Source organism: Prosopis cineraria, unplaced genomic scaffold (genome assembly GCF_029017545.1).
Source record: "Prosopis cineraria cultivar Desert tree isolate PC_DT_omini unplaced genomic scaffold, ASM2901754v1 PC10, whole genome shotgun sequence".
Classification (NCBI taxonomy): Eukaryota; Viridiplantae; Streptophyta; class Magnoliopsida; order Fabales; family Fabaceae; genus Prosopis; species Prosopis cineraria.
The window spans coordinates 9309409-9381497 of record NW_026555341.1 but is presented as its reverse complement, the minus strand read 5'-3'; the positions used below and the strand labels follow the sequence as shown (position 1 = coordinate 9381497).

Here is a 72089-nt window from a genome sequence, read left to right as displayed (position 1 = left end):
GTTAGTTCTTCGGCGAAGAGGGGTTGTTTTCTGGACCAGTGGTGGAACAACCTTGGGAAACATAGAACAATTGTCCCATAAAATACAATCTTATGAAATGTCATATACCAAAACTTCAGATGAAGAGTTCTTCAATTATTCACTGAAACAAGACCCTATGGATCCTGGGATTCATGAAAGCATAGAATGGATCTTAGATTACGAAGGTAGTATTTGGTTTAACAACGAGGAAGTGGCATTACAGGATTATTGTTATGGGTACGAGGAAGATGTGGGATGTGCAAAATGGGAACAGCTAGAGTGTAGGAGTGAGAATACGAGATTTGAGCTATTGTCTGGGTACTTTGTGAGTAAGAGAAATGGAAAATTCATTGATGGTGAGAGTGAAAGCATTGGGCCTGCTGATTGTAGAGCTAGTTGTTGGAATGACTGTAATTGTCAAGCATATCTCAAGAGCCGCAGCGTAGGTTGTGTCACATATCATCAAGAAGCAGAGTTCCAACTAGACCCATCTGGGAATTCGCAACAACATTTTGTTATCCAACAATCACAAAACAGTAAGTTTGTGAATTCATATCCAACTTAGTTATATACTTCCTCTGTTACACAGTTCAGTGTTAATTGTTTTATTGAAAATTGTTTATATTATATAAAAAAAAGTTTTCAATTTAACCTTATTTATGCATCATCTTTAAAAAAGAGAATTTTTTTTTCATATGTAATTTTTACACTATTGATAGAAAATTATGAAAGGGTAAACATAGAAAAAAGTATGTAATGATCTTTTTTGTAAATTAACCTATAAAAAGGATTATTAATTCTTTCAAAAAGATTACTTATATATAGGACCAAAAGGAGTGTATGTATGTAAACATTCCTTCTAGTTAATTATCTTTAAAATTATATACTCTTTTCATATTTATTTCTATTTAACAAGATGCCTCAATTAAAAACCTTTATTAATTACATCTCTAATTAAGGGTATTTTTAAAAAAATAATATTAATTACACTTTAAAAGACTTAAAATACCTTATATTATTTAATATTTTAACTTAAAAAATGTTTTATATTTTTTAATAGATGAAGTATAAATATTACATTATATCTTCTATATTAATTGATAGCAATAATGTATGTTACCCTCCATTTGAAGTTAACTAAGTTACAAATGAAGACTGACATACACGGTACCTTACAAAATATAACTTTAAATTTCTCTGACAGGTGTAATGTTTTGAAAATAAATAAAAGGTATCTATAATTAAGACAAAGCATGAGGACAGTCAAAAATAATTTACTCATAAAAAATTAGATGTCATTATGTAGACTACTAGATTTCACTAAAAATAATTTTTAACATACTTAAAATGCATTGTAATACTTGATTTCATCTTTATCTCTTCTTTTAATAGGTTGTTTCTACTTCAAAAAACAAAAATTCTCATTTTGACTAAACCACACCGTTGCAGAAGGAAGGGACACAAAGAAAAGGATTGCAATTTCAGTTCCGATTTCATTGTTGTCAGTGTCTGTCATTGTCATTATCTTGTATCGGAGATGGAAAACAAAAGGTGATGTGCAAAATCTTTATCCCCACTGTTCTAAAATCTGAATATGAATTGACTAATATACTATTTCTGGGCACATAACAAACAATACAGGGAGAAAAGAAGACCATCTACATCAATCGGAAACAACAAGCAGTAATTTGCACGATCCAAATGAGCTTGGATACGATGATGGCTTTTCTCAACATTTGAAAATGTTTACCTTTGTCTCTATTGTTGAAGCTACAGATGACTTTTCTGTACAAAATAAGCTTGGAGAAGGTGGTTTTGGCCCAGTTTATAAGGTAAGCATCTCTGTTTAGTTTTGTTACCATTCTATTGTTTTTGAGTTACTAATTTAATCTAATGGCAAAATGGTCAGGGAAAACTACCTGAAGGGGTAGAAATTGCAGTGAAAAGGCTATCAAGGAGTTCAGGACAAGGATTGGTGGAGTTTAAGAATGAATTGATACTCATAGCAAAACTACAACACAAGAATCTAGTACGTTTACTTGGATGCTGCATGCAATCTGAGGAAAAGATGTTAGTTTATGAATACATGCCCAATAAAAGTCTAGACTCCTTTCTCTTTGGTTAGTTTATTTCATTATGTTACCACCTTTTACATTTTGCAATGCAAGAATCTCATCATTTCAATGATACAATCTATTCGAAAACAATTTATATTCTGAAATGAAACTTGTCATTAAACTGCTAGTTTAATAGTTTGTTGTAATCTCACATGTTGAAACTTTGTATGTGATTGTAATTTTGAAGATGCATCCAAGAGGGCGGCATTAAATTGGAAAATTAGAGTGATGATTATTGAAGGGATTTCACAAGGACTTCTTTACCTTCATCAACATTCAAGATTAAGAATCATACACAGAGATTTGAAAACCAGTAACATATTACTTGATATAGACATGAATCCTAAAATTTCTGATTTTGGAATGGCAAGAATTTTCAAGGAGAATGAGTTCATAGCCAAGACGAACAGAATTGTTGGGACATAGTAAGTTTAATAAATTTTTAAAATATATACATGCAAATTGGTTTTGTTTCAAGCAAAAAGCATATGCTTCCATTTCTAACCAAATGGCTCTTTATGTTTTTTTTTTTCAATTAGTGGATACATGTCTCCCGAGTATGCAATGGATGGAATATTCTCTATAAAATCAGATGTTTTTAGTCTTGGAGTCATAATTCTTGAAATTTTAAGTGGCAAGAGGAACAGCAGCTTTTATGAAGTCAATAAACCCTTGAATCTAATACAATATGTGAGTAATTTTATTTGTATTTGTCTTAAGCATGCTTTTGAACTAAAATGAGCATTAGTTACTTCAGTAATAACCTACCTTTACGTACATATCGTATATATAAGTTGAAAATTACTATTGCAGGCTTGGGATTTATGGCAAAATGGAGTTGGTTTAGAATTGATGGATCCAATACTAAGCAAGTCATGTTCGAATCAACAATTTCTTAGATTTATTCAAATAAGTCTTTTGTGTGTAGAAGAATCTCCAGCAAATAGACCAACTACATCAGAAGTCATTTCTATGATCACAAATGAAAGAACCCTTTTGCCTATTGTGAAGAAACCTGCATTTACAAATTTAGACTGTATCACCAATGTAGATGGTGAAAGAAATGACTTTGAATACCGTTCAGCCATGAACAATCTTTCTATATCTACAATGAATGGAAGATAGAGGTATGTTATCTTAAATATTTAGACATAACAGCACTGTCAGGTCTTGACAAGTTGAGAATTAAGAGAAAGAAACAAGTAGATTGAATATTTTTATTATTGCGTAGCGGTTTTTTTTTTTTTTTAACAAATGATTTTTCATTATTGTTGTTTGAGCACATGCTTCATGCTTGTCCTCACGGTGCAATAAAAGGCGTATTCTCTAATATCTTAATTTTCAAAATTTTCAGGGGCAAGATGAACAACTACTTGCAGAATCTCCAAGAAACATCTTAATCTCACAAAATTACACTTCAACGCCTGTAAACAACCTGTAGAATTGTTTGTGTTATATTTTTTGAGACCGGTAAAAGCTTGAAATTACAGTTAAACGTCTCGTATTTTAATGGTCTCTGTCTATTTGCTTCACTGGCTTTAAATTGTGTATAACTGTTGCAAAAGGATTCATTATTAAATGATTCATGTTCCCCACAATAATCTGTTAAACTTATTCTAGTATATATCCGTAGTGCGTCAAAAATTCTCCAAAAGCCGAAAAAAAAAAAATTTACCCCTTCCCAGTTTCCTAATGTACACAAATTCTCGTATTTAGTTTAGTGGTTCTGTGATGCGATCATAAGCCAACAATGTCAGAAGTCATTTGTGCGATAACAAATGAAAGCATCCATTTGCTGCCTTGTGTGCGCCCCAATGGAAGTTCGCAAAGAATTGACTTCAAAACAAATACCAAACAATGAATGAATAGCGTGTCTATTTCTACTTTGAGTGCAAGAAATGAATATGAATCCAACAATACTGGGAATATATACCAATATGTTGTTATATAGAATTTATATATTTTATAAATGATAAGTGTGATATTTTGATGAATCCACTCAATATATTGGAATATATGCTATGCTATACTCCTTGCTTTCCATCCATGGAAAACAGTATTCTCATTTTCAATTAATTTAAAAACGATCATATATATCCTTCAAACTTCGAAGTTAATCCAGCTTTCACATTCTCAGAGACGCTCCTCCGGTCTCTGGATTCCTAAAATAAATTTTATTAGCTACAAACAATCCGGAAGAATCCCAACGACAAAGATAAATCAGCCACTATTTCACATATTGTCCACTAAAGACTGGCTGGCACTATGATAGACCGGAACATGTTATCAAATGATTTGTTGCAAAGCAAGTACCTAGGGAACACACCGCTCTGCATACTTCAAATTGCCCATTCTATGGTTCATCAAATGAGAAAATGGACAACAAAGACAATAAATTAAATAATGATCTGCAAACATTTTCTCTTTCATGCCGTAAGTAGAAGGAACTTTTGGTGTTCTAAGCACAAAAACTGAGCTTCTTCATCACTTTGGCGAATGCTGGAGGGACAATAGCAGGTTTTCTCAGTCTCCGTTTTGATTTCTTTGACTGCAGTTAATACCAGAAAATTATCAGTTTCAAAAACAGTGGAACATCCTAAGGTATGCTCACATAAACCAAATGGCTATCATTTACCATGTCCAACAATGAGGGAAATGAAACTACGACCTAAGCGGAGGTCTTATTGTTGAAAAATTTTGTCATGGTATGTGGGTTAGCATTGACCAACCATCAAATTTGTTTACCAAAACACATTTATGTAATTGTGTATAGCACTTAACAGCTACCAAAGTCTAAATGGGATGGAAAACCTTACTTCAAAAGCTAACTATTGAGGTGTAAGAACGAATGCACTTAAATACTTAATTGAGTATCTCATACTATTCAAGGTAGAACTTGATATCACATGTTAACAAGTCTCTATCAATTGACCTCCTATGAAAAGATCACACTCGTTGGTTGCACTCTATGACACTTGACTTCCTGCCGATCAAAATTCTTTGTGGGTAGCCCTCTCTAGAACAGTCAACAATCTGAATTTGATACCAATTGATAGGTACCAAAGTAGGATGTGAAACTCTACCCCAAAAACTAGCTGTTGAGATAGAAAAATTAATGCACTTAAATATCTCATTAAGCATCTTATACTACTTAATACAAGACTTGATATCTCATACTACTAAGCCTCCATGAGCACTTTATTAAAATAGACAGGGTTTAACAAAATAGAACATAACGGGTTGTGAAATTCAATTATGAATTATGGAAGATATCTCAACTCATAGACGAGCTAGGGATCCTATTTAAGCTTGACTAGGAGCATTTCTGTAATTGACCACTCTTAGCCCTTTATATGTGGTCCGTAAAAATTTCGCCCCACCCATTCTTGCTCTTTTGGTCGATGTGGGTTGTGGCATGCTCTCATCTTCCCCATCACTACTCTCACTTGAGCAATTATGGATTATACACTCAAATTTCAGGTATGTCCTAGCAATTTGTTCTCATTTATTTTAGCATTTATAATATATCAGTCCAAAGATATCATCAAACATTCTAACTTGCGAGTCTTTCATGCTCTTCAAATTTCAACCAGTCAAGAATAGACTAGAGCCCCCAGGCCAAATACAGAACAGGGGAAGTCCCTCGAATCATCTAAGCAGCTGGCCTCTTTTTTATTTATATATTTATTCTTTTTTTGGATACATGGCCACATTTGATTAGACTGGACAGTGAACTACCACGTTAAACTTCATAGTTTGCACTACGTTTGCGACAGATATTATTAAAGGGCCCACATACACTAAACTACAGATGAATTTTCATGATCCACAACCATGTGCATGTGTACTGTCAGCTATCCGAAGAAAGGCCTCATGTGCTATGCATAATATGGTCCATAACATCCATGTCAAAACAGACAGTCACACCACAAAGGCAATAAACCCAACTAATTTGCATTTTGGATTATCCATATGTTTTGCAATAAATTGAAATAAACCCCTCTTATGGCAACCACGAGCATCAAAGCAAGGCCTCAATGCATCCAATTTGCATTTTAGTTTTTCCCAATGGCCTATGCATAATAATGTGACCACAAAGGAGCATCCTAGGGAGATTCAAATTCATCTACCCCTCATCAACGATGAAATCATGAAAGCCAAAGTATATGTGGCCACAAGTTGTAGTGAATCAGAAAATAGTATCTAGTCATTATCTCTTGTACATGATTTGATTTGTCTATTACATGTAGTCAAGGAATGCCAAGCACAACAGTCCCTAAGCCTATATTTAGGAAACAAAATATAGGAAAGGAATTGAGAATATTAAACTTTGTGAATTAATTGCGTAATACAAGCACTAATACTTTTCCTCTCTTATCTTAATATTACAAAGAAATGCAAATGCTTACGAATGTATGTGTGCGTGCAGTTGGGCTGGAAGAATTAAAATACTGGCATCAAGTTAGTCTTCCAATATTTAAAGAGGAGCCAGTAAAGCCACGGGATATTGGGTATCCTCTCTATTTTTCACCATACAGTGGTAAGTGAATCAAGCAAGCTCTAGTCCATCAAGGACTATAGACTTAAAGTCTTACAAGATCATATACCAAAGAGAAAGTTGCAATTATTTATCCATTCAGAGGATTTTATAGTGAGATGTGAAAGAAAAATGTATCATATTCCACATTCATGCATAAAAATTCTTTGGACGCCAGGTTTTCAGGGCCAAAGATTTGTTAAGATTTTAAGATTTAGCCAAGAAAGGATTTGCAAATTTATTTACGCCTCGTATGAAGCTTTTGAGGGAATCCTGAAAATAGGTGTAATGTGATTTATTTGGGTGCTTCAAGCCATGAAAACGATGATAAGGATTCTAGAGAAAGCCACTCCAGGAACTCACTTTTTAATGGCAACTAAAGTATCAGATATTTTAAGAGCTTAATCTATCAAAGTATAAGAAAAAGGAAGACCTTCAAATGAGCATTGTGCCGTTTGCCCTCCTTCCAGCGCCTGATCGTCCCATCATTCAATGTTCTGAACCTGGACTTGTAAGACCTGTTCCATAAATTGTGAGCTGAAAATGAGATGCTATAACAAGAGAAATAAAAAAAGAAAGATGCAGGTGTTAAGGTGAAACGACGCACGAATAAAATTTCATTTTGAATTTCTTGAGCTTGGAAGTGACCGGCGTCATTGGCTTCCTTCTCTTCTTCCGCTCTCTTGAAGAAACGTGCCGCACTTGAACCAACTACAGTTTCATAGAAGAACTAAAATGATGTCACAATAACGATCAGAGCGACACCATGAAACAAACTCAAAATATAACATCAATCGTAAGCAACTAAACTCAAATTTATCATTTATTATTCAGTTGATGAGGGAGGCAAAAGAAATGAACATTTCACTCTTAAATTACTTCGGAACCGAGAAATCAACAACTCATAAGTACAACATACATCAATTTAAAATTCCCAAATCGAAGCCAGTGTCTTCTGACGCATTTTCTCAGCACCCAGACAAAACTCATAAGAGGGGGGGATAGAAGCTCGAAACCAATAACTTACAGAGGGAGGCAAAGGAGAATAGCGAAAGGCGTAAAGAGCCAATGTAGGAGGGGATGATGACGAGGCATTGAAGAGGGAAGAAGGAAGCCGATTACAGGAAGAAAACTGGAGAGGATGAGGGGAGTAGTGAAGCAGACGACGAGAAGATGGTGAGGGAAGAGGAAGGCGAGAGTGAAGAGCCAAAGAGCGAAGCCTGGAGCAACATCTCAGCATCATCGTCGCCGTCAACGGCGGAAGCTTTCGGCTACGGCGTTCGCCGAATTAACACCTGCGAAGAAGGGATTTAGGCATCGACATGAGGATCCAGATTTGGTTTTCGCCACTGTAGAGTGTCTGGGCCTTCATTGGTTCCTTTAGCCGCTGTCATAATATGATCTTTCATTCTCAAAAGCCCAAAACCTACTTTCAAAAAATAATGCTAATAATAAGTTTATCAAACTGATAACGGCTAATGGAAGAACCTAGCAATTTTTTAAGTGTATGTTTTGATTAAAAAATTTATAAGCTAAAGTTAATAAATTAAGGTTAAAAAATATGTAATTTTAATATAATTTATATTTAAATTTTTTTAAAAAAAATCGATTAGATAAATTAAAATTGATTTAAATGATTTAATATAAAAGTCAGTTAAGATGTATAATGATAAAATTGGATATAAGTTTTCTTGTATATATTTTTATAATTAATTTAATATTTTTTAAAAAATATTAAACTTAAAATTATAATAGAACAAAATAAATTCATAAATTGACACTTAATTCTATTGGGGATAATAACAATTTATATTTTATTATTTTTCAAAAATATGTAACTGTAAAATGAGCATTCAAATTAATATAAATAGTCAAACAAAATAAATATGATAAAAACCAGATTATTCTCACAAGCCACGGAGATTAAAATAAATTGGATAGGGAAAGATTTGAAAGGTAAGCCAAAGAAAAGATGGCTTTTGTGGTTTTCAATTTAGGGATGTTTAACTTGTATCCGTCTCAATTTGCCCAATATTATCCTGATTATATCAGGACAAGTCTCATCCCAATCTGAAAACAATTAGGACGAGACAGGAAAGGAGTTCGAGATGGGACGGGACATGTGATTACCACCGGGACGTCCCATCTTGTCTCGAATATTATATATATTATATTTATTTCAAAAATATACATTAAATATATTAATTATATTAATATAATTCATACTTATATTAATTATATCAATTATAATTTCAATTCTTGCAATTCTTATATAAAACTAAAGTTTTTCATATTGATAATTTTAATAACATAAAGTAAATAGGGCGATATCTTTCTTTGTAATATATTAATTATATTAATATAATTTATTTTTAAATCTATCTATTTAATAACTTTTATTTATATCAAATTTTTGTTTTAATTTTGAAAGAATAATTAGCTTAACATATCTCAATTAAAGTGAAAGAACAATGATTTAATATTGTGCTTGGCTTGCTTATTGTTGTTGCTCTTATAACCTAAGTATTGCTTGTAATTGCTATCATAATGTGTAGTTGTAATTAATATAATTTAATAATTAATTTTAAATTATTGTGATTCATGTACTTGTATTGTTTTGATTTTAAATTTAATAAATTATATGATCTAAAATTTTAATGAATGTTATTATTTAAATCTTTTTTTAATATTATTCGATTTATCAGGACGACGAGATGTTCTGAACTCATCCTGGTCCCGTCCCACTAAGAATCGAATGGAATATGGGATAAAAATTCAGTTTTAAATTTTTTTTGGTCTTGTGACCACCCTTAGTTTCCATCAACAATCGACCTCTACAGATGCTGACAATGCCGGGCACAAACACGGTCGAAGACCACTTCAAGGAGATGCTGCAGGCAACAGCCGGTGAAGTGAAGATGTAGGAAAGAAGAAGAGACAAGCAAGCTATTAGCGGGTGGGTTGGGGTGGGGTGGGGTGGGCGGATAGGAGGAGAGAGAATATGATGATAATTTTGAAGTTTTAACGCTCCGACGCTCATCCAACTCCTTCAATTTTTTTTTCCTAAAAAAAAGTGCTTCAGATGGCTTCAGCTGTGACTCTCATTTTGGAGGGAAACACTTGTTTTATTTTTTATTTTTTTAACCAAACAAGATACGAAACTTTCTAATGAGATTTTTACCCCCATTGAGGTTTGGGTCCTCTCAATCTCAATTAGGAGGTAAACCAAACATGCACTAACTAAAGTGTAATAATAATAAAATAGAAGAATTTTAAATAAGGATCAAGGATATGATATAATTATTAGTGAGACTTAAAAAATTTTGAAATTTCAATTCAATCTAAAGGGATAAAAGTGTAAATAATTTTAATTATAAAAAGATTAAAATACCATTAACTTGTTATGCAAAATCACTAATTATCAATCTTCTTATTTTACTTGTTAATTTAACAAATCACTTATAAGTTACATCCGTTTGTTAGGTAAATAGTAAAATTAGTTATTAATTAACTAACTTTGTTTGTTAATTTATTAACATCGGTTATAAATTAAAAGACCTGTTAGTAATTTATGACTGATATTAATAAATTAATAAGTTAGTAATTTAATAATTAATGTTATTGCTTGTGATTAAACAATTGATGTCAAGTCTTATATAATTATTGACATGTCAACTCATATAATTTGTAACTCATATTAGTAAATTAATAAGTAAAGTAAAAAAATTAACAACTAGTAATTATGCATAACAAGTGAATAGTACTTTAGTCTTTTCACAATTAAAATTATTTAGACTTTTATCCCCTTAGGCTGGACTAAAATTTCAAAATTTTTGGAGACTCGCCAATAATTATGTCACATCCCCAGTCCTTATTTGAAATTCTTCCTAATAAAATCATGAATTATTCATATACCCAAAAAATGAGAGAATTTCAATAATGATCCCTTGATCACGCTTATTTAAATTCAAAACCCTTAAATTTTTGAAATATTACTGAGTCTAGGGGTACTAATCTGATATTAAATTTAAAAATAATAATAAAATTTTCTTTCATTTAAATTAATATTAAAACTGTTCTATTTTATTTATTAATTGCCTATTTCACTTGTTTATTTACTCCTGAAAGGTTGTTAATTATCCTACTTCACTTATTCATTTTTCTGAAATAAAATCAAGTGAAAATCTGATAATGAACAAGTGAAATAGGGCAATGAACAACAGTTCATAGGTAAATGAATAATATACAGCATAGAAATTAATAAGTTATCTTAAGATGATTTAAATACTAAAATAAAAATAAGTTAAATAGGATAATTAACAATATTTTCTAAGTAAATTAACAAGTAGAGTAGAACAATGAACAAATAAAGTAGAAAAGTTCTTATATTAATTTAAATGAGGGACAATTTTATCATTATTCTCAAAAATTTGATATCAAATCATTCTAAACTATAGTATAATTTTAGAAATGTAAGAATTTTAAATTTAAATAAATGTGATTAAGGGACCTTTATTGTCTCTCCCCAACAAATCATAAATTCATGGTAATGATAAAACAGAGTGGTACTTTTGAGCAAAAAATAATGACAGTGGCAGTAATAGAAAGAGAGAATAACAGTTATGTTTTAAACAATTAAATCAATAATGATTAAATTTTTCATTTTTAAAAAAAATAAATTAAAAATATTAATTCAAAAATTTATGAATTTAGGAGTTTCAATTACCTATAAAACATTAAATTTCAAGTGTAACCTTATATTATAATTGAGATTTCTATTTATAACTTTTTTGATGAATGAATTTACATATTTTTTTAAAAAAATATTATCAAATACTCAATTGTCATTAATTTAATCTTTTAGATTTAATTGTCAATTTTTTTAATAATAATTTCCAAAGACCAACACAATGATGATAATGATACTACTAAAAATAACATGCTATTGGCACAATGGCCCTAGGAAAAAAACAGTAAATGAGGAAGGGGATATCGAGCTAAAGTTTTGATTCTGCCACAGCAATAAACAATCATTACTAGGTGAAACTTAGAGTCTTCTTATTCTTATATATTTAATATATATTTTTCAATCAAATTAAAAAAAGTAAATTTTAAAGTGTTAATAATATTAATAACAAGAGTTTATATTTTTCTAATGATCTTATATGGGCATTTTTATTATTTCGATTAACAATATAGTTGACGAAAATTAAGATATTAAAATTCAATATGAATATGAATAGATGTAATATAATTTTTTAACCATTTTTTTGAAAAACAAGCAAATACACACACACACACAAAATAAAATCATTAAGACACAATTATACAATATAAAAATCAAGAAGAAAAACTAAAAATGGAGAAAAAGTAGTTATCCTGCCAGACAGTGATCACACTGTAGGCCTTAAAAAGGTAAAAATTACACTGCAAGTCCAATATATTTTGATATTGCACTGCAAGTTCAAGAGCCTTTGTTACAACTTTTCTTAAGAATAAAAGTATAATTTTGCTCTCGTGTAATTTGAAAAATCCGATCATGTATAATTTAATTTTCATGGATAACATGATGTTCATAAATTCTCAACACAATATCCATGTGTGTCTAATTGATTGATAGATTTAATAAAATATATAAGTGATGCAAACGATATACAACACAATATCCATAGATGCATAACACGATATTCATGCATTTTCAAATGACATTGTATTAAGAATTCATGAATATTATATTAAGACTCTATGAATATCATGTTATGCACCCATAAATATCATATTGTACATGCTTTGCATGACTTACATATTTTAATTAACATATAGATCAACTCGACACGTATGAATATTGTGTTGAAAATTCATGAACATCACGTTGTGCATCGATGAATATTGTATTATACATGCTCTATGTGACTTGTATATTTTAACCTACAGATTAACTAGACACGCATAGACATTGTATTGAAAATTCATAAATATTATGTTGTGTTTTGTGGATGAGGGTTTTACACAAGTTGAGTTTTTAAATCACATAAAAATAAAATTATGCTTTCACTCTCAAAAAAAAAATGTAACAATAGCTATTGAGCCTGCAATATATATAATATCAGAATGTATTAAACCTGTAGTGTAAATTTTTGCTTTTGCAAGGCTTGCAATGTGATTCTCCCATGATACTATAGTACTAAGAATTAGAGAGCACTAACGAGACGTCCATGACAACACCTGATGATGGAGACAGTCTTGAAAAAATTCTTTCAAATATAGTTGACTTTCAAGGAAGTGTTAATTAGGTTAAAATTGAACCCACCAAAGGGCCAATGTAAATCAAAGAAGGTAAGGGAGAATAAACTTAGGACTTGTTTAAAATTATTTTTATTTTATTATTTTAAGAATTGATGTTTTATAAAATATATTTTAATAATAAAAATATGTATTTTTTGCATTCTCTCTTGTTGTCCAAAACAATAATCCTAAAACACTTAAAAAAATATTTTTGTTCTTTATTCTTCAGAACGATATTTGATTTTTTTTGTTTTTTAAAATACTTTTTGAAAATACATTATCAAATAAATTTTTTTATATTTAAAAAATAAAAAACTATTTCTAAAATAGGTTGCCAAACAAGCTGTTAGTGTCTTGAGTGTGCTTTGAAAAGTAAAACCATTAAAGCAATGTGAGTTTCATAGTATAATGATCTAGCTTTGAATGTGCTGCCTTTTTGCAACCTTATTTTTCATCCAAATGGTTCAATCAATCGAAGGAGCAATAATAGGAGCAAATGGTAGGGAAGAAGTCTTGTAACTTTGATGAGAGGCATCATCCCAGCAACAACCATTGTCAAGCATGAAGTATTAACTCCAAAGGCTCTTATCAAATTCAGTTGATATATTAATGGATTTGCCATGATATATCAATTGATTCCTGGAGCAAATCAAATTTAATAGAATGATAATATACCTAATCCGATCAACCATAGCATCATTATAAAGATGCTTGAAAGTGCTTAAAATTCAATCAATGAGCCCATAATCAAAAAAGACAGAAGGTCAGATTGATAGACATGCAAATCAAAGAGATTTATCGAAGCAACAGTGAGCAAAAAAATATTCAAGATTTCTTCATTCATACACGGGACACTAAAAAAGACTGTCGCACTTAGAAAAAATGTGACGCGAACGGTGCGTGAGCGGAGGTCCCGACCTTCATGGCAGGAATCGGATGGAACGAGGAGTCGCCACTAAGATTTTGAGGTAAATCTCAGGAAACTGATTAATGGAGGATAAGGGTGATCTGCAAAAATCAGAGAATAGGTTCGGAAGTCGGTTGAGTGTGAGGAAGGTGTTAAGCACCCCACAACACCCGTTCATCAGAACGGTTACCTGAAATTTGTTGTGCTCTATTAATATGGTTTTATAATTATTTTAATTATCCCTTTTATATTCATGTGTTTGATGAAAATTATAAGAATTAGGTGAAAAATATTTATTTATTTACAAGGGAGGACAAACTTGACTCAGAATCTAACTCTGAGGCCTACGTACCCTGTGATGGAAATCAAAGTCCACGTAGTTCGGGCTTAAAAGTTTGTTAGTAAAAATATTTTTTTGAAGAAAAATTAATTAGAAATAATTCACCGTTTTGTAAATAAAATAATTTCTGAAATTTTGATATGTGTGTTTTAAATTACAAGAAGTAATTTAATTTTAATTATTTTCTCAATTTTTGGATTTCAAATTAAATAAAAAAAGGGTTTAAAATTATTATTATTTTTTTTATATTTTATGATTGAGGATTTAATTGCAGTACTTGCAAAACCTTATTGGTTCATACGGCAATGTAATTGATCTAAATATCTATGAAAATTCTGAAATCTCACACGATAAAAGAGTTTGGCCATTTAATTTATTTATTTATATTATTATGTATATTTTTAAGTGTTAATAATAATTTTTAGCATGTAGATACATGTTTTGAAGAATTTTAATCAACATATCTGCAAAGCCTTATTGACTCATACGGTAATATGATTATCCTAAATATTTGCGGAGATTTTAAAATCTCACACAATAAAGGAATTAAATTTAAATACGTCTTTAATTTAATATATAATTTATATATATATTTTAAAAAGTTTAATCGTTATATCTGCAGAGTCTTATTGACTCATACGATAATATGATTATTTTAGAAGTCTACGGAGATTCAAAAATCTCACATGACTAAAAGATATAATTGGTGAATATGGTTACAATTTAAATGCATTAACTTGGTTAATTAATCTTCTAAATTGGGTATTATATGATTATTTACAAAATTTATTTATTTATTATAATGATTAAAAATCACTATATCTGCGAGGACTTATTGTCCCACACGATAATGTGATTAATTTAAGTCCTTACGAAAATTCTTGAAGTCTCACATGGGACTTAAATAAATTACTTAGATTAAAAAAATAGTTAATTTTAACAGTGGGTCATTAAAACTATTAATTATACATATAAATTGGATCTCTATTCCTGCAAAATCTTATTGATTTATGCGAAATGAGACCACTTTAAATGTCTGCGGAAATTCTTAAAATCTCACACGACAAGTAAATGATTAGAGATAAATTTTCTCTTATTCATTTCATTTTTTAAAAAAAAATTGGGTAAGAATCAAATTCTCTCCCCTCTACGTTTTATAAAATAGACTTGTCATAATAAATGAAATCATACATGTAATCGTGATGGAGAATGCCATATGATATGAGTGTAGCAATATTATTGACAAGTAAAGGACCTTAGGACTAATGGAGATAAAAAAACAAATCATGCTCATACATATTAATATACACATTTAAAGACCTTGCTTAATAATTACCCTAATTCTCTATTTGAAATGAGGTCGTGCCTAAAATCAAATTTAGCTTAGCTATGATAGTAAGCAAAAATTATTATTTGCAATTTCTTTATCCTTCTTTTTCACACTCTTTTTTTTTAAAAAAATATGACAATTACAATGAAAATCATTTGGTAACTGAAAAATATGGGACAAAATATTTAACATGAAATCTATTTTGGAATAATAAACAGAAATTAATCATGTGTATTGCAGATTCAGAAGCAAGAACGTGTGTGTATGGGACGCCTAGATCTCGATCTCTTCTTCCTCTTCTTTGTTTTCTTTGTTTTTAGAAAATTCTCCTTCATGTCTCAGTCTCCTCTTTCTCCTCTCCATCTTTGTTTCTTCTTTCTCCTCTCCGTCTCCTTTCTTCTTTTTTCCAGAAAAACTCTCCGGTGTTGCTTTCTTGGCTGACTCTGTTTCTCCTATCTTTGTCTCTGTTTCTTCCTCTCTCAACCTCTCTCTTCTCCTTCGGTTCTTTCGTGCTCTGTTTTTTGTTTCTTCTGTGTGTATGTTTCTCCTTCCTTTTCTCCAGCCAAAAACTGCTCCCTATCTCTGTTTCACGTTCGGTCTTATATAGGGGATGGAAGAGGTGAATCATTGCTCTCCTGCTCCGCTTCTTCCTTTTTGCTGTGTTTTTTGTGTGCGCCGAAGTCTCTGCTGTGTTTTTCTGCGTTTCTGTCTCTATTTTTTCTCATTTTTTCTGTGCCATCCCATATGCTTTCTCTGATGTGCCATCTCCTGCATGCATGCGTGCGTCCTTGGTTCTGTTTCTTTTCTCCTGCTAGCCGAAAGCATATGCGTACGTGTTCCGATTGCTTGCTGTTCTTTCTGCTCTGTTTTGCTTCTTCTGCGTTTCGTGTCTGCTGTCTCTGGTTCTTTTAGCGTCTGCAGCTCATGTGTTCGTGTGTTCTGTTGTTTTCTCCTTTTTCCTGCTGTATGGCCGAAAGTGTGTGCTTGTTTTTGTTTCTGCATCTCTGTGCCTGCGTTTGGTCTCTCACCTTTGCTGCTTCTGCATTTTTGCATCTCTGTTTCTATTACAAAGTCGAAAGAGCTGTGTGTGCGTACGGCAGTCCATTTCTTCTTGATTTCCTCTCTCCAGCCTATGCAACATGTATGTTCTGCTCTCCCCTCTCTCTTTTTTTTGTTTATTAACTTCAAGAATTAGATTAAAAGGAAGAAGAAAGAAAAAAAAAAAGAAGAGAAAAAAAAAGAAATTAATTTTGAGTTAAACTAGAATATTTTTCTCTTTTTTTGAAAAACAACAAGATTAAAGAGAGAAAAAAAGATAACGAAAACTCTCAAAAGTTGATTCTCGAATATTCTTGAATGACTGAGATAATTTTAAAAGATTTAAACAAGATTTTTTTTAATTTTTTTGAAAATATAATATAATCCTAAAAAAGGTTAAATTTTATTTTTATATTTTTATATTTTTTAATTATTTATTATTAAATTAAAAAATATTTGAGTAAAATACAGTGTTCACAAAAACAATGCGAGTTATTTAGAAGGTGATGCCCATCAAAAATGTCACCATCGGGTGAGGCACGATTGAAGAGTTTTCAAGTGAAGAATAAATATAATATGATGATAAATCATATTTGGGCATATTTAAAATTCCCATCCCCTATACTACATAGAGTTATGTTTAACATAGTAGTTGAATACCAATCGGAAACGTCGGCAACAAAAAAATTAAAAAGAATACCAATCAGAAAATGTTTAGTCTGTGATAGTGGACGAAAACGAAGACGCCCGTCGACGGAACCCTAGGATAAATATGATTCAACTATGATCCGAAGTACATGCATTACATAAAATGTCCAATTTGCATGTGATATATATATATATATATATATATAACCCATGTTTCAAACAAACAAGACAAAAATATAGGAGTACATGCATAAATTCAGAGATCAAATATCAAATATTATATATATATATATATATATATAAACGGACAATAATAATTGGTAAATTTGTGCAATTACGGAACGAGATACAGTTATCCAATTCCCATTACAGACGAAAACAGATGCGTTGACCCCAAAGAAAAAGAATCACGATCAGAAATGCAAGCCGCTATGCATTTATGAATTCCGTACATATTCTCTCGCACCTCCAAGCTTCGTCAAATTAAACTCTCGAACCTTCCCTCTCCTTCGAATCCAATCCAGATGCCGCATTCGAGCCTCTCTCACTTTCCTCTGCAATCACATGCCCGGCCGCCACCGCTCCTCCGACGTCACTCACCTTGCTGAAAAGCAGACCCAATATCCCCACAAGCGCACCGCAAAACGCTGACCCGAACGAAGTTCGTATCCTGCGAGCAGGAACCACCGAACCCACCGTTAAGCCTGCACACAATCCGGCGGCTCTCAACCACGACAACCATATCGCGAACGCACCTTCTTTCCCCGCCGGCGCACACTCCATCACTAGTATCCTCCCGGAAGCGTGCAGTACACCCGCCGATGTTCCCTGTATCGCGCCGAATATCAGCAAGTAACCCCATTTCCAAGGATTATCATTGTAGAAGAAGCCAAACCCAGAAGAGAAGATGGATAGCAGAAACCCCAGGATCTGCATTCTCACGGCGTCGATTCTTATCAGATGTTGAAAAGGTTGGAGTAATGGCAGAGAAAGCAGAGGGAAGAGGAAGTAAGTCAGCCAGAGGAACAGCAAGTGAAGCGGCTTGATGCACTGCTGACCCACGATGAAGATCACTCCTCCTATGAAAATGCACATGGTGGTGAACGAAGAGAGAAAGACACCGGCGAGGCCTCCGATGGCGTGGGGGTATTTGAGAATCGAAAAAGGGTGAAACTTTGAAGGCGGAGGAAGAGAGGAGGCTGCTCTGTTCGAGGATGTGTAGACGTGTAAGACGCCGACAAGCCATAACAGGCCACTGAAGATCGACACAATCCATAGGCTAATGAACTCATGCTCGTTAGGCTCGTCCAGCATGTGGTAGGTAAAGGCGGAGATGATGGCAGCGCCGACGGATCCGATTGCTGCGGAGTACAGGGAAAGACGGTGAGAAATAGCTTGGCGAATGCGGTATTGAGGTTTGGTAAGGAAGGGACCCGTAAAGGCATGAACCATGAGGCCGAGATGATGATTGTGAGCCGCACCGGCTACGGTGCTGGCCGCGACAATGCCGGCGATGTAAGGGATGAAGATCTTGGTGATCTTGAAGAATCCTGCGGGGAGGCAGAAGAGAGCTCCGACGCCGGTGGCCGCAGCTGCAATGATGGGATGAAGGTTCCGGTCGAGATGATAGGAAACGAAGCCAAGGATCGGAGCCGCCATGGCCAGACCACTAGCCCATGCTATTGAGGTCCATTCCAAAGAAGAGAAATGAGAACCACTCACACTAATTGTTCTCTGTGTGAGCTTCCTGTAGCTGCAATTATGATCACCAACTTTGCATGTCAGTAACAAATTAATTCATTACCTATTCCAGTGTTCGGTAGTACTTAAGAAGCACCGCACATTTTGATCAGAAACTTAAAAAAACAGGTAATACAAATACCTATATTTACAGTGTACTATAAACTAATCACATAGATATATTATTAAAGTATTTGACCAGTTATTGAAATAGTTAAAACATTGATTTTTTTTACCAGCAGCACTGTTAGGAATTTAATTATTAAAATCACAGTCCAATCGTGATGAAATCGGATTAACTCAATTTTTTAGAATATTATGGATATAGATATTATACACATGTAAACCAGTCAAAATAATAAACCAGGTGGCACAGGTGATAATTTAATTTCGGTCAACATTCAAAACTTCAAAGTGGGAGTCTGCAGATTTTCTGCATATAGTATTATAGTAATTGACAAATAATTGATCGCCATATGTGTGAAGCTTTTTAACCTATGAGGATAAGTTATCGAATATCTTAATCAAAAGGCGATGACTTTTAGGTTGGAATCCGACAAACAAGTTTACAATTCCCAGAGAGAGCATCTATATATGTAGTTAATTACTGTCGGGTTTTTAATAAACGTGAAGCGCAAGACATGAGAGATAGCATTGTTGTTAGTGAACAGAGATCATTATGATGAGTTGATGGAACGAAGGTACATAGGTACGTTTTCCCCACTCTTGCTTGTCTGGAAAATTTAAACCCTTCTGGGTAATTTTTCTGAATAAGGCTCCAACACTAGTAAAAGCCAGCCACAGAATTGCAAGACCATGTCAGCTGCTAATAAATGTAGTTCTAATCCAATCATAATTAAATGAGAATTGAACAAAGCAAGAAGGTGCATGAGAGTTTGAAAAGGAATCTCTCATGAACTGTTTGAGTATGAAGGAAAAATGTTGGAAAAGCAGACCGCATCGTCCCAAAAAAAACACAACTTTTCATGGTTCGATCGAAGCTGAATGCACAGATGATCATGCCTTTTAAGATCGAACCGGAAAACCCACCCTAGAATCTATGTTTCCTTCCTCCGATCATTGTATATTACTTCTTTCAGTGATTATAACTAATTTTACAGTTCTCAAATAATGATAAGTTATTATCTTTGAACTACCTATAAAAATATTTAATTTTTCAGTTCCGTTTTTCATTGAAATGGGAAACATGGGGCATATATATTGATATTTCTACTCAGACTAATTTGGACCTATATGTGTGTGTCTAATTTTACTCTCTCGACCAATCTAATCAATTGCTCTTGATTTTTTCATTGAAATTAATTACCCCAGTAAAATGTGTTCAGAAATTAAGAATTTGTTAATAATTTGATGCAAGTAAGAAGAGATGGTGTTAAAAACATAATTTAACTATTGCATCTTTCATATAGTTTAAATCAAACCAGAAGGAGTACTTATTAAACTTGCTTTCATATCGAATGCACATTTTTCTATGCCAGCTTAAATTTACTCAAAGTGTAAACAAACTCGTACATCTATAGTTTTAAAATAAAAAATAATTAACTAAAGAAGTTAAGTAACAGAAAGGATTATTTTATTTTAACGTGATGAATTAAAATTCGGAGTCCAACTTGTGTCCATGTTTAGTGTATGAGCTCTTCAAGGATATATATGTGCAAAAAAAAAAAAAGGTAACAATAAAAAAGAGAATTACTTACAGGTGAATTTCTTTGTCTGGGCAGGTTAAACCAGGGTGGTGAAAGTGCCAGTCTTGAACCGGGTCTGGGTTGGAAGGAAGGTGCTGTAACTGACTGATAATGAGAGGGAAAACAAGTGGAATCAGAACTGTTTGGATGAAGTAGGAGCACAACTCGTAGAGATACCATCCCATAACTTCAAACTTTGAAGGCTTATCTTCCATTACTTGGTATGATCCCCCACAATCGTCTCCTCCGCCTCGTCTCACCACGCCGCGTGAGCCTGCGGAAGAATAAGCGCCGCCGTGGCCATTTTCAGCTTCCACCGTCACTTCTTTCATGGTGGAGGCGCGTGTCTTTTACTCGCTTATTGAAACGAGGCGATGACTGGTGGCTGGAGGAGGGAAGAAGACGGTGAGAGGGAAAAAGTACTGTGTGCTGGGTGGTCAGTTCTGCACAATGCAGAGAGAAACCGATTTTTAACGAAGGTTTCGAGGCCATGAATACGCCATGTTTGGCGGAAGTATCCACGTATATTAATTAGTTTGTTCAGTGTTGCTTGCCTTTTGTTTTATTATCTCTGCAATTCCCCCCACCCCTTCGTATGGCATAATAATGGACGTCAATTATGAACCTGAGTTAATTCTTGTTCTACTATTCTATCATTGTGGCATTTTCTATATCATTCTCATTAAATTAATTAACGTCTTTAACAATATAATATAATAGACTATAGAGGCATTAGTTTCTACAGGCTTTTTGACAACTGAGTACCAGTTGTGATTGGAGATATCGTAAAGAACTAAACATACATACACATATATAAATCATTGAGAGGGGAATTTAAAATTTTATTTAAGATAAATTTACAAGTTATAAAAATATTTTATGTTCATGCAAAGCCAACGATTCTTAGCGTAAGGGTAATTTAATTTATTACTAAGATACACCCACAGCCACACACCACAGCACACGTAGCAATCTTCTTGTGTTAATGAGCGAATAACTGAAGATATGAAATGAATATATGGTGTGATAGATGGAGGACATTGGATAGTCAGCCATGGGATTGGAATGAGTTTGTGTAAATCTCAAAAGAACAGAAAGCAGAACTTAGGATTCTTCACCTTGCCAGTTAATCACTTCCGGTTGTAATTATGTTCCTTACCAAATCCTCCCATTTTAAATATATCACCATGTCCAGCAATATTTTGTTTCGCTTCTAGTAGACTAAAAATTGCACATGCCTCTGTCTATCACATTACTTTTTTTTTAAAAAAATAAACTACACATCTAATCCTTTAACTTTATAATTTTATGAAAAGTTGTAGTTTTAATCTTTAGTTTTATTAAATATCTTTTAAGTTCTATAATACTAATACTATTAATCTAAAATGATAATTTTCTATTAAGTATTGTTATTTTAAAAAATTAAATTCAATATGTTAGTATTTAAAATATTTTGTTAATATTTAAAAATTTAATGTCAGCATTTTTTGTTAACAAAATTAAAAGTATGAAAGTTAGAAGATTAAAAAAAAACTTTATAAAACTAAGAAATCAAAATAAAAACTTGTGTAAAATTAAATGATCAACAATGCACTTTTGCCCTTATCTTTTATAGTACTCTTGTTTAATGTGCAATTTTTTCAAATTTAAATAATTAAAAGTCAATAATTCAATTGATGGAAGAGGGTGTTTTATGAAAATTATCATAAATTATTGACACATTAATTCAATTAAGTGCATTATGCTTCTCTCTCCCTTTTCCTTTCATTTTCATGAAGATTAAAGTTAGGGTTTAAGTTGGAAGACTAATTTTAATCTATATAAGTTATGAGTCCAAACCCATTAGCTAAAATAGATATAATGGAAATTGTTTAGAGTACTTAAATCTCACATTAATGATTTTATAAGTTATTGATTGTTAAGGGCCATTAATATCTGAATATAGCATTAATGAAGGTGATTGGATGAGTTTTATGACCATTAGTGGTGGTTTAATTGCCCATTTATAACAAAGCGGGCTATTGGCACTTAATACACCTGATAGGGATGAAGAGAAATAGGATAATGTGTTTTATGTAAGTTGGGAAGAGTGGCTAAGGTGTGAAATCATCCAAGTGAGAGATAATAATGATATCATTATGTTTGGTTATAGATTATCTAATTTTGGCATCATTTAAGCTAATATGAAATCCTAGAAAGTTGTGTTTTGAGGGCTAAACCTTTTATCTCTTAAAGGTTTGAAGTAATTGAGAGAAAATCTAGCTTATATAGTTGTTTATTAATTAATTATTTACTAAATTCAATGATTTGAAACTTATTGGTGTTTAAAAACTATCGATGCAAATTGTGGCAATGTGATGAGTTATGTGTGTACAATTGCATTGGATTATTGAGTTCATGTGATTAATAGTGAATGAAAGCATGTAATTGTGAAATTGGTGAATATGTGATAATTGGTAATAGAGTATAGTGGAGAAGGAAAATTGTGAATATAATTTAATATTATTATTTGTGGTAACATGACATAGTAAGTGGCATTATGTGCATAGCATGATTATTGACAGGAGTTTCTCTTAAGGAGAGGAGTAGCTTGGTAAATCCACGTGGTAGTGGCAGCTTATTGTTGGAATCGAAAGCTTGCCTTGTCACTGACCTTTGGAATTGGGAGGTAACCACTGTCTCATAGTTGATTCAGGGCTATCCTACTTATTCTTTGAAGGATTTAAAGTTAACTAGCTTCCATCAGTTCATGAGGAGGTTAAATTAGGAGTACGACACTCCATGATTATTAGTATTGGGGGAAATCACGATATACAAGTGAGTTTGACCCTGACTTAGTAACTCTTCACAAGAGAAAGGCTAGATTAGTTTGAGTTACAAACATAGCCATTGATATCTATTAATTTTATGTCGGAGGTAACATGAAGATATAAGGATGGCATTGATTATGTATTTATAGTCTCGACCACATAGCTATTAATATTATAGTTCAGCGTGTCTTTTAAGGGTGCATGGTTGTTATTTTTGCAACCTCAAGATGTGCATAATTATGATATATTAATATGTGTTGTATACCTGGTTACATGGTTGTTATTGTTGTGGCCGAGGCTATATTTGATATATGTATATGTGATATTTGAATTTATTTTTATTTGCATCTATAATTAATTGATATATAATTGTATAGGCTAGGTTGACCTTAGTTACTGAGTAGTTATACGCACCCCTCATTCTTCAATATTACAAGGCCTAGCTTATCGAATTAGGAGTAAAGAAAATGATCAGAGGCTTAGGATTTTGGATGTAAATCCTACTTGTTGGCCTCTTTGCTTGTTTTATGTGTATTTTTGTTGTTACTGCCAACTAGGAACATATATGATTGATTTTGAACTACTTGCATTACAATTGAAAGTATTTTGTGCCCTAAGTTGTTGATATGTGATTGTAAAGTTTAAACAGGGTTAAAATACTAATGTGAGTAGAGTGAAGCATATTTGGTTGTATTGGATGAATATTTAATGTTTTTATGCATGATTGACTCCCTCTTCATATTTTTGGGAAATTAAGGGGTTGAGTGACAAATTTATGAAATAAGTGTTTTAGATTGATTGTAATGTGTTGTAGGAGTCTTAAATGATTCATTAAGCATGGTTTAAGAGTTGGTATAAGCTTTTAATATATTTGTTATAGTTTGAACACCCTAGTTGTGAGTAATTGTGAAAGAGGGAGTGAGTTTTGTAAAAAAGTATCTAACTTTTGGTAGAAAAATAATTTATTATGAAACTTGTACCATTAAATAGAGTTAGGAGAAAGTTTTATATAAACACTTAGATAACCTCAATTGAATGTCAGATAGAGAAATGAAATGTGTCAAAAGTTTGTCCCTGGTGCTGTCATATGATAGTAAAATTTACTGTCAAAATTGGTGCAATGCGCCATAGTACATAGCACAGAGGCTGATGAGCCATAATGCATTTGCAGTGAGCTGTAGTGCATTACTCTATTTTAGGAAAAATTGATGTTTTTCTAATTCCTTTTGCAAATGCTTTGATTCCCTTAGATTCTCATGTTTCCGCACATTTTAAACTCTAAATGGTAAATTTTAAAAGAGTATGGGTGCATTTTAAATTAAAAAATTTAAGATTCCAATTTTTATAATTTTACAAACTTGATAATCTTTATTAAGGTTAGACCCCTAATTACCTTAGTTTTGATAGTTAATAGTGTTTAAGTAAGTAGATATTACATTTTGCCTCCTTCTTTAACTACATTGGGAGATTAATTCTACAACCCTTGTTTTAAGGAATAAGGAGATGTCACTTAAATTACAAGTTCTTGACAAAAAAACGCATTCTATTGTATATGGGAGAGCCTTGAAGTGCCTTTCTAGAGGATAGTTTATATAGAATTTAGAAGAATCAAAAGCTCAATTCATAGGTTTCAACTCTGCTTTGTCTAATTTTAAAAGGAGATAGGGAGAGAAGAAAAATATAGGATCAAAAGCTTATTGTCACGGGGCCATTACTTTCTCCCCAAAAGGCTAACCTATTAGGGCGTGCAGCACACCCACTTATATAGCCAGGACCCTCCCCAAGTCCCTTCGATGTGGGACTTGACAACTCTCCCGACCAATCCGTGACGCTCCCGTCACGGGTGGCCCACCAATTGGGCAAACTCGAGTCTGACTCTGATACCACTTTGTCACGGGGCCATTACTCTCTCCACAAAAGGCTAACTTATTAGGGCGTACAACGCACCCACTTATATAGCTAGGACCCTCCCCAAATCCCTTCAATGTGGGACCTGACATTATGGTGAAATAGTTACAATCCCAAGTCTAATTCCTACAAATGAAAATGATCTTTTCATTATTATTATTATTATAATAAAGAAGTTAATTGAAAAAAAAAGGTGATGATACATTAAGCACACCACATTACTGATATACTTGTACAAGAAAACCACTAGGCGAACCCCAAGATATGAGAAAGACCTTGTTCTTCAAAACTCTCTCAAAGTAAGGTTATTTTAACTGATAATCATGGTTTAGTTTATCACACTGAACTGTGAAATCAATTTATCTTACACATAGATCCTCAAGTACTCATCCATGCGTGTGTAATTAACCTCAGGATAAAGCATGGAGGCTTCTTCTCCCTCTCCACCAATTTCAAAATCTGTTAAACAGCCCTCATAGAAAATATGATAGAAATGTCCAATTCCAACTTGGAGTTTATAATCCAGGCCTGCAAATGAAAAAAACTCATACCAATCAGAAAAAAACTGCTTCAGAGAATGTCACCTTTTAAGATCAATGTGAACATCATCAGATTTTTTGTTTTACCTTTCAAGGTGGTAAGGAAGCCTTCTGCAGATATGTATGTCTTCTCTAGTTCCTTTCGAATGAGTTTCTCCCAAATTCCAATAAGCTCTCTTTGAGAAAGAACGTTCTCTGGTGGCCTTAAGTACAGTGTTTTGTTTAGTGTTCGAGGGTCGTCTATGGCTTTTATGGTATATGTTGCAACATCATCCTCATCCATAAACACAGCTGCATTCATATAGTTTCAGAATAACTCAGTAAGATGCAGCTGACATAAAAATAGTTTCCGTTCTTTAAGGATTTAGTTTAGTTTTGAGCAAATTCTGAGGACAACCTTAACTCTCATACTGCAAATTTCGATACTGAATGGAAGCAATTCAGGTTTTGTGAGTTACCTTTGAGGTTGCCATCACCAAATAGATGAACCTTGTCTCTTGGAGGGACAAATGAGCCCATCTGAGAGAGGCTGCCGGCAAAGTAACCGGCGAACAAGTTCGCAGAGATGTAAGTATAAGGGATGTTAGCTTCCTCTATTGCTTTTCTCACTGTCATTTTGTCATCAAATGTCACTCTTCCTGGTTCCAGAGCATGTCCCATACGAGCAGGGTCTAGTCCAAATTCTGAAGGCAAGAAACGCTACAAGGAATAAAAATAAATAAATAAATAAATAAAGAGAATGAGAGAACAATATAATTGTTTAGTAATGATAGAATTGCCTGATTTTGCTCTCTAAATGTGTTCAGCAGAACAAATGAACACTACGAATTAAGTCAAATTGGGAAAAATTGAGCTAATGAAACGTTTCAGCCATGGTGGAATTAAGCTTCTGACATTTTGGTTCGTTTGTGATGGTCAATCAACAAAATTCACATTCTTTGAGCTAGAGATATTCATATCATGCTCTGTTCTGTTTCTTATTATGTAATTGAATCTTTATCAAGTTGAGGTGAATTTCGGTCGCTAATTAGTTTAAAATCTATTGGAGAAAAATAGTGAATCACTCAATCATGGTACGGTAGGTATATTTTCAGGCCGAAACCAAAAAAAACAGAGATGGTAGGCATACAATGGAAGTCCAGCGTCAAATGCCCTTTTGTTTCAAGCAAATACTGATTCAAAAATTAAACGTCAAAATTGTGATCAATCCGGTCATAAATAAAACATTTCATTGAATCAATCAAGAAAATATTAACGATGTTCTACTGGTCAGGTTGATTCGGTTTCGGTTTTCAATACTGTGGTTTCAAGTTTCGGAAATTCCTATTAAAATTTGACAAATCATGGGAGACCAGAAAACCATGCCAAAAAAACAATTCAGTTTTAGTTCGATTTGTCGATTTAATTAATCTTTACATCTTAATCCACAGACTGGTCCTAATCGTAAAAGAGAAAAAAGTCAACGCGACGGACTCAATGAAAGAAGCAATTAAAGGAACAAAAGACGGATCAAAGGATCATACAAAGTAATACCTTAACATTTCCAGCTTCTTTGATGGCCTCGACGAGCTTGAGCTGCAACAGAATGCTATGGCTCCGGAAATGAACGCCGGAGACGGCGCTGATGACAACGTCAACCTGCTTGACGGCGTCGACGAGGCTCCGGTGATCAGAGAAGGAGGCCTGAACGAGACGAGCACCTTGCTTCTTGAAGGAGAGCAACATCTGAAGCTTCTCAATTTGAAGCCCTAACTCAGGTCGTTGAACAACATAGGTCTCATGGCCAAGAGCCAGACTCGCCTTCACTATCCTCCTCCCAATATACCCGGTTCCTCCCACAATCAAAACCTTGCTTTTCGCCATTTTCTTACCTCTCTGTTCTGTTATCCTTGTTAGGGTTGGAGCTTAGAATCTACTTCAACGAAGCTTAGTGAGCGTCTTGAAGAGGATCTCTTGATGTTGTTGGGTACAGAGTTTGCAGAAAATAAATAAAGGAGGAAGGAGGAAGGAGGAAGGAGGAAGGAAGGAGTGGGGTGATCTGTATTACTTAGACTTCGAATCAGAGTGCTGATGTAAGGATTAAAATATAAAGGGTAGGTTGAGGGAAGTAGGTACAGAAAGTGCAGACAAATTTGCAAGTCTAAAATGCGTATATATATTGGACTAAAGTGTTCCTGAAAGTTGACCGAGTGAAGTGAAGTTTGATGAGTCCGAGCTTGTTGTTTGAAGTTGGCGGCTTGTAGCTAGCCAACGTTGAACGGCGAAAAGGAAGGGGTAACAGCTAACGATTAAATAATTATTTTTTAAATGTTAAATCAATATTTTAATAAAGAAAATAGAACTTTTTTTAATTTGATTTGACGAAAAAGAAAGTGAACAGTCAGATATGAAAATGTTGTGAGGGTGGCTGCTTTCTGAAAAAGAGACCGCCTTAAGCATCGGAAGAATGGGTATTATTAGAACTTTAGAAGTTTGCAAATTAAAAACAGCCGCCCTCACAAGGGGAAATAGATCAAAGTTTTTCATGTAATTAAGAAGAGTATCTCCCATGTTGAAAATAATCAAACAAGGATTAACTTCAAGCAGCTAGACAAATTGCATTTGATGGAAGAGAGTTGAAGCTAGGAAACACGTGTCTCCACCCAATCTTTTATATTTTTCTTTCTTTCTTTTTTTATCTACCCTGTACTTAGATTCTCTATATATAAATCACTTTTAAATAATTCATAAAATAAAAATTATTAAATTATTTTTAGGATTAAAATGCAAATCTGTCTCTAAATTTTTTCTTAATGTGTAATTAGCATTTTTAATTATTTAAAGGTGTAATATTACTTTTAATATTTTTTTAAAATGGTAAAATGTTGTTCTAAGTTAACAAAAGTAGTTAATTATTAGTTGATTTTTTGTATTGATATGACAAGTCCAAGTGGCATCTAGTTCACATTCTTTCCTTTAAAAAAAAATTTGACCTTTCTCCACCGTGTGCTTGTTAAATTCTGCACTCCCTGTACTTGCACGCATGGCCAACAAATCAAGAATGAAAAAACAATGCTCGAAAGGAGGTCGAAGAGGCCTGCTTTGATATTCTACAGCAACTGAACAAAGTGACCCCTATTCTTTTGCTCTTCCTTAAGCTCAAATTCAAGAAACAACAATACTCAACAAACAATTAGTAAAAAACACCCAAAAAATCAAGAAAATGATGACGAAGGAAAAAACAATAGTGATATATTTTCTTGAAGGACCCGACTCAAGAACCAACAGTAGATACCCTACAAAAGAAGAAAGTAGAAATGATGAAATCAGAAAATGATGAGCATATTACTTTGTGAAATCAAGAAATAAAAAAAATGATGAAATCATGAAATTTGTAATATCTCGATTCTTAATTTCCTAATTTACTAAAATTAATAAGGATAATTAGGTAAATTAAGGTGGTGCATGGTTAGAGGAAAATAATAAATGTTTTTAGTTAGAATTTCAAATATAATTTAGGTTCAAAACAAAATTGGATCACTTAGAGATCAAAAAGCAAAGAAAAATAAGTTAAATAACCTCTGTGCTACATGCCGCGGCGTATAAACATGAGCTTGGAGAGAACGGCAAGTGACATGAGGTTTAAAGAGGGAGAGAAGTAAAATAAAGGCGAGCTTTAAAGAGGTAAAGAGAGGCAGCGGCGAGGTGAGATTGGGAAGAAGAAGAATGGTATAGCAAAGGTGAGCTTCAAAGAGGGGTAGTGGCAAGGCGAAATTGGGAAGAAGAAGAAAGTAGATGCAAGCTTTGAAGAGGGAGAGAAGGGCAGTGACGAGATGAGATGAAGAAGAAGAAGACTATTGATATGAGGAGGCAACAACGGAAGTGTTCTCATGGTCAATGGATTCTAAAAAACTAACAGAAGAAGAAATGAGTGGTCATGATCGAGTGGAGTTGTGGAAATCCATCAAAACAAGAAGCTATCAAAATAAGCAATTTCATGGTCAACGTTGTCAGCCCATTAGGTTAGATCATAATTGCTACATTTTAATTATATTGAGGGAAACATTGCACTTGAAAATACTTAAAGATACAAATTACACCTTAAAAAAAACTTTGAAGGTAGATTTGCACTCTAACCCTTATATATATTTTCAAAAAAGAAAAAAAAATTGGGAAAATTGCTAGTGAGTCCCTTCTTAAGATTGAAATTGTGTTAGAGGACCAAAGGATCAGGGTACAAGCAAATAAGTTTAAGATTTCATAGCTATCTTCTTTCACCCTGAACTTATCTGTTTGCACTCTGATGCTTTAATCTTCCAACACAATTTTAGTTCTAAGGAGAGACATACTAGCAATTTTTCAGAAAATTTTTTTAATTTATCTTTATTAAATAGATTATCTTTAAAACTATTTTTTCTCTCAAATGTAATCTTTTAGTTTACTCATAAAAATTGTCACAAAGCGTAAAATTTAAAAAAATGATAGTCTATATTTTATGTAACGTGAATTATAAATAAATATGACCATAAATCTTCCTGAAAAGTGATTTCTATCAAGGAAGTATTTCTTTCTTTCTTATAACGATAATTCTTTGTTTAGCCTTGGTGTGAAAAATATTATCCATTAAATTACACGAGTGTTCACTAAATGGCTCAATAATCCAACTAGCTTATCGATCGATCTGAAACCAAACCTTCAAATAAGAAATGTTGTAAATTTTGAACTAAATAAAATTGAAGCGAATAGTTAAAAAAATACAAGTGTGACTTTCCTATAGAGAAAGGATAGGGTGTGTCATCGATTAGAAAGAAAAAGAAAAAGAAAAAGCACGGAACGTCCAAGTTTCCAAACCCTTTAAACCAGGACAAGTCAATTGAATTTGGAAAAAATAATAATTAAAAATTTCATAAAAATATTAATAACAATTATAAATTTAAAATTACTAAAATCTCAATAATAAATTATGATTCTTAATTATAATTTAAAATATAAATGATTGTTTGAAAAATCAATAAAAAAATACTTAGAATTAGTGACAGAGCCATTTGGTGGTAATGGGGGCAAATGTATCCTCTCAGTTTGAAAAAACTTACAAATAGAATATGAAAATTTTACAATTTTACACCTCCTACTCTTAATATTTTACACCTTCTGAACTGAATAAAAATATTTGAACTCAAAATTTTATTAAATATGATAATATTCTAATGATTGAAATAAAATATGAAGAAGATACTTATATAAGAAATCATATTAACATATTCAATATAATTTTTTTAAAAAATAAATTATAATCAATCTACTTATGTTATTATAGTTTTAGTCCTTGTATAATTATTATTTTTTAAAAATTATTAATTTTAAATTAAATTATCTGGCATCTACAGACTTTGAGTCCTAGCTTTGCCACTACTTAGAATTATTTGTAATGTTAATTAATAATTTATAAGAGTTAATTGTAAAGCTCAATTATACAAATAAATCATTTGAAAAATCAATAAAATACATTTAGAATTATTTATAATATTAGGTAGGAATTTATGAGAGTTAATTGTAAATCTCAAGCTAATCATTTTTGATTTTTTTTTCTATCAATACATAAATAAATCACTTAAAAAATTTACTAAATACACTTGCAATTATTTTTACAGTCAGTTAAAAATTTACAAGAGTTGGTTATAAATCACAACCCAATTATTTTTAATTTTTTTCACTTGAAAAATTTAAAGAAATAATTTTTATGGCGTTAATGAGAAATTTATAAAAATTTGTTATGAATATCATGTCAATCAACAAAATATCATTTATTGCAAACAAAGACCAAAATCTTTTATTTTGATTTTAATAATTTAAAATTTATAATTATCATTGACTATCTCATAGAGCTCCTAATTATCATTTTCCCTTGAATTTGAGGGGTTGCGCCCAAGAAGTGAATTATAAGAACATTTTCAATAAATTTAAAAAGAAATAAAAAAGGGGCCAAGGAATATGAACATCATAATGTTACTTTATACACATGAATTTAAATAAATTAGAACTTATTTCTTTTTCAATAACTAGATCCATCATGTATCTGATATATCAAAATTAAATCATTTGAGTAATTAAAAAATAAAAAAAGATAAAAAAAAAAGAAGAAGAAGAAGGCCTATTGGGCTGGGCTAGATGGTCTAGTTGGGCCCAGATTATGACGGAGAAGGCAGGGGTAGGAATGAATCTTTGCGGGGGGAAATGTTAATAGGATATAATATAAAACTCGTGGCCCAACAAGTTACCAAAGCAAAGTGAGTCGAAGCTCTTGATGTCATTCACGACCATGATTTAATATTAATCGGGAGAATTATATCCAAGTGATTGTATTATCATTCTCCTAATATCAATTCTGGACCCGAGAATAATTAATTGTGTTAAATAGAGTTTTAGAGTGATCCTCTTACGTTAGTATGGGAGAGTTAAAACTAGATGATGAGTCTAAATCATGTCATAATTATGAAAGCCACCGAACGAAGACTTATCATCTCTCTCTTGATTGATGACATGTCATAATTAGTAATTAATTCAATTAAGCTTCTGAATTAAATTGAAATTAATTGATGAGTGATGAGTCCTGTTTAGAGTGAATGGCCTTGCCGTTAATTCTTGCATAGATTCAGCATATCATTGTCATTTGTAAATTATCTAATAAAAATGCGCCAAGTCATATAATTATAAATATAAATTGATTATATTATTGATGATGATGGATAAAAAAATATAAAAAATTAAAACGACGCCTTATCCTAAAAAATAAAATCATTAGAAGTAATGATACATTAAATTTTATTTAATTAAGATGATATAATTTTATTGAATTGTTATAAATATCGTGGTGTACCAACCTCGTACAAGAATTTCTACGCAGTGATTAATGTTGAACTGAAAAAAGGAGGAGGCTGATGGTGAGATGGAAAGCTATTAAAGAAAAACCAATCTTCCATGTAGTTGTTTTTTGCCAACCTTTTAAAGTTATTAATTTTACTTATTTTCTAGTAATTTATCCTGTATTATTATAATGAATGAATTAATACACACAGCACGAGTAACATAATTGAAATATGTTTGATCGTTAAAAAATAAAGGAATAAAATGAAATATGTTGATAGAGAATAAAATAAATTAAAATAAGATCATGGATTGCTAGAGATGCAAAAATGATAGAGAGAGAAGAGACATTAAAAAAAAAGGTTGTGCGACAAATCGAAAAGGCTATTGAATTACAATTCAACCAATTAGAATAAAAATTGAATTAATGATACAATAATTAAATAAAAATTAATATTTCTTTGCACAAACGCGCATGTATATATATATGAGAAATAAAATATTAATTTGACCAAAAAAACCATATTATGTTAAGTTATTAATACAGTATCAACATTGATCTACAATAAACTTAGTTACCAACGCAATAACAACCCAATACAAAAGATCGAAGGGTCTAGAATTTTTTTATATGCCAATTTTGCCCTTGCTCAAGATTTGTTTGAATCAGACAAGCTCGCTTTGGGTTCTGGGTTATTATTTTTAGAAACATCAAATCCGCTTGTGGTTTTAAATGGTGCAGTAAATTCTCCAAACAAGTTGACAAATCAAACTAAGCTACTTTTGTACCCAGGTAAATTGATTGACCATCTAGGTCGGTCCAAGTTTTATCAATTAATGAATAAATCAATCCCCACTTGCACCTCTTTAGATCATTCTCACTGTTTTTTTAAATCAAAAACCTAATTTTAATTCATTTTATTTCCCATCAACCCACCTCATTCCATTCAACTGTTTTTTTCCTACCAACCAATTCATTAAAGAATCTTCCACTAGCTTGATGCACCTTATGCAATCCTACAAAATTCTATCAAATACTATTGATAAAAGTAGAAAGAAAAGACCAAATCAATTAGAACAGGGAGAATATCATTAAAGGACTCTTGAAAGAATTTAATGTTTGACAAAGATTTCAAACAAGTAAACATTGACAATTAATAAGTGAAGTTTAAGTTTTAATAAGTATTTGATGTGTCCAAATTCTTTCTTGAATTTTGCTATTAAATTCTTTCTTGAATTTTGCTATTAAATTCTTTCATGATCTTTCATTGACGCTCACAAAATAACATGGCCATGTCAGGCCAAGATTATCAAGGAAGCAGGCCTTGTTTTGTAAAGTTACCGAGCCACCATCTTCTTATAGCTACGTAACTCAGTTTGGCAATAGGAAAAGCGTAAAAGTCAAAGATTTTTATGTCATGACGAAGACTACTTGATACCAACAAAGCTCATATAAGACTGTTGAAGAAGTGACATTGTAACTGGGCAAGACTGAAATATGTTTTGTTGCAGTTAAAACTAAATGAGTTTATGTGACGTCGCAATTATTAAATTGAAGCTGCCAAACCTAGATTATATTTCTTTGACGTGCCCTTTAATTCAATTAAGCTTCTGAATTTAATACAGTTTTGCATTTCGTCTTGACAATATACCTGCCCCCATCTAGTTGGTACCTTTCCTTTTACACGTCTCTTCAAGCCAGCCTTGCGGCTTTCTTGCTATTGGTGCTTAACGCAACGTATCGTCTCTATGCTTTTCCTACTTCATATTTTACTCATCAAGTTTTACTCAGATATCTCATCTCAAATGATGCATTTATGAAATTATGGTGTCTGAAAGGGCAGAAACAGTTCTGATTTTCATTAGACACATTCACGTGGGGGGGGGGGGCTACAATCTTCAAGAAGATGATGGTCCACACCAACTGCCCAAATTTAAGATGGTTTTTTTTTTTTTTTTCCTAATGACTATTGGGCATTTGCTGATGTAGAGGAACCTGTTCTTCTAAATGGCGCCATACTATTCAAACACGTGCCTTTACCTGAAAGACAAGGCAACACATGCCTTTGTATCTGCCAAGCTAAACCAAAACATGAGAAATGTTTACAGTTGAAATTTTAAAGTTTTTCCAACCTATGTGTACACTCCAAGATACCAAGATCAAGCTCAAATTTTCTGTGCATGTATATATACATATATATTTCAAGTACAACACATTCCACCAGAATAGTACACACACACGGAGGGAGAGGAGGGAGAGAGAGAGAGAGATGGAAAAGAGCAGGGTGATGATTGTTGGGGGAACTGGGTACTTGGGGAAAGGTTGGTGAAGGCCAGTTTAGCAGAGGGACATGAAACCTATGTTCTTCATAGACCAGAGATAGGAGTGGACATTGAGAAGGTTCAGCTTCTTCTGTCATTCAAGGAGCAAGGAGCTCACCTCGTTTCAGGCTCCTTCAATGACCATCAGAGCCTTTTGAATGCAGTAAAGCTTGTTGATGTTATCATTTGTGCCATATCCGGCGTCCATATTCGCAGTCACCACATCCTGCTTCAACTCAAGCTCATTGATGCCATTAAAGAAGCTGGAAATATCAAGGTGCTAATCACTAGAATAAGATATAACAACTACTAAGATTCTGTGCCATGTATGCATCTACGTCCCTTAGGTCTCAAGTAACATGAGATTTCATTAACTAAGCTAGCCTGGACCTTTTTTAGAGTTAGTCGAAATGAAACATCTCAGTAAGGTAAGAGATGAAGTTGGCTACATGTGCATATAATGCTCATAAAATTCCCATGTCGTTTTTTAAGCTATGAAGTTCTACCATAATGATCAACCATATGTACTACCGATTTGTACAGAGGTTTTTGCCATCTGAGTTTGGGACGGATCCTGCAAGAATGTCACATGCATTGGAGCCTGGAAGAGCAACATTTGATGACAAAATGGATGTCAGGAAAGCCATTGAAGAGGCCAACATACCCTTCACCTATGTTTCTGCTAACTGTTTTGCTGGTTATTTCCTCGGTGGTCTGTGTCAGCCTGGTTTCATCCTACCCTCCAAGGATTCTGTCGTCTTGTTTGGAGATGGCAACACAAAGGGTAAAATACAATATTTCTGATATAATTTCAGGTCTTTTTATGATTCACTCTATCAACATGCTTAAACTTGTTTGTAATTATGTTCACTCCAATTTGGCAGCAATTTATGTAGATGAGGATGATATAGCCAGGTACACTATCAAAACCATAGATGACCCCAGGACTCTAAACAAGACAGTTTACATAAGGCCACCCAAGAACATCTTGTCCCAGAGAGAAGTTGTCCAGATTTGGGAAAAGCTCATTGGGAAAGAGTTGAAGAAGTCTTCAATTTCTGAACAACAGTTTCTGGCATCCTTAGAAGGTGAGATTTGTCCACTAACAAATAGCAGCAGAGTTGGCATCTGCAGAAAGTCAAATATTGTTTTACAACTTAAAAGAAAAGTTTCGTTCAAGTAGTTGAATTGCCGTTTTTCCTCATTTACTGTAGTGAAAGGTGATACACGAGGAAAAAAACATAGTTGTATCGTTAACGAGTGTTCATTTTCTGTTGATTGCAGGACAAGCATATGCAGAGCAGGTGGGACTGATACATTACTACCATGTTTGCTTTGAAGGATGTCTTACAAATTTCGAGACTGGAGAAGAAGGAGTTGAAGCATGCCAACTTTACCCTGAAATTAACTACACCACAGTTGAACAGTATATGAAACGCTATGTATAGAAGGTTTTTGTTTTTCTTACTACGGTTGTGAATTAAATAAAAGCAGCGCAAATAATAAGCAAAGTGTGTTCTATTGTCATTCTTGCTTGTTGCTATTGCAAGGCAAAGAAGTCCTTGTGATAACATTTTCCTACAAAAAATGTCTTGTTGACATTAATGTTCTATGCTTTTTAACATGACACAGGTGAAATTATATTTTAGCACATTGAGCTCACATCCATATGCTCTCTTCCCTATATCCCTTTTCTCCCATATCTCCCTATTTTATTTTTTAGATTTTCTTAAACGAATATCTTACCAAGCAATTCTTGAACTGCACCACATTTTTTTCCTATGTCGTATGAACTTAAAAGTTGTGACGCTATCAGTGGCAGATTTTTGCTTTCTTTCTTCCTGCTTCATTTACTTTCATCAAAATCGGAAGTTTTTCAACATTAATCTTGCAATATATTTTCAGTTGTACTACGTGCCAGCAAGATCCTTGACTTTCTAGAGCTTCAGAAATGAAAATCCTACTGCGCCTGGTTAATATTTTGAGAGAATGACAGAGAGCTTGACTTTCTAGAGCTTCTGAAATGAAAATCCTACTGCGCCTGATTAATACTTTGGAAGAATGACAGTGAGGCCCTAAAAAATTAATTAATTTAATTTAAGTTTTAAATGTTAAATTTTAAGAATTTTGCAAGTTTGGCTTTTAATTTTATAATTTTTTATAATAAATTTATAACTTAATTTTTAAATTTTAACATGATTAAAAATAAATAAAATTATTTTTTCTATTAAAATTTAAAATAAAAGTTATAAATTCATTATAAAAAATTAAAAAAATTAAAAACTAAACTTGTAAATTATTAGAATTTAACATTTGAGATTGAAATTGAATTAATTAATCTTTTTAAACCTCTCTATCATTCTTCCTAATATTTTTTTTCCAAGCGGCTTTGTCTCTAAAAGGAAAAGAAAAAGAATAGTCCATCAATTTATTTATGCTATTGTGCCTTGTAACATTATTAAGAGTAAGATACACTGACCTTTTTATTATACCTTGATTGCATAGACCCCTTTTCTATTTTAAAAGCCCATATAAACCTCTCTTAAAATTACAATATATGTTACATGAACTTTTTCTTGTATATTTAAAATTTCATTTACATCCATCTGCCGTTAATTGACTATTAAATGTGACTTTTAAATTTTTAATTTCACTAAAATACCTTTCTTTAACGTAAAAATTATCTAAAAATCTATATTTGCCAAAAAAAATTGCATACAACTAAAAAATATGATAAATACATTTTCAAACTTTTATTACATTATAAAATTTTATAATTTTAATTTATCAAATTTATTGAAACTTATTTATTTATGCTTTTAAAAATTCCTAAAAACATATTTCAAACGCTTATTGTTGTTCGTCACATAATATAAAATGATATAAGTGTGAGAGATTATATAAAAAATTTAAATTTAAACTCTAAAATTTATGAACATGATTTTAAACAAAAATTTACAAATACATTTAATTTTAGATGCTTTTATAGATATAGCTCATGTTACAGAACCAAATCAAACAAATAATTCAATATTTATTATATTTTATATTATAGCTAGTTTATTATATTTGTTAATGATATATCATTATCTATAAATTTCTTATAAATTTTTAATACTAAAGCCCTTATATATCAATAATATACTCTGTATATATTAATGTGAATTAGTCATATTCCTAAATTAAAAAATTTAATCCATATTTTGAGGACCCAAAATTTGTATCGGCCAATGGGCCAATTTATCCTTAGTTTTATTGAAAAAGATTGATCAAATTTTCAGTCAAGTTTTTAGTGTCTACTTTAATTTAAAATTACTTAAGATTTTGTCCCAATTTTCTATAAACCTTAAGAAATAAAAATATATTTCTAAACCAAAAAAAAAAAGAAAGAGGAAACTCTTAATTTTTTTAAAAAATTCTAGCCAAAATGTGGAATACAAAATAAGCACACAATTATATATGAGTGGCTTTGTAATATCCAATAAATAAATTTGATTTTTTTTAACCAAGATTTGAATTTTTTTACTAAACTTTTAAACATGTGTTGTTTAATTTTTAAAAGATTATGATAATTTTACTTTTTTTATTTTACAACATTTTAATTAATTTATAGTGCTTAATTTTATTTTAATTATTTTAATTTTTTTAGAATAGGGTTTATGGGCACAACTCTGAGCCCTTTAAATAAGGGCCGAGCCTCAAAAAAAGAGTAAAAAGTGAAAAATTAAGTTTAAAAGCTCATGCTCTTAAAGGTCGGGCCCATAAGGATTAGGGTTATAAAAGTTGGGTCTTTTCATTTTTTCAATTCTAGAAAGAAGAAGAAGAAGAAGACAATGAAAAAGGGAAAGAGAAGTGAAAGTAAAAAAGGATTATGCCCCCATGATGCCCCTACCACTAATAAATTATACATTTATTCAATTTACATCAAATGATGTATTATTGACATCAATTGTCTCTGCCACCATGCACCTTGAAATAATATATATATATATATATATTTGAAAAAATTATATTTATTCATGAATTTCAGAAAATACTACCAAAATCTAAATCATGCCCATTGACAATTTAGTTATGGGCATTGACAACTGAACAATAATTATTTACAACTTATATCAAGTTGTCAATATATAGGATTTGAGATTTGAAAGTATTTTGTAAAATTTATGAGACTTCTTGATAATAAATTTTTTTCTATGAGACCTAAATGTAATTTTTCTTTTTTTTAGCAATACCTTGAAATATATTTATATTAGCACATGTGAAGTGTAATCTGTAGTTCTGTTATATGCATTAGTCCTTCTCTAATTTTATTCAAGATTACAAATTTAAAATACTTGCTCACATCCATTTGCTCTCTTTCCTATATCTCGTTACTCTCTTACTGCACCACATTTTTGTCCCTGTATCATATGAACTTCAAAGTTGTGACACTATAAAGGCCTGTTTAGTTTCTATTCCTATTTGTTATTTTTAAAAATTATTTTGTAATATAGTTTTTATAATTATTTTTTAAAATAAAACAAAATAAAAATATATTTGATTATGTTAATTTAAAAAAATTAGAAATAAAAAATAGGTTGATAGTGATGGTTGCAGGTGATTAGTAGTGATGGTTTTATGATAAAAATTAATCAAGCTAACTGTATTTACTAACAATCAAATGTAGTGTATTTTAAAAATAAAAAAAATAAAATAAAATAACTTTAAGATATTTTTATTTTTTATTTTTAAAAACATAAAACAGTTTTTGGTTAAACAAAACCAAATAGTCTCTAAGATAATAAGAAACATGCTTTTGCTTTCTTCCCCCCTGGTTCTTTTATTTTCATCAAAACGCATCGTTTTCAAATCACCAAGAAAAAAGAAGGAAGTGTTCCATTACCGGACGTAAAAGTCAACTATAGCTATCAATTTTACTTATCAAATAAACTACAGCCGACAGCAGCTATTAATTTCACTTGCCTATCAAATTGGTGACTTCTAATATAAATACAAAGACATTGGATCAGTGAATCCTAATACAGATCCAAAGATAGATTTTTTTTGCCCTTTTCCTCGATCTGACATCATTGTACCAACATCGTGAAATTTGTAAAAGTGTGGACATTTAGGAACATGATGACACAATAGGGTTGAAGTTGCCATTTTCTAACCACCGCAAACGTATACTTATCCACATTCTTTATATTTAGCTTTCTCTTTGCCGTCAATCATGACTAGTTTAGTGAAAGATTTCCAAATCTCAAGTGTAGGCTCTACGCTTTTTACTTTGAAGTTCTTGTCCTTTTTTCAACCTATCTTTATTGAATGGAGAAGAAATTCTTGATCGATCCCAAGTGCAGATTCCGAGATAATGATTTCTTAAAAAAAAAAAAACAGAGAGAGAGTCATGGAAACCAAATTAATCAAAGCAAATTAAGTATAATGATATAAAAATCTCTTTGCATTAGAGGACTATAATAAAATATTGTTTTCTAGTTACAAAAATGAAACATTGCTTTCATAAGAAAGAAATGGACTTGGCTTCCCTTCTTCTCTCCTCTGAGCACAGCCTCTGCCATATCTTCTCTAATTGAGGTGAAATATGAATTATTTAGATTTAATCTGAATAATTCAGGTTCAATATTTTTATTTTATATTTATTAAAATAAAAATTATAAAAATTTTAATAAATTTATTATCAATTTGGACAGTCTATATTTAATATATATGATCCAAATTTACTATAAAAATAATATTAAATATGCATGGTTCAAAATATCTTGAAATAGTTAATTTATAAAAATTATAAAATTTTAATATTAAATTTGGACCATATATATTAAATCAGATCATCTAGGCTAGTGAATAAATTTATTAATTTTTTATAATTTACACAATTTTTATTTTAATAAATATAAAAACATTGAATCTGGAGATCCAAATTTCTCCTACTGCAGAGGAGTCAGAATGGACACTTCCCTTGTAGTAAAGAAGCCGAGTTCGAAAGTAGTACTATAGCAATCTTAGTATGGGAGTTGACTTTCCTCCTTTATAAACGAGAGAACCACCGCTAATCTAGAATATTAAATTGAATTTAGTGATTTAAATTTGATAATTTTTAAAAATATAAATTTAATTTAAATAGTTCACATTTACAGTTGAGAGATATTGAAAGGAAAAGATAATGATATGAGAAACTTACTTTTTATTTAGACTTTACTAATACAAGAGCTTTAGCTATTAATGATCCTTGTTGACATGCTTTTCTTTCTGTACAACTAAAAAATTTGAGTACAATGCATAGGTATATAATAATTTAACTTTTTTAAAAAAACCTCACTTGTTTATCATTTAAATATTGGTGAAATATATTATAAAAATTAAAAGAATAGATTAATAGAACAAACTACGCAGTTTTTTTTTTTTTTTTGAATTACAAGGACACAGTTAAACTAAATACAGAATTAAATAACTAGGTCCAATCAGATAACAAAAGATTCCTGCATAAATAGATGGGTCATTAAACATCCTAATGTCTCGACTGTTGTGATCAGCATGATAGGCAAGTTAATTAACGAAACCATAAGCCTATTTGAAAACATGATCTAAGGATACAATCTAATCACGCATAATAAGATCTCTGGTCCTTTTGATAATATTGAAGAGTAGACGGTTTTGAGACTACTGATTTTGGACTAGATTGATAACCTTCATTGAGCCGCAAAAAACCTGAACTTCTGCAAAATTTTCATCCGAGCATAAATTGAGCCCTCCAAGAATTTCAAGGAGTTTCGCTGCCGTGCCAGACAAACAACATAGTTTATCTCACAAGTTCCCTGACTACAGTGTTTGAGAGAAAAGAGTCGATGACCGTGCCCTATTGTGTGTGATAATATTAATAGCTCGTTTTTCCATTCGCAATCATCCCAGAGGCAATAGTCAATCATATAACCTATTCCTTTGACTTGTTTAACAATTATGGGTCCGAATAGTAAAGAGTCAAAAGTCAATTATATAGAATTCTATCATGAAAAAACGAATTAGAGAGGTGACAGTTGGTAGAAATTCAAACACAAACCCGTGAACCCTGTCCCTAACAAAGAAAAGAGATCATCTTCATGACTCTTTGAAGTCCAACTCAAGGCCAAGAGGATTATTATTAAAGCAAACATGGAAGAACCAAATTCAATCATTTCCTCCAACACATGAGCACATGGCTGAGTCTATTCTGGAAGTTGTGCTTGGGACTTTGAACAAGTTCATTCAAGATGAGCTTGGCTTGTTTCTGGGTGTCAATCAAGAGATGAACAGACTCAGTAGCACACTTTCAACAATCTGGGCTGTGCTTGAAGATGCCGAGGAAAAGCAACTTACTGACAAGGCTATAAGAAATTGGCTGCAAAAGCTAAAAGATGCAGCTTACATTCTGGATGACATATTGGATGAGTGTGCAACAGAAGGACTTCGATTTCAGTATAGAAGAAAAAACTGTAGATCAACAAACAAGGTAAGACATTCTTCCTTATCCTCATTTCATCCAATGATTGTACTTTTCCGCTACAAAATTGCTAGGAAAATGAAAAAGACAAGGGTGTTGTTAGATGCAATTGCTGATGAAAAGCGCAAGTTTCATTTGTGTGAGGCAGTTACCCAGAGGAAAACTGAAGTGATGGAATGGCGTCAAACTGGTTCCATTATTACTCAACCTCAGGTATATGGAAGAGAAGAAGATAAGAAAAGAATTGTGGATTTTTTGGTCGGTCAGGCTTCTGGTTTTGATGATGTATCAGTGTATCCTATAGTTGGTATTGGTGGACTAGGAAAGACAACTCTGGCACAACTTGTCTTCAACGATGAAGAAATAACAAAACATTTTCAGTTGAAGATTTGGGTATGTGTTTCACAGAATTTCGATGTTAAGAGAATGTTAAAAGCTATCATGGAATCAGCCACTGGTCATAGCTGTGAATCTTTGGATTTAGATCCCCTGCAGAGAAAACTTCAAGAGACGCTTCAAGGAAAAAAATACTTGATTGTTTTGGATGATGTGTGGAATGACGACCAAGAGAAATGGGATAGGTTGAAATATGTCTTGTCATGTGGATCAAGAGGTTCCTCCATTCTTGTCACTACTCGGATAGCAAAGGTAGCATCCATCGTGGGAACGCAACCTTCTCATCAGCTATATGGTTTATCCATTGATGAATGCTGGAAATTGTTCAGGCAACGTGCCTTTGGACCAGACAGGGAAGCGCATGCACAGCTTGCGGACATAGGAAAGGAGATAGTGAAAAAGTGTGGTGGTGTGCCTCTTGCTGCGAAAGCATTGGGAGGCCTTTTATGTTTCACCAGGGAAGAGAGTGAGTGGCTCTACGTCAAGGATAGCAAACTTTGGGGTCTACCACAAGATGAAAACTCCATCTTAGCTACCTTGAGATTAAGCTATTGGAACTTGCCATTCAAAGCAAGACCTTGCTTTGCCTATTGTGCCATTTTCCCCAAAGGTAAAGAAATTAATAAGCGTTTGCTGATTCAACTTTGGCTGGCTAATGGGTTCATAACACCCTGTGGAAAAATGGATGTAGAAGACGTGGGCAATGAGGTGTGGAAAGAATTGTATTGGAGATCATTTTTCCAAGATATTCAGACAGATGAATTTGGCATGACAACAAGTTTCAAGATGCATGATCTAGTTCATGATCTTGCCCAATCAATCATGAGAGAAGAATGTCACATTCTGGACAACATAAGCTCAAATGATTTGCATGGAAACACTCGCCATCTTTCTGCTCCAATCTATAGACTTAAAAGATCTCATTTTGGTTTGTCAGACATACCCAAATCCTTACGAAGCAGCCTACATGTATCAAATGCAGTTTCATCTGTCTCCCTACTGATGAAAACTACCTCTTTGAGAGCAATTCATGAGAGTGGCAGTGAGACGGTAACAGAATTGCCATCTTCAATAGGGAATTTGAAGCATCTAAGGTATTTGAACTTGAGTGGCACTCAGATAAAAAAACTCCCCAAGTCCATTTGCGGCTTATGGAATTTGCAAATTTTGATTTTGAGTGATTGTTGGAATCTAAAGAAGTTGCCAAAACAAATGAATTCACTTAAAGGTCTACGAGAGTTGATGTTGGATGGGTGTAGTTCATTGACTTGTATGCCCCCTGGCATTGGTCAGTTAACTTCTCTAAGGATCTTAACTCGCTACATCGTTGGCAGAGGCCAAGGCTTCCATATCAATGAACTGGTTTGCTTGAACCTCAAAAATAATCTAACTATAGAACACTTGGAGAGAGTAAAAAGAGCGATAGATGCCAAAGAAGCAAATTTGGCAAGCAAGCAGCTGAAGGAGTTATCATTGTCATGGGGTGCCAACCTTGAATCAAACATGCAAGAAAATATTGAGCAGATGCTTGAAGCCCTTGAACCTCATGCAAAACTCTCTAGTTTGCATGTAGAGGGATATAAAGGTGCCCATCTTGCACAATGGATGGGTAACCCTAGTTTTAAACACTTGTTTTCGATGACCCTTGTAAATTGCAATAACTGTTCAGAACTTCCACTATTGGGGAAACTTCCGTCTCTGAAGTACCTCAGATTATCTGGTATGTGTCGTGTGAAGCACATCCGCGATGAAACCAGTAACAGTGGAAAGGGTTTCTCATCACTTGAAAGTCTTGAGCTTTCTGATCTAGTAAACTTGGAATATCTGTGTAAAGACGACGTAGGAGAGATGTTTCCATGCCTTTCGAGCATGTTTATTTCTAGGTGTCCCAGGTTGGCCTTGCCCATTCTTCCATCTGTCAAAGACCTAGTTCTAATCGATTGCGAGGAAGTGTCTTTGAGCTCAATCTACAACCTCCACAATCTTAGATTTCTTCAAGTTTCCGCTTTCCAAGAACTGACCACTATCCCAAAATCGATGTTGAGAGGCCTCAGTGATTTAGAGCAGTTTCACATCACTTACTTCTCTAAGCTTGAATCATTTCCAGAGCAAATGTTAGAAGGTCTACGCCCTCTCAAAGCAATCAAGATTGATTCCTGCGAGAAACTGAAATCTTTGTGGGAAGGTTTTGAAGACCTTACTTCGCTAGAAACTTTAGAAATCAAAGGATGTCCGGAACTAGTAGCATTGCCAAATGGTATCATTCACCTTACATCCTTACAACGTTTGGTCATAACTTCCTATGGCATCATAAATGGAGACAGGAAAACTTTTATTCCTACTAAACTGGCAGTATTACCAGAGTCCTTAGGACATATTTCTTCACTGCAATATCTCAAGATAAGTGTATTCCCAAATTTGGCATCTTTACCTGAATTGGGAAACCTTACATCTCTTCAGACCTTAGAGGTTGGCCACTGCCCAAAGTTGCTATCTCTTCCCACAACTATTCGATGCCTTACCAAATTGCAGGAGTTCAAGTTAAAGAGCCTACAAAATCTTTCATCACTGCCTGACGAGTTGGCGGGCCTTACTTCTCTTGAAATGTTACTTGTCGAAGATTGTCCAAAGTTGACTTCCCTTCCCATGTGTATTCAAAGCCTCACCAATTTGAAGACTTTGGCCATTGGGGATTGCCCGATGTTGCAAAGAAGATCTAATAAAGAAACAGGCGAAGATTGGTACAAGATAGCACATATCCCTTGCGTTAAATTTTATCTCAAAGCTAGGCCCCAACACCATCACGAACAGAATGCTGGAAGAATTTTGTAAGATCCAATTCAATTTTGGAATCTCGTTTCGTCATAGAATATGTATTATTTCGTTATGTCATAATGGTTTTCTGATCTTTTTGGTGAACAAAAACCTGCCCACAGCCTCATCAAGACAAACATTGGATAATCAGTTTGTGAGTCTTTAACTTCATCGTCAAGCCATGCATTATTCAATATGCACATAATATGGCCAATATGGATCATAAACTAACACAAATGGGATTTGGTTTCTTTATGTTTGCATCTCATTTTCTTCTACAACAACCAGTAGTTACGGACAAGGGGAAAAAGTTAAAAACCTTATAGAAGGGGTTTATTAGTTGGAGTAATGAGTAATCTCAATTAATTAGGCATGTTTGTGAATTGGCGATTGCAAATGGTAATACAATACAAAGACCAGTTATTCCTTTTCTTCCATGACCCAATCAATCAAATGATCCGAGTTCTGATTGTTGCTATTATCTGCCTTGCTTTGGTTGTACTTGATTCCAATACTCAGCTAATGTCATATTGGTTATGTCATTAACAGAACTCCCCTTAATGACTTGGCTTAAATTGATGCTATTCAATCATATCATTCTTTTGCAATTTGATCTTTCTTCTAAGCTCAAAATTTTAGTTTATAAATGCCTTAATTGAGTTCTCATGGCTTGTTAGCACCTCATAATATGTTACTATTGAGTACTTTCTCAAATATTAATTGACCATATTGGGAGTCTTGTAGGAGCCAATTGGAGATATTATGGTCGGTTCTTTATGTCTTTTATAAAATCGTTTGATGCTTCTCAAAGGTGATGTAGTGATTTCCAAATGTTTCAGATCATAATGGTATTCTCCAACAACGGAAGAAATGAAGAACTTGATCCAGTCAAGATTGAAATTTCAGAAGAGCCAGAGATTTCCTCATAGCAGGATATGATGGTAAATATTTGAGGAAGATTACATTAACTGAACTGGGTATATGCGCGGTAGTGCACTATTTGTTGGCAAAATCTTTGGATTGTGTAACGACTGCATTTGGAGAACACAGTGTTCATCGCGTATGGTTACGTTTGGTAAGTGTTTTATGTCCAAGGAGTTTTTATGTAATATGACAACCAAGTTTGAGTGCTTATAATGTGATCCATTATATGCAACCACGTTAGTGTACTAAAAATTCATATATCAATTTCAATAGTGATCTTGACCTTAATTAGATACCTGATAATAGATTTGAGCATGGCATCAAGGGAAAGTAAAATCTTGATGATACATGACAAAGATGTATCGTAAGCTTGGTGATATATGACAAATACATGAAGTTGGATACTATTAAACGCACAAGATAAAAGAAACCACTGAGATTAACTTTTTTAATCTACTGCGTACTATACCTGATTAAAATGTCTAGTCAGAATTCTTAAAAATTATACCTTTTGCATATCTGAGCTTGAACTCAACACCTTTATTTAAAAAAGACCAACCTCACAGTTAGTTAATCCAAGCGCCCGGTGGTTGAAACACCACTTTTTAACTACCATACAATCTGATTTTAATTTACTCGATGTGTTTCACCGCATATCAAAAGTACAGGACTTGGAACTGGTCAAACCCGAGGTGTGAGCATACTTGTGCCATGTCTTAAATTCCCCTTCTTGGACTGGAGGTTGTAGATTTTGATTTGAAAGCTCTTACAAGAAGTGAAACACTTGAAAGCATTCATAATATAAACCCAATTGCGCAGATTTCAACCTAGTCCGTGTTTCTTAAATGTGACATTCCAATTATGGTATTAAAATAATACTATTCAAAGTTGTTAATCTTAAAACGTCTATGCTTAAAACAAATGTAAATTTTGGACCAAGCTCTCTAACTGCTGTCATGAAAGAACTAGAAGGGGCATGGCATTTGACAGCATTTCAAAAGAATGGTGATGGGAGTGTCTGTCTTGAACTGGGATATAGCATAATAGGGATTTTTTTTTTTTTTTGCCCCCTCTTTCGAAAGTTGTGGGTGTATTTGCAGATGACTTAAGGTTAGCATATTCGCATAGTTCGACTTCAGGTTGACAGAAAAAATAATAGATTTTAGTTGGAAATCCGATCAATTTCCTGTAGTTGTCTTGAGATTATACTAGGATACAGAATGTTATGAAGGGGAAAGATCTTTTCAGAAGCATCTGGCTTTATAATAAATGATAAAATGGACTCTCTTTTCTTTTTCGGAGGAAGGGTACATGTATTAAATTAAAAGAAGAATATATGGTATCTGTACGAGGTGATAGAAAATATTTTTTATATTTTGTTGCTTATCATATCATCGTAGGAAAGAAAGGGATTTTTCATGTTCAGTTTTTAGCCATATGAAAGAATTGCTGCTCGTAAACTGTAGCTAGAATTTTGCAATTTTCCATAAAGAATGCATAAATAAAAGGCCACGAAAAGAACAAAATAGATAGAGATGCAGATGGTACATCAGGTAAGCCTGATATAATCCAACAAATTTGCGAAATATAATACACCAGATTTGTGTACCATAGTGCTTCGTGAAACTCCAAGGAAAGCATAATACATACAGACTGTAAATCAAGTGGAACGTTGCTTACCCCTGTCATGTGTGAATTGTTCGAATACAACCAAGAACGATGCCCAGTGCCCAACATAGGGACCACGGAGAGCCTTTTGGTGGCATGGCCCCATCATCCACGTTCCGAGTTTCGCAGGTTATTTAGCGACAGGAGGCTCTTGTTGCACGAGTAATTAAAAGGCAAGAGAAACACGTAACGTATCTGGAGTGTCCATGATCGACCAATAAAAATGAACCGACCTCATTCCCTCTCGTAAATCCCATGAACAAAACCGTGCTCGTTTTCGTGATAAATGGTCACTATCATTTATTCTGCCTCTTCTCTTTCGTACCATTCACACGGAGTCAGCTTCTCTCTCCTTTGAGAAAAGCCTGGAAATCTGAAATCTTTAAATTTAATCTGAACGGTCTAAATTTAATAATTTTATTTTTATTTTTTATTTATATTTTTAAATTAAAAAATATATAAAAATTATAAAAAAGTTTTAATAAATATACTAATTAATTTGACAGTTCATATTTATTATAGATGTTTTAAATTTAATATTAAAAATTTAAATTTATTTTTTAAATATATTCTGAACAGAACAATAAATTTAGTAAAAAAATTTAATATTAATTTTAGATCATCTATATTAAATCTGAACTGTCAGATTGATAAATATATTTATTAAAAAAATTTATAATTTTATATATTTTTTATTTTAAAAATATAAATAAGAAATAAAAAAAATTAAATCTAACACTAAGCTGCCTCAAAGGAGAGGCAGAGGAGGGAGAGAAGCCGAGTCCCCATTCACACGAAGTCTAACCAAACTCATTTATGGTATCAAGAAAACAGAAACCACCAAGGTGCTGCAATCACAATCACATTTCCTTGCTCACCAAGGTTCCGTCCTTCCTCTTCTTCCTATAAAATCTGGAAGCCGGATAGAGATTTCAAAGTATACGTTAAGTTTATACTTGAAAGTCATAAGACCATGTCAGCTGAGATTTTCGTTGTGCCCTTCTTCGGGCAAGGTCATCTTTTTCCTTGCATGGAGCTATGCAAACACTTGGCTTCTAGAAATTTCATGGCTTCACTCGTCATTCCGTCCGACCTCACCTCCTCCATACCAGCCTCTTTCCGCGACTACCCTTTAGTTCAAATCCACGAAGTCTCATCGTCCCTCTTGCCTCCGTCCGAACCAGGATCACAATCACACCCACTTCACGCACACCGTACGCTCCACGCCCAGCTAGCTCTTGGGATTGAGAAGCTCCTCTCAGTGGGACCCCATAACCCCAATCCACCTCGACCCGTTTGTGCTATCCTTGACATCATGGTGAACTGGTTGTCGGATTCTTTTAAAAAACTTCAGGTGCCTACGGTAGCGTTCTTTACCTCCGGTGCTTGCTCCGCCGCATTAGAATATGCCATTTGGAAAGCCCACCCGGAAGATCTCAAACCTGACGAAATTCGTTTGCTTCCCGGATTACCAGATGATGTTGCGCTGGCCTCCTCTGATCTCAAACGACGGCCTCACGGCCCTCCACCACTAGACGGTGGCGGACCACCACCAGACGTCAGAGCAGGACCGCGGATGAAGGGACCACCTAAACCCGGTGAGCAACCACCGTGGCTAGAAGATGCAAGAAAAACGAACGCGATGATGATCAACACGTGTGATGATCTGGAGCGTCCATTCATTGAATACATTGCGAAACAAACTGGAAAGCCGGTTTGGGGTGTAGGTCCGCTTCTGCCCGAGCATTATTGGAAATCCGCAGGTTCACTCATTCACGACCGGCTGGTCCGAACGAACCGCAGGTCCAATGTGTCGGAGGACGAAGTGATCCAGTGGCTAGATTCAAAACCGCGGGGGTCAGTTCTGTATGTATCCTTTGGAAGTGAAGTGGGCCCAACAATGGAAGAATACCCACAATTAGCGGAAGCATTGGAGTCTTCAGACCGACCCTTCATATGGGTGATCCAACCCAATTCAGGAAAACCGGGCCCTCCACGTCCACGCTCATGGTCAAGTAAACAACCCGGTTCACAGGTGAAGAAAGAGGAAGAAGAAAAAGAAGGCTATTTTCCTCATGGGGTGGATAGCAGAGTCGGGAAAAGGGGTCTGATAATATGTGGATGGGCACCACAGTTGTTGATACTGAGTCACCCATCAACGGGTGGATTCTTAACACACTGTGGTTGGAACTCCACGGTGGAAGCCATTGGACGTGGGGTCCCATTTTTGGTGTGGCCCATTAGGGGTGACCAATACCATGATGCCAAGTTGGTGGTGGGCCACCTGAAGGTTGGGCACATGATCTCTGATGATCTTTCACAAATGGTAAAAAAGGATGGCATAGTGGAGGGAATAGAGAGGTTGATGACTGATAAAGAAATCAAGAGTAGGGCTGAGAGTCTCAGTGCTATGTTTCAGAACGGGTTTCCAAGGAGTTCAGAGGCTGCTTTAGATACTTTCTTTCATTATATCAATCAAAGGCCGAGTTAGTTAGTATCATTCCCTCCATCAATGTATACTATACTAGAGGAAATCTTGGTACCAGTTACATGAATAAATTCATTTCTTTATCCTAGATGATGATTTAATTAATGAACTTTAACCTGAATTCTCAACCTGTTCTGCCTAAATTAATTACAAAAAAAAAAAAAACAACTAAGAAGCTTACAACTTACATGAACTACGAAAGGGGGAAGAATTTCTCTTTCTATTCCATGGGAAAACCCAATTAGAGAACACTGGAACTACATCCCAGTTAAAAAAAATTGTTATGTGCACTTAACAAACTACAAAGAAATTATTTCCTATAAAGAGCAATAAAATTATGGTCATTCGTGATCACAATCTAGTTTGGGGACCATGGCAGACGAGAGCATCAAATGTGAAATACGAACAGCACCGATGAGCCGCTCTGGCAATTCATCTATAGTATTTGCCTGCCAATACGAACAAATATGTCACCATTTCACAGCACAGGTCACTAAAGGATATAAATGAACTGTCAAAAAACTAAGATGTGGAAATTGTCAAGCCCTCGGCTGGTATAGGTATACCATGGGCAATCTTCACTTCAACACTCATGATCCCACCCATCCTTCTAAGACAAATCCACCCTTTTTTTTGTTTGGGGGGGGGGGGATGTTATAACATTTAAACCCATTGAGTTGGATCTAAAACCCAAAGCCACAGATTCAGTCAGACCCAAAATTAAGCAAACTGCAACTAAGGATGCCAAAAGACAAGCTATCAATTCTTTTCCCAATCCCATTTCCCTCTTCAAACCAGGCCTCACATCAATACATGCATTTCTCCCCTATAGGCACCATATTGATGGGAAGCCTATCTAATTAGAACTCATAATCGATTTGGAGTTTTTCTTTATCTACAGTTTAATTTTATCATAATCTAGAGTCTTAGGGCTGATTGTTCCTTAAAAGTCTTAAACCATCCTAGATCATTCACCACATCTCTATTAAACTTTACACGGTATCAAAGAAAAGTGCAGGATTCAATATCTTGTAGTTTTCAGGGCTCGAGCTGTTACTGAACTATCAGAAGCCCCCCCTTTTTTTAAACAAAGTAAAATCATACATATTTATCATGGATTAGCAGTCAAACGATATATGGCGAATCCTACACTAGATCCACAAAAGTCTATTCAACTACAATTGGGTATTTGGCAAAAAGAAGAAAAGCATCAAAGTGAAGTCAAGGATAAATGTTACAAGAGACCAATTGAGGCCCAGTCGCACCTATTTAATCACCATTACTTGTTTAGATATGCAGAACTAGTATATAATTTCACCATCCCAAAAGAGTTTACCTGTACAAGAAATGCCATATCGACCACCAATGTTGTAATTACACCGACTACAAGCCCCAAAACTCCATTAGCAACAGTAGAAGATCCAATATCAACGTCAATCTACAAATAAAAAGCCATTGATTAACCAATGATTAAACAAGAAACGCTGTTCATTTTTAAGGAAACTTCCCACAATGTGAAAATATATGCGAGAGAGTGTGAGTGTGAGTGCGAAGAGATTTGAAAGACACTTTACTTCTAAATACTTGGAGCCACGAATATAATTGATATCAACTGCCTTTCCAAGTAAACAAGGTGTACTCCCGACACTTTGTCGCACAATCCATGAGCCCTACATTTTGTTAAAAGACAGAGGTTGACAGAATATGAGCATTAGTCCATAAAAGATTAAATGCAACAGGACAAAGGGGAATCAAAACCTAGTTATATAGTGTTAAGATATTCATATATGTAAATATCATGCAATTAGTAATTAGCGTAGTTGGGGGTTAGAAATTCAGAATTTATTATTGTTCCCTCTCTTATAGAGTGTATATATCCCTGTAAACAGAATGAATAGAGTGAATTATGATTATTCAGTAATCCTAAATCTACATATAGCAAAACTAATGAATTTCTTTTCATAATAAACTAATTCATTGCTAACTACTGGGAATGGCATTTATATACTCCATTGGTTACTTAGAATTCAGCTCTAGAGTCTACGCAAAATCAATTCTGTTACATAAATCAGGCATGCTAGATATAGCTCTCTAGAATCAATTTGAATGTTGCTATAATGAGATGGCTAAACTCCATAGGAAATCTGATGGACACTTGGTAGTATGAGATACCAAGTCTTACACTGAATAATATGAATGCTCAATAGAGTATTTAAGTGGGTTGGTTCTTCCCCTACCTCAAGAGCTAGCTTTTGGAGTAGAGCTACCTGTCCCACTAAGATACCCATTAGTTGGCATCAAACCCAGGTTGTTGTTTTTCCCACCTCAATAACTAGCTTTTGAAATAGGCTTCCTCATCTCACTTAGCTACCTACTAGAATCACTCAACCACCCGTCCACCACCCTAAAATACAGAAAAAGAACTCCATATAAAACAGTACAATTAATTGTCCCCGTAATATATTATACATAGATTGCTTTAATACTTTAATGACTTAAAAAAGCATTAAAAAAATTGTCTCCATGCTCACACATTATGGGGAAATGTTAAATCATCAATCATCACTCATTGTGTAATTTTTGTAGGAAGCCAAAGGCTTATGAATAGTGATAGGATTCAGGGATGGCGTTGGGTTGTATACTGTAGGGGCAGTTAACACCCAAAAAAAGAAAAGAAAAGAAAAGAAAACTCTGTATTTAGTTAATATTACATGATATGTTGGAGAAAATTACAAAGCCTGCCCCTCAAATTTTCATTTTGAACCCCCTTTCCATTAATTTTGGCTCTTCTCTAATAGGATTTGATGGATATTGAGCTGCATGCTTTAGTGGTGTTAGTTTTTTTAAAATGCCTTTTTTATAAATAATTGTAATCTGTCATGTAATGGGTCCCACGCTTGCAGATTATTTGGTTATTTTTTGCAGGTCCTGCAGTTTTAGGATACACCGTGCAATGCACAGGTCAATTGTCAACATACTTGTTTCTAAGAATAGCATAAAAAAAAACACTAATAGAAAAAATGCAGAAGACAAAAAGACATACTTTTAAAAAGTAAGGTCAAGGGAATCTGATGGGTCCCAACCAATTGCTACTACCAACATGTGCAACAGGAGAGATAAGCGAGCATCAAAAGGCCAAACAGGCAGGGTTGATCGTCCAACAAAGGAACCAAAAGTTTAATAAGTACAAAAGGATAGAAAAATGAAGGAGCAAAGGAAGGGAGTAATTAGGGGCAGGAAGGAGCAGTTAAAGGTTGTTGAGTAGTACATATGAAGATAAAAGTTGAGAAGCAACGGGACGTGAAATTTTTCAGTCAGGTCTTGGCAGAGAGCAAATCCCTCAAAAGTTGCCAAACCTGCTATGTTCTTGAGGATCTAGTTCTCTACTGTTGTGCTCGTGGTGTGTGTGTTTTTTGGTCAACATTCAAGTCATTTTGTTCATCTTATTTGCAGTGTTCTGAAGTGGTAATCTATTTCTTCACAATTTCTGTGTCATTTGTAGCATGTATAACTCAGTATTATGTAGCAAAGGTATGGTGGGCCTGTGCTTTATGGATACTTCAAGCCCAACAGGCTTTTGAGGAGTATGTTAAAAATTATAGTAAAAACTACTCATAGGTATTTACTTAATAGCTTAAAATTTTGACACACACACGATAATAACTCAAAGCACGGACACAATTTTAAAAGCACCAGGAGTTAGATCACCAACACCAGCATGACACAGCTGAAATATGTCCAATATGCCAATGATAAAAGTCAACAAGTACCTTTGGGACCGATGGGATGAGCTTGAATCTGCTATTTCGGAATTCATCATCACCATCAACAAAACGTTGCAAGAGGGATCCAGGAACTAACTCTTTGTCACAAAATAGAATACCATGCTATAGTGTGTTGACCCAGGCACCTGCAAATCAAACAGTATGCATTCAGACACTTTCAAAACTAAATGCTTTGTTTAAAGTTGACTCTCACCTGAAGATTGATGACTATAGAGAAAAGTCCTTTTTCTGATGCAACCTACATAAACACCAAAATAACAGAATCCTATAAAGTAATGAAAATCAATAACTAATTATTATAATGTAACACGTTTATAAAATGCAAATATACCTTCTCTTCTAGAAGAAATGAAAGAGTACAATATGTTGCTATTTTTATGCAGAAAAGTGTAAAATGATTGTTCTACAGATATTCTTTAACAAGAATCATAATACAGATTTCAAGAAATAGGTAGAGCTCAGGTACACAACATACAAATCAAAAAATTCTAATTTACTTTAATAAATAATGTTCATTATTGGCTTTCGTTTTTATCAGTCCAATTACAGAGATTCGAAATAAAAAAGTAGAACATGGACTGCTAACCTAAGAGGGCTGACATGGATTGTTCTACTTTCTAAAAGCTGGCATTATAACCTTGTCAAGCTTCTGTCTGAATCCAAAAAGGAAAAATGAGGACCTCACGTGTAATTTCTAAATCTCCAAAACTGTGTCCTAATTTGACCTCCTAAAGTTCTCAAATTATTTCCACGTATTTCCCAGATGACAGAAAAAGTTTCCCCAACTTGTTCTCTTCACTTAATCGTTAGAGCTTGCTCTGAGTTGAACACAAGAAATTTTAAAGCACTCACTTATAGGAGAACAATTTCTTGGTTTTACTTCAAAAAAATGTGTTTAAGTTTTCTGATTTCTGATTTGGGAAGCTGTAGTGAAGCAGAAGACTGAGGTTAATTAAGACTAAAATCACTTATTCATGATCTGTTACAACAAAGAAACTTCCTCCCAATTGAGTCCCATACGCAACCTTTATTTAAGAAAATAGATCTAGATTGTTTAGAGGCAACAAATATCACCCATAATTCAACTATTGTCTTTTATTTAACTATCATTAATTTCCGTATGCATAATTATGTAGCCTATTGTTTTGTATTTAGTAGCCTTTAGAGCCACAGAACCAAAGATAAGAATTAGCAACGTCAAATGCATGGCAAAACTTAAACAACATAGGAGGAGATTGCAATACTCTTGACATAAGTTACACATTGTGTGAAAAGAACAGTCGTCAGTCTCCTTTTCTTGCTTGAAAACAAGACGAGAAGGCACAATCTCTGAAGGAATGGATGAACAGAAGACGATGAAAAGGAGGGTTTTGGAAAAGATGGCAGCAGATTGAAGATATGGGTTTGTGAAGAACGGGTACTATGTGATACTTTTTGTAGCCAGATTTATGGGCATGCCAGCAATTTCTTCTAGCCATTTTGTCAAGCAAAACTTATTGAAACGGAAGTTCCGTCCATAAAACTCCAAACTAGAGAGGTGCCAAAGATGTTTCTTTAAAGCTCAGAAAGATTATTGTTATTTACCCATTATCAAACAGATGCAATAGATCATTCAACAGTTTAAACCTTCAATTCACCGGAAAAAAAAAATTGAAAATAAGAAGTGCTTTTCTCATACTCACTTGTGCAGCAAATCCCTGACGCCTAGCCACGTGGTCCATTCTTTTGTGTCCTTGAACCAATCAACAGCAACAAGATCCATGAGTGTTTCCCAGCAGGAATCTTTATGATTCACCATGAAGATAAAAGAAAATGTCAACCCAGTGATAATTTTGTTTCAGGAATAGAACATGATAAAAAATGATAGAATACCTTTGACTTGTCATGGAAAAAATGCTTGCTTCGTACTCTGAAATTGTTTCCATCAGAAATATTCCAGCAGTCACGAGCATTATCACGATCATCACGCCGGAGGTTACCCGAAACACCATGACAAGTCGATTTATGTTCTGGTCTTCTTCCAAGACTTTGGTTCAAGAAAATATTATGATTAGATTACCTTCCTCACATCACTAATGTTTATCATTACAATATGTCTAAAAACAAATGTATAGTAAAACACCACCTGTTTTCTTACATCATTCTCAAGCCCACTTGCATATACCTGGGGAAAAAAATCAAGCTTTGAATTTAATAAGCAAATGGCAAAATTAAACATATGGGACTACATATTCAACCTCTTGTTCAGATTCTGCTATTTGAAAATCTTCATCTTCATCAGAGTATTCATCCATCATGACAGAATTTCTATTTGCAGAATTGTCCAAGGAGGATGCATGATGAGCAGAAGAAGGAGCATTTCTTTCATCTGTTGGGCAAACCATTCACGCAAACCTGTCCAAAAACATTAGCATTCAATACAACCCAGTTATAGGCAGTACCCTCTTCCCTTTATCCACTAGTCTTGGCATCTGCACAACTCGTGATTTTACACAAGAAGGATTCCATTGAACTAGGATAAAGATCAGAAAAGCATCCGTATATAACCTTTTGAACTCTCAAGGGCATACCAGTAATAATCATATTTAAAAGGCAAAAAGTCTTCTTTCAAGAAGAAGCTTCAAACTGACAGAAGTAGTTGTGAAAAGTGTAAATAATGGGTATGACACCCTTTCGTCTCTTCAACATTGAAACATCTCACGCACTTATATGCAGTAAAAAATGCAAATTCAACACTGAGCCAACAATGGTATCATTATCCAAAACAGGGAGAGAGACAATGGTATCCATGTCATCCTGAGATCTGAATGAATTCCACTATGCTGAACTTTTAACCAGATTGGTCTTACTACTTTTAACCAGATTGGTCTTACTCTCAATATGGGCCCGAACACACCCTGGCTGTGGACCACAATTCTCATGCCTCCCGGGATCGAAACAAAACAACTGCAAAAAGAATTATCAATGTCACCTTCTCAAACAAGAAACAGATGGTGGATATTTTAGACTGAGCAGGTAACCATACCAATAACTTCCATCATCATTCATTTTCGCGCAATAGCGTACATAGCAAAGATCACGGGCCACACAAACCTACAATGGCATGAATTTGGAAAAATTGTGTGAGGTATAGAAAAGGTTCATATGGGTAGAGAAACCTACAAGGATAAGCATTAGAAATTAAGTGGGACTTCTAAAGGATTAAAATCTTCTATCTGTAGAAGTCATCGTCTTTCTGGGCGATTATATATGACATGTTTTATCAAGATTTGATACAAGCGGAAAGTAAGCTACCACAATGTATATGTTAGAGCACACTACAAATATGAAAGCCTCACATTCACCATACATGTTGATTTAAACCCTAAATGTCAACCATGAACACAAGCACTTAAGGTTGATACAGTAAAAAATTTTAACTTGTAAATGGAAAGCTGCTAATAATACCTAAATTCTAAACAATATTTTCATATATAAACATTCAGATTTTAATGGATATGGAGGTATAAATATAGGTTTAACTGTCCGGGAGTAGAACAATGTACCAAGAAACACACTGCCACAGTGAAATACATTGAGAGAAGCAGCAACAATAATAACAGCAATAACAAACTTTATCTCACTAAATGAGGTCAACTCCATTAATTGTACAAAGCTCTTGTAATTGAACTCTATCAACAACCCATCAAGTGAAAATAGCATTGAGAACAAAGAGAAATAAATTAATAAGATTTAAAACACTTCACATTGGAAACCAGTCGAGCTGAAGTCTATGATAAAGTATTGCAGTATGCCCATCCACCTCCTCAACTAAGCTGCCTTGTAGAAAGAAGTGCAATCCCACCTGCAGGCATTCAAACAATATGAGAATATCTCCTCCACAGTATAAAAATTTTCCAGAATTTTGCAGCTTCGCATGTCTGGCACGTAAAAAAAAAACCTTTTTGTTCTCATTGAAAACTCTTCATTAGAACAATAATGGCATGATTAGCATCTATAGTGCCCAAAAGCATTTTGCCAGTATTAGGTAATGAGAAGCCTTTTCAGGCCTGAGCAATTCTAAGTCATCCAAAACAGAGAGCTTAGGGACATAGATCACAGATATGAATGTAAGCAAACATGCTTTAATAAGTCAAAGGTGTCCAGTTAAAAAGTAAAAATGAACATGCAAGTAGATAATTAACCATGTATTATACATTATATAATTAAAGCCTAACTACATACAAATCAAATAATCAAATAACTCAATCATAACTGCCACCCAAATTAATCAATTGCTTTTGTATACCTGAATTTTTATAAGATATAGTAACAAAATTTAGGCTGTACGCGTGTATCTGAGTTATTTTTTCTTAAAAACAAAGTCAATTTCATTAGCAAGAAGGGGGTCAACATGCTTGCAAATATAAAAGGCTTAAGATGCTCTAAGTCTATAATCTGAATAGTATAATATTAAGTTCTAAAATGAACTGATACAAGAAACAGTATCAGAAAAACAACTTAGTGTCAATCCAGTCATTTTTCTCAAATCATTTTCAAAAAAACCTTCATGAAATCATAAACCAACAGCACCCAGCATAAATAGAATAGCATGTGGACACCTACTCAACCGCGTTCCATCCATGCTCATCACCAGCTCAAAAATTTCTTCGCATGTTGCTTCCACAACACCTACACAGCCTCATTGCCCTACTACAACTCCTTGGCTGCATAAAAAATAAATCGTCAATTCACAAAACATCCCTTGAACTGTAAAACACCACCCCATTGAGACAAAGCAAGACAGAAAAAATTCTTACAAGGAATCAACTTCAAGAAGCTCTTCAAAAATGCGAAGTCCTGCCAATTTCAAAAAGGAAACCAATTTATTAGTATCTACCATTACAACATAGCCATTCAATGAAACACACAAATTGTCAGTGGGTTAATTCAGTCCTGACACCCAGGCAATAATACTCTATTATAAAAATATGCATAGCCTACCATTTTGGCATTGTAAAAGACGCCAATGCTTTCTTGAGAATGCTTGGTGATTATTCTGATTTGACAAATCTGAGTCTACTTCTGTTGTCCAATCTAAAACTGATTCCGGGGGACCTGCAGCTCAAGAAACAAAAAGTTTAAAAAAGCCATTACCTAAGCAAAGTAAGTGTTAGTAAAAAGCCAGAGGAATATAAATTTAAACCATTTCCAATCGTGGTCCTCCTTAACAAGTTTGGATGAGGATCCTCTTCATCCTCTGGAGCACTGAAACTGAGGAGAGGAGAAAAAATAAATTGATCATTACAAACATGTAAGAATAAATGCATGATTTCATTGGCATCACACAGAATAACTTAAAAGGGGGTAATAATTCCCGGCACTGCAATCAAAAATTCATAAAGAAAACTAATCGTGTTTCAACTATATTTCAAAGCATTATACAGTTTGGTTCTCCAAAGAATGTACTCTGAAATGAAACAATACAATCTGAATGAAAGTGGACATAATTTAAATGATCACCACATAGGACAACAAACATTGTAATGTAAAAACTACCCCAAAAAAATGCAACAATTGCCATCTTTAATAGGAAAGCAGAGAAAGCAATGCCAGAAGTATTTACTGGCTTTCATGGTCAGAGGAAGAAGCTGTTCTCCCATTATCCATCCCAGATTTGTACTCAAAGAGAATATATTTGTTACCATTTGAAGGCTGCGCTCCCTGATGCTGCACAAATTCAGGGTTCAATAGCATCAATCAACACAACAGAAAAGCAAAACCTAGCAAGGTGAATTTACAGAACAACATATTAAGCCAACTTTTTATCAATTTATCACAAAAATTGTTTTTAAATTTTCAATCAAATATATGGAAATAAAGTCTAATCAGAATTAATAATACATACATGAATGATACAAATGGATATAAAATACCTGATCAATCACATACTCAATTTTTTCCTTCCACATTAGTGCCTCTTGTATGTTAAATGCTGCCATCTGCAATAAGAACCCAACTAATAATATGCACACAGCACTAATCACAATATATTCACATACACACCAACTTAACATTTTAAATACTACTGAGTTAGACCATCTTACCAACACAGATTAAATGATGAGAGTATATATATACATGTGCTGGTAAAATGCATGGGAAACAAATACACTCACTGTAATTCGATGGTGTCTCTCTTTCTTGTTGTAAACAGACAAAACATAAACCATCTGCAAATAAGAAAATAAATACAGGTGAAGGGATAGAAAGAAAAACATTGTGGTAAAAATGCAGCTCAAAGTCTCAAAATAGCTTCAATGGACTTAAGTTCGAAGAGGACTAAGAAAACACAGAATATGCCACTCTTAAAACAGCATGTGGTCAAATTGTTGTTCAACTTTACAAAAATGAAAGAAAAATATTAAATTCTAAAACATTACTTTCCTGATTTCCTCTCTTAAAACCACTTACTAAAAAATAAAAATTTAAAATTTAAAAAATAAAAAGGGGAAAAAAAGACACCAAGAAACATTTTTTACGTCATTTAGACTCATGACATAGGAGGTTATCTAAACAATGGTAATTGCACACGTCAACAGGTGAAATGCAATATCTGATTACAACAGATGGGTGCTGATATCAGTAAGCAGTAAAATTTTGCATAAAGCATATACAAGATTAATAATCAGATAAATTGCTGCACCTGGCTACAATAGAACTAAGCCACAGTATGCAAATAAAAAATGCAATAGAGAAGTAATTCCACTCATATACAGCTAAAATACTCAACTATAGTGATTATTTTTGATCGAAATAGAAATAATTACAATTCTGGAGAAAATCAACCATGTCAAAGAGACTTCTCATATCAGAACTTTATAATGTTGAAATCTTTTTTTTCTCTTTATTTTTGCCAAACTGCTTGACAATTGGTGTTTGATGGATTGTCCTTTCATGCCATATGCAACGCATATCAGTTGAGTACAGTGCCTCCCAATCCTATAATGCACTAGTTGCCATTTAGAATATTCCTTTTCCCAAATAGCATTAAACTCTACATATCACTAGAGCAGACAGGTTGCAAAGCCAACAATTACTTTCAAAATTACTCTGACATATAGCAAGTGTAGTTGAATGTCATTGATCATTTCAGGAGCAGTGGATTCCAGCGGTACCCATTGCTGCATAAAAAAAAATCAAAATAAAAGGCAATAATTAAAAACATTTAGGAACTCACATATCCATGATGGGTCTTCAAGCCTCTATCCTCCACTCTACAGTTGCCATCGATTAACATTGTTTTAATAGGAACCTAATAAAACAAAACAAAACTGTTCTAATTGATATTTTAGTTAACAGACTCTACAAAAACATCCCCTCCTCGCGTCCGAGAATAACAAATGAAAGAAAAGAAATTAAAAGCATAATTTGTAAAAGTCGAAATATAAGCTTACATTTACATCTACGCTCTTATTTAAAAGGAAAAAGGAAATGTAGTGCATCTTCTTGTACATTTTTCAAAGACCAAATAAAAAACTCCAAGAAGTTGTCATTCCCCCTTGCTGAGAATAACCAAAAGAAAAACAGAGCCCCAGGAGCTTTACCCTCAGTCGGAACTTGACCAAAAAGGGGCAAAAATAAAAAATCAATTTCTAGCCCAGCCCAACAAAAAAGTAGACAGAGTATCAGGAAAATGATCAAATTACCTGATTATCTTGTGGTTTTCTTTTGTAATAAGCCAGCAGCCGGGGCTCGAGAACGAAATATCTCATGTGGATGAACGAACGGCCGATTTTTCGCCGGCCATACCGAACCATCCAGCCTTCATACACAACCTTCGACGACATCGTGACGCTCAAAATGAAGTTAAAGACCAAACTCTCAGTCTTTCAGCCTCAAAAAAAAAAATGTACAAAGCAACAAACTCCAAAACAAATATCTAAAACACGAAACAATAAATTCCGAACGACTGATCCCAGCAAGGTATCTTGTGGAACTGAATGATTGCCATGCTTCCGCGAGATCACCGTCATCTAAGTGACCTGATCATCAGTCATGGAGGACAAAGAGTCGCAGGATGATCGAGCTGGCAATCTCAAGCATCATTTCGGAGAAAATTTTCAGAATTCTGCATTGCCAATAAATATAATTCAAGCTCCCAATTGAAGCTGGCTTGGCTTCTTTTCTGGAAGTAGAAGACCAGGCCGGGATCGGGACCGATTGGAAGAGAGAAACGACGACGTAAGCGAAGCGAAGACAACAAGAGTGATCGAACGACTAGCAATTTGTAGAAGAGAGTGGAGAGGGAATAGCCCAAGTGGGAGATCCCACGTCAGGTGAAAAGTTTGTGTCCTTCGAAAGAGGTGTACACGTGGAGGTAAGTGATTCGTGCGGTTGGTTGGAGGCATCAGCGTTCAGTTCAACTCCCCAACTATAGTCTTGTCGTAATTCATAAACGCTCCCCAAAATCATACTCTCTTCCGTTTAAGAAAAAAAAATTATTTTTCATTGAATCTTAAATTTAAATAAAATAATTATTTATTTTTAAATTAATATTTTTATATTAATTTTATTTAATAATATTTTTATTTTAAATAAATATAAAATAAATTATTTAATAAAACATTTTTAAAAATATAATGATTACATTTTAAAAAATTTAAAATAAATTATGTTTTTTTACATCTAACCTATTAAAAAATATTTTATATTTTTTAATAAAATGAGTATTTTGTTTGGCTAATATTCACAAATGTATATTCGATGACATTAAAACTCCGGTAAATTATGACACAAAAAACTCCAGTAATTTTATATTGTGTTGCATTGCATTGTATTAAAATAAAAATCCAGTAAATTTTCAATTAAAATAATTTTGAAACATTGTTTTTTTAAATGTTAAATTCATTTCAGCGTCATTTATTCAACTTAAAAATTTTAAATTATATATATATTCAATATATGTCTTCAAAGAGTTTACTTTTACATAATACATCTAATTTTCTTACATAAATAGTAAATATAAAAATATTTTAAATAAAATATAATCATTCTAATTATTAAATAATTTCATTAATATATATATATATAATTATAAAATATTTATAAATTGTGAGTGGTTGAAATTTAACTTTTTTATTTTTCTTAAATAATGTATTTTTCACATCAAATTGTGAAATATGATATTTTTTTAAATAATGGCTTGTAATTTTAAAAATTAGACAATAACATATATAGAAATTTATTGTGTATACTTGATTATAATGACAAATATCTATTTAATTGAAAATAAAATTGCTTAATATAAAATGTTGTTAAGCAATAAGGATATGTTAGAACATGCCATATAAATTTTAGCTTGTTAAATGTTGACTTGTTTTTAACATGACTTAATGTTTATATTTTGTGAATAAGTCTATGTAACATCATAAACTGTAATCCAAGAAAACTAGTTGCTAATAAGGATGAATTAGTAATCAGTAAATTAATTATAGTTTTGGATAGTGGGTTGATGTGTGGTGTTGGTTGGTTGATGTGATAACAGGATTAAATGGAAAAACTTTGATTCCAAGCATAACGCTCGAGTAATAGTGAGATTTATCTCATTGTGCCCCGTATCATGGCATGCTGACGCATGGCATAGAGTTTGCTTAAAGCTAACATGAATAAGCTCATGGTCAAATGGGAGAAAGAAAGAAAAACGTGTGGGAGAAGAGGAGAAGAGCTTAACGATGCTAGGGCTTCAATTTTCAAAAGTTTGAAAGTTTGTTCCAATTAGTGACTTGTCAAGTAAGTTTTATATCAGCCTATATATATATGTTTTCTACCTTAATTTTTTGAGTTTGGTTGATGGAAAAATTAAATTAAGGAGTTTTAAATGATTAAAATATGAAGGAAAGGTTTTAAAAGGGCTCATGGGTATGAAACTAAGGTGTTACCACTCATATAAGATTTAAAGGTTGAACCTTAAGGATATAAGCTCAAACTAACTTAAATGATTTGGTTAAAATAGGGAAGAATGTGAGATAAGTAGGAGAAATGGTATTTTGGTCACTTTGTTGGCCTAAGCACATGTAATTGCAATAAATGGGGTACGTAAATCCACGAAATGCTAATTAGTCAATTATATGTATTAAGTAACGTGGCTTAGTCAAATTAGTATTTTTCATTGAGCTTGAAAATTGATTAAGGATGCTTAATTGTGTAATTGAATACTTGGGAAGTCAATTGTGGGAGTCTGCACTCTCGAGGTGAAATGGTACAAATAGTAACCTTTGTAATAAAGGTCAAAAATAATTGGAGTAACACTTTTACCTATTAGTTTGTGAAATGATTTACAAATATTTTATATAAATGTTTTATGAAATGATAGAGTAGAAATATTATGAAAGAACTATGCATGTGTGTGTGGGTAATGCTCACAATATATGCAAAAAAGGCATATGTATTTGCATCTATGAGTGTACCCTAAACTAAAGTAGGGGATCGTGGCCCTGCTTTGTGTAAGACAAAGTCCAAAGCATTGATTATGATCTGCTAGTGAGAACTTAGGAATGCATCCACAAGTATACCCCAAATTAGGGTAAGGGGTCGTGAGCCTACTATATGTAAGGCTAGAAAGTCTTGGTAGTTCATGTGTAACATCCCTATTTAAAAATTTTTTTGAATTAATTAAAACAAAAAAATTATTAGGAAGAATATGTGAAGGTAAATAAATTAATTAAAATTTTTTTATTTACTTAGGTATAATTTTTATGTTAAGAATTGTTTTTAGAAATTAAAATAATAATGATAAGTGATAATATATACATACATATATATATAGAAGAAAGAGGTAGTGGTATTAGGAAACAAAAAAAAATATGATAATAATAATTTTAGAGGAAGGTGATGGAAAGGGAGTATATCAATTGTGATTTTCCCTTTCCTTACAGTCACACACAAGGGAGGGCGAGGGGTGATAAGAAGTTTGATGAGATAAAATTTCATGTTCAAAATTATTTCTATTCTCAAAACTCCTTTTATAAATATTTTTCTACTCATCTAGAACTTTCTAATGATAGTAAAATTTTGATGAGTAAAACATTTTTAAGGTTTGAACTTGGAGAAAATGTTGACTTTTAATAACAAAAACTATTAATTAGTAGAGATAAATTAGTACTTAAATTCTATCGGTTTAGATTTATTTTATTAACTGATTTGAGAGTTCAAAATTAATTTTTAGCTATAAAATTTGTAATTTATGATGTATAGGATATCTATATAATTAAATTGTGTTTTTTCAAATTTAGATAAGTTAATTTACTTTTAGATTTTTATTCAGAAATTTAAATTGGAAGGATATGGTTGTAAAATTAAAAAGTTTAGTTAAATTTTATATTTAATTGATAAATTACTTATATATATATATATATCTATCTCTCTCTCATAGTATTTATATCATTCGATATCATAGATTAATTTGTTATTATAGTTATGAAGTTCCCTGCATGTATGATTAGTCATAGCTTGGAAAAGAGGTAACATTAGAATAATATCTTTTCATATATTGAGATGCTGGTTTTTTTATTATATATATATATATTATATAAATATATTAATACTTGTGTGAGCTTATTGTAGAATATAACATTTATTTTATGTAATGCAAAAGAAGTAATAAGGATGCCTAGTAATATAATTGTTTGTTTAGGGTTGATTGATTGATTTCATGCTGCATAGTTTGCCTGTAGAAATAAATTAGTACTTAAATTCTATCAATTTAGATTTATTTTATTAACTGATTTGAGAGTTCAAAATTAAATTTTTAGCTATAAAATTTGTTAATTTATGATGTATAGGATATCTATATTAATTAAATTTGTTTTTCAGATTTAGATAAGTTAATTTACTTTTTAGATTTTTTATTCGAGAAATTTAGAGTGGAAGCTATGGTTGTAAATTTAAAAGTTTAGTTAAATTTATATTTAATTGATAAATTACTATATCATATATATTATATCTCTCTCTTCTAATGGTATTTATATCATTCAATATCATAGCTTAATTTGTTATTATAGTTATGAAGTTCCCTGCATGTATGAGTAGTCATGCTTGAAAAGAGGTAACATTAGAAATCTTTTCATATATTGAGATGCTGGTTTTTTTATTTTATATATATATAAATATATTACTACTTGTGGAGCTTATTGTAGATATAACATTATTTTATGTAATGTAAAGAAGTAATAAGGATGGCTAGTAATATAATTGTTTCTTAGGGTTGATGATTAAATATTTATGCTGCATAGTTGCTATACAACACACGTAGTGGTTGGTCTTTTTTATAGTTCTAGTGTCTTTGACATTTTAAAATGATAAGCACTCCTTTTTAAACGAGAGGAGTCCTATTCTGATGGCAATATACCTTTAGTTGAGTGTGACCTCAATTTAGGTTCTACCTAACGGTAATAAGGGAATTAGGAACTATAAGGGTGAGGTTGGGAAATGTATTCATTGTTGTTTTAATTTGATATTAATTAGAAAGTGTTATATTATTATGAATATTACATTTTCTATTTGTGTGTTGATTGTGAAATATATATGTATATCTATAGATATGTTTGCAAATTGGTTTCAAAAAGTATGTTAGTATATGTTGGAATAACCCACTATTCCTGATATTTTGATCTCATATGTTACCTCTTATTATTTTTTAGGTAAGCAATCAAGTGGAGCTATAAGTAAGGCACCGAAGAAGTGAGCTTGGGCTCCCTTCTCTTGGCTTGGCATGTAGTTTTCTATTTATTTTGTAATTATAGTTGCTATGACCTAGGAACCCTTTATAAATTTTATTTTGAATAATTATTATAGATCATTTGACTAGAACTACTTAATCTTTTTTTGTTTGAGTTGGATAACTTTTAAACGTGTGATATAAACCGTGGTTTTTTATTGGGCCAAGCCCATTTATTTTGAATTGTACATATTAATGGTATAAAAAATGCGTGTTTAGCAAAATTGATTATAGCTATAAACTGTTGTTGAACTCTAGACTTGCTGCAAATTGTTTTTAGGCTTCATCTGCCCTGAGTCCAGTAGTGATTGTCAATCTCAATGTGTTTTGTTTAAACAAGTATATTTTTGAGAAAAATATTTATTTATAAAGGAAAAAGGGGGGTGGTTTTCTTTTTGTAAAAAATTGTGATAAAAATCAAGTATGTTACACCAAGTGTAGATTTTTATTTTCTAGTGGGGACACAAGAGAGCATGTCGCCCATCCTAAATACCCCTAGTCTGAGGCAGTAGTTGGTGGGGCCTTGTTTCGTGTAAGGCTGAGAAGTCCTGATTCGAGCTTTAAGCTTGCTCCGCTAGTGGGGACCAGGAGTGTATGAGCATAGTGGATAATTGAGCATGACATGGTGTATCTATCTATCTATATCATTTTTATAGAAATTGATGTTACTCTATCCATTGTATTTGATTTTACTTGCTAATCAATATTTGAGGTTTATCTAAGTTATTAAGACGTGTATCTCACTCTGTTACCTTTTGTATATAGGTGAAGAGAGTACTAGAAGACTGGAAAAGGAAGTGAGAAAATATTAATTTTATTTTGGTAGTAGTAAAACTACCTTTTATGTAATGAATGTATAATAATGTTGTTAAATGTTTAGGTTGCCAATTAGGATGCATATGTGTATGTATAGACATATGTTGGTAATATATCAGGAACTTGCTTAGATAATCTATATTGCATCTCACCGAGTATATCACTATGGTAAATACGTGGATAAGCCTAGATGATATTCAAGCAAATAGATGATATGATGTATAACTTGTTCCATTAGTTATATATGTGAGATTGTTGTGTGATATTGTGTAATTATGTAAAACTTAACTAAATAGTGAGGTATGGCCTCATTTGTGTGAGTCAAATGAATTTGTGATTTCTGACCATATGATGAGGCTTAGCCCTGTATGTGGAAGTCAAATGATTGAAAGTAGAATAAGTGCATTGTGTTTGCATGGTTATGTGTTGTGCCTCATATAAGACTACAAGTGTATAATGTGACATTGAGATGTCAAATTGTGCTTGTGATGTGATATATGTAATATTATGTGCCAATCAGGAGTATTGGTCTTTTTGAACTTGATTTAAGGCTTAAAGTAGTCCAATGAGGCAAGGTATGAGAATTAAACGTTAAGGTACTTAATTTAAAAAAAAGTAACTTTTTTACACTTGGATGTCTAATTTAAAATCAAACCATTAGATCGTGATCAAACTTTTCATATTAAATAGTTTATGTTACAAGCTTCGTGTAGGTACTTGAATTACTCCAATCGGATATCGAATGTAAAAAATGCGAGCAACAAAAATTCATATCTGAAATCTATCATAACAGCAGAATATGATACATGCAATGTGGCACATAGCACATAGCAAGAGTTTATGGCTTTGTACCACATACCGTGGAGCATGTGGTACAAGCCATGATGCTTGACACATTTTTTTCAAAATGTATTTGTTTGATTTACTTATGAAGTGAGTGTGCGTGTACGCTTTTGTAAGCCCTATTTATTAAACTTTAAACTTATGTATAACATATTTCAATGAAGTTGGGATCCCACATTTTGAAAATAATTTAAGAGCTTATATCTTTGTCATTATGTTGTAGTTGTAATGTAAGGTATGAAGGTGTAAGTAAAGTTCGAGGTAAAAAAAGGACTTTACAATATGAATTAGCCTAAATTTAATTTTTTTTCAAGTGCATAGGAGACTTTTTTATTAGAAAATGAGGTTAAATCAACCTAATGGAATTGGCAATTAGGGCTATAGCTTATATCTTGAGATATTTTTTTTAATTGCTCATAAGTAGCTATTAGAGATAATTATATTCGAAATATGGTCAAGTGTTAAATGAAAGCACCTCTCTCAATAAAGATTTGAACATTGGTTCGTCACATTATAAGGAATTATTTTCTTCCACTAAACCTACATTTTTTAATCAACAGTACAATGCTGTAAACACAATATACAAAGATAGATATTTTGGAATGTTGAAAATTGAATTAATTATTGAAATGGTCAAAGTAATAGGTTAAAGATAATGGTCATCGTGATGGTTAAATCTTAGCTAACAAGTCATAAACAAATTTTGTTGATGTAATCAATCAAGGCATTGAATTAATAGCTTATTGATTCAACTGATCACATAAATCTAGTTTTTAATGCTATACATTTTATACATGCCTTTTGTGTAGCTAAAGTCATTGGATTTAAGCAAAAGTAATCTCTTTTGCTAGATCAAATCCTACTCCATTCGAATCATAATATAAGGCATCTTTTAGATATCTTGATTAATTTAAAACATAAGGTATTGGATAACTTTTATGCTTAATTCAAAATATAAAATATTGGGTAACTTTTATAACTATAACCCTACTTCATTTAAAAAAATAATGCATTAAAATTTTAATTATTATTATTGAAATATTTATATAAAGCATTTAATGAGGATAAAATTAAAAATATGTACATTTTTAAAGAAATTAATAAATAATATTTTTAAAAAACATGAATTAATTATTAATATTTTATATTTTGGTTGAAAAGGAGTATATGTTTTGTTGACTTCTATTTATGAAATGAGGCTAAAAAGGAAAGAAGTTTGAATTAGAATTCCAAATGTGGAAATAGCAAGGGAAAGGGCCCCATGTGATTTCGATTGCATGAGCCCCCATCAAACCACACATTTGGGATGACACGTATGACCTTGCTATTTTTGTGGTTTATACCAATAATTTAAAAATTGAATCAAATTGAATGGTTGAATAATTCACCAATCAAGCTAATAGCTAAAATGTCTCTTTTTTTATTTTTTAAAAAAATAATAAATTTTTTTAATTATTTAAATTATGTAACTTATTAAGTCATGATGAATTTAAAATATTTGATTTTATTTTTAAGTGACAATTTCATATTTATTTTATATTTATATTATTATATACATATATAATTTTTAAATTTAATAATTACATTACCAGTTTGATCATTAATCTAATTTAATTAGACTATATAAACTATGAATTGTTGATATTTTTAGTTCAAAATTCAGTTCGAATTTAAAACCATTGGTTTACACACACCATTTGCTAAGGAACGGGGCATTTGGTAATTGTGGCAGCGAATTTCTCCACTTGCATACTCGGTTACATGATGCTGTGGGAATTGAAGGAATGCTCACGCCTTTATGGGCGCCGCTGTGGACAGCTAAGCTCTTCTTGCAGACTTCAAAGTTCAAACTTGGTTGGCATAATTGAATGCAAACTATTGCTATTGGGTTAAATTAATATTTAAGCTAATTAATATTAGTATACTAATACTCAAATATTCCACCCGTCATAAGTTATAAAATATTTTAAATAAAATTTTATATATCATTAAATTCATTTAATAATTTTATTTTTTAAAATATAAATATAAATTTTAAAAAATATTCCTTATTTAATAACCTTAAGTTCACAGTTAATTAGTATTAAACAGTGAGAGAAAGGATAATATTAAAATAAATTTATTTAATAAAATTTTAATTTTTTTAAATATTTTATATTTTAAGATAATAATTTTTTTAAAAAATATTATATAATTTGAAATGAAAGAAGTAGTATTTTTGGCCACCTAATATTAATTTTAAAATTGATACATGTAATATTAGTAGTTTTTTTTATTTATGTCTAGTTTTACCGATTTGGCGATTTGCATATCCCATACTTTAAAACGTGGGATTCGCACAATCAGTGATGCGCAGGAATAAATAGCTGTAGTTGGTTAAAATTATATGAAAAGTAAAAATTTGTCTTTTTTTTATTGCCCAGTTTTTTTCCCCACCTATTGGCCAATTATAGCTTATGACAATAATTTTTTTTTAACTTTAAAAATCAAACTAGATTTACAAATTCAACTGTTGAACCAAAACTAACTCTTAATCTAGTTCAATTAATATTCCAAAACTAATTATATGGAAGCTGCTCAACAACCGATATAACCAGTTAACAATTGAGAAAACTGGTTGAAGACCAATACCATACATGTTTTTTAAAAAACAGACTGAATTAAGAATTAAAAGATTAAAATTAAAGTTAAATTAAAAAAAATGAAATTATAAAGAACAGCCAGAAACACATTGAGAACTATGGGCCGTGAGTTGCGAATTTTACAAATTTGAAGCTCTGACCCATAACATTTCAGTCACAGTCAGGCTCTAATCCTCCGCGAGCAACCCTTTCTTTTTAATATGAGCGATGTGGGACTTCCTACTAAATGTTTTGCGTACAGACATTATATAATTCAATGCACTCTCTCTCTCTCTCTCTTTTTCTCTCTCTATGATGTTGGTTGATTTTTTTTTTTTTTGGTTGTATCTTGAAGCTTTTTTAATGTAAACACATCTTTTTAGTACTTATGCTTTCTAATATT

General features: G+C 32.8%; 6 protein-coding genes and 2 pseudogenes across 10 annotated transcripts in view; 4 read left to right on the top strand and 4 right to left on the bottom strand.

Moving 5' to 3' along the window:
- Positions 1-3666, top strand: part of LOC129322790 (G-type lectin S-receptor-like serine/threonine-protein kinase CES101) — a 4360-nt gene extending 694 nt beyond the window's left edge. The window contains exons 1-8 of one of the 3 annotated variants that reach the window (XM_054969171.1): positions 1-557; positions 1471-1572; positions 1663-1853; positions 1931-2141; positions 2326-2563; positions 2678-2828; positions 2952-3265; positions 3493-3666. The exon at positions 1-557 is cut by the window's left edge and continues 693 nt beyond it. In XM_054969171.1, coding sequence (XP_054825146.1) covers positions 1-557; positions 1471-1572; positions 1663-1853; positions 1931-2141; positions 2326-2563; positions 2678-2828; positions 2952-3263 — 1762 coding nt within the window. In that variant the 3' untranslated portion in view covers positions 3264-3265; positions 3493-3666. Of the gene's footprint in view, positions 558-1470; positions 1573-1662; positions 1854-1930; positions 2142-2325; positions 2564-2677; positions 2829-2951; positions 3266-3492 lie in introns of those variants that run through there. The other 2 variants (XM_054969173.1, XM_054969174.1) reach the window with 2 other exon arrangements.
- Positions 3667-4203: 537 nt separating this feature from the next.
- On the bottom strand, positions 4204-8054 carry LOC129323085 (uncharacterized). Its single transcript, XM_054969640.1, has 4 exons — positions 7703-8054; positions 7283-7386; positions 7109-7193; positions 4204-4686 (listed from the first exon to the last, which is right to left on the bottom strand). The coding sequence occupies exons 1-4, from the start codon at positions 7916-7918 to the stop codon at positions 4597-4599; spliced, it is 495 nt and encodes a 164-aa protein (XP_054825615.1). The 5' UTR covers positions 7919-8054; the 3' UTR covers positions 4204-4596.
- A 9444-nt stretch (positions 8055-17498) lies between these two features.
- Positions 17499-21142, bottom strand: LOC129284501 (uncharacterized). The gene is made up of 2 exons (XM_054920005.1): positions 20682-21142; positions 17499-18976 (listed from the first exon to the last, which is right to left on the bottom strand). The coding sequence occupies exons 1-2, from the start codon at positions 20999-21001 to the stop codon at positions 17707-17709; spliced, it is 1590 nt and encodes a 529-aa protein (XP_054775980.1). The 5' UTR covers positions 21002-21142; the 3' UTR covers positions 17499-17706.
- Positions 21143-25681: 4539 nt separating this feature from the next.
- Positions 25682-27991, bottom strand: LOC129322839 (isoflavone reductase homolog). The gene is made up of 4 exons (XM_054969268.1): positions 27460-27991; positions 26385-26625; positions 26014-26217; positions 25682-25915 (listed from the first exon to the last, which is right to left on the bottom strand). The coding sequence occupies exons 1-4, from the start codon at positions 27787-27789 to the stop codon at positions 25752-25754; spliced, it is 939 nt and encodes a 312-aa protein (XP_054825243.1). The 5' UTR covers positions 27790-27991; the 3' UTR covers positions 25682-25751.
- A 7048-nt stretch (positions 27992-35039) lies between these two features.
- On the top strand, positions 35040-36753 carry LOC129284352 (bifunctional pinoresinol-lariciresinol reductase 2-like; annotated as a pseudogene).
- Positions 36754-42153: 5400 nt separating this feature from the next.
- LOC129321796 (putative disease resistance protein RGA3) lies at positions 42154-46996 on the top strand. 3 transcript variants are annotated; one of them, XM_054967690.1, is made up of 3 exons: positions 42154-42910; positions 42956-44064; positions 46624-46996. In XM_054967690.1, exons 1-3 carry the CDS (start codon positions 42290-42292, stop codon positions 46628-46630), a joined length of 1737 nt encoding a protein of 578 aa, XP_054823665.1. In that variant the 5' UTR covers positions 42154-42289; the 3' UTR covers positions 46631-46996. The 3 variants fall into 3 exon arrangements, 2 of the variants coding, with proteins under 2 accessions (XP_054823665.1, XP_054823664.1); XR_008596103.1 differs by lacking the exons at positions 42154-42910; positions 42956-44064 and adding an exon at positions 44080-45938; XM_054967689.1 differs by lacking the exons at positions 42154-42910; positions 42956-44064 and adding an exon at positions 44080-45798.
- A 2221-nt stretch (positions 46997-49217) lies between these two features.
- Positions 49218-50952, top strand: LOC129322101 (scopoletin glucosyltransferase-like). The gene has a single exon (XM_054968150.1). The coding sequence runs from the start codon at positions 49350-49352 to the stop codon at positions 50865-50867; it is 1518 nt and encodes a 505-aa protein (XP_054824125.1). The 5' UTR covers positions 49218-49349; the 3' UTR covers positions 50868-50952.
- A 96-nt stretch (positions 50953-51048) lies between these two features.
- Positions 51049-62913, bottom strand: LOC129322066 (protein ENHANCED DISEASE RESISTANCE 2-like; annotated as a pseudogene).
- Positions 62914-72089: the final 9176 nt, after the last annotated feature.

Excerpts from the sequence above, each read along its gene's own strand:
- LOC129322101 (XM_054968150.1), top strand. The coding sequence starts at position 49,350 with ATGTCAGCTGAGATTTTCGTTGTGCCCTTCTTCGGGCAAGGTCATCTT.
- LOC129321796 (XM_054967690.1), top strand. The coding sequence starts at position 42,290 with ATGGCTGAGTCTATTCTGGAAGTTGTGCTTGGGACTTTGAACAAGTTC. Across the intron at positions 42,911-42,955 it reads GACTAGGAAAGACAACTCTG|TTGAAGATTTGGGTATGTGT; the intron begins GCACAACTTGTC and ends AAACATTTTCAG.
- LOC129284501 (XM_054920005.1), bottom strand. The coding sequence starts at position 21,001 with ATGAAAGAAGTGACGGTGGAAGCTGAAAATGGCCACGGCGGCGCTTAT. Across the intron at positions 18,977-20,681 it reads CCAGACAAAGAAATTCACCT|CTACAGGAAGCTCACACAGA; the intron begins GTAAGTAATTCT and ends TCATAATTGCAG.
- LOC129322839 (XM_054969268.1), bottom strand. The coding sequence starts at position 27,789 with ATGGCGAAAAGCAAGGTTTTGATTGTGGGAGGAACCGGGTATATTGGG. Across the intron at positions 26,218-26,384 it reads TGGTGATGGCAACCTCAAAG|CTGTGTTTATGGATGAGGAT; the intron begins GTAACTCACAAA and ends ATATGAATGCAG. Across the intron at positions 25,916-26,013 it reads CTTCCTTACCACCTTGAAAG|GCCTGGATTATAAACTCCAA; the intron begins GTAAAACAAAAA and ends TTTCATTTGCAG.
- LOC129323085 (XM_054969640.1), bottom strand. The coding sequence starts at position 7,918 with ATGATGCTGAGATGTTGCTCCAGGCTTCGCTCTTTGGCTCTTCACTCT. Across the intron at positions 7,387-7,702 it reads ATTCTCCTTTGCCTCCCTCT|TTGGTTCAAGTGCGGCACGT; the intron begins GTAAGTTATTGG and ends ATGAAACTGTAG. Across the intron at positions 7,194-7,282 it reads TTCAAAATGAAATTTTATTC|GTCTTACAAGTCCAGGTTCA; the intron begins GTGCGTCGTTTC and ends TTTATGGAACAG.